The sequence below is a fragment of the Styela clava genome, chromosome 13 (assembly GCF_964204865.1).
Source record: "Styela clava chromosome 13, kaStyClav1.hap1.2, whole genome shotgun sequence".
Lineage (NCBI taxonomy): Eukaryota > Metazoa > Chordata > Ascidiacea > Stolidobranchia > Styelidae > Styela > Styela clava.
Genome location: NC_135262.1, coordinates 774,308 through 827,955, shown reverse-complemented (window position 1 = coordinate 827,955; position 53,648 = coordinate 774,308). Strand labels below are relative to the sequence as shown.

At 36.9% G+C, this 53,648-nt stretch overlaps 4 protein-coding genes across 6 annotated transcripts in view; 2 read left to right on the top strand and 2 right to left on the bottom strand.

Moving 5' to 3' along the window:
• Positions 1–2,196: 2,196 nt before the first annotated feature.
• LOC144431468 (uncharacterized) lies at positions 2,197–5,595 on the bottom strand. 2 transcript variants are annotated; one of them, XM_078119631.1, is made up of 5 exons: positions 5,495–5,595; positions 5,233–5,291; positions 4,586–4,601; positions 3,736–4,002; positions 2,197–3,569 (listed from the first exon to the last, which is right to left on the bottom strand). In XM_078119631.1, exons 1-4 carry the CDS (start codon positions 5,562–5,564, stop codon positions 3,908–3,910), a joined length of 240 nt encoding a protein of 79 aa, XP_077975757.1. In that variant the 5' UTR covers positions 5,565–5,595; the 3' UTR covers positions 2,197–3,569; positions 3,736–3,907. The 2 variants fall into 2 exon arrangements, with proteins under 2 accessions (XP_077975757.1, XP_077975756.1); XM_078119630.1 differs by lacking the exon at positions 4,586–4,601 and having other exon boundaries at positions 5,495–5,576.
• Positions 5,596–12,824: 7,229 nt separating this feature from the next.
• LOC120333478 (uncharacterized) lies at positions 12,825–28,274 on the bottom strand. 2 transcript variants are annotated; one of them, XM_039400908.2, is made up of 7 exons: positions 28,115–28,274; positions 27,471–27,567; positions 26,589–26,858; positions 25,502–25,569; positions 20,993–21,191; positions 19,790–19,898; positions 12,825–19,247 (listed from the first exon to the last, which is right to left on the bottom strand). In XM_039400908.2, exons 1-7 carry the CDS (start codon positions 28,262–28,264, stop codon positions 19,121–19,123), a joined length of 1,020 nt encoding a protein of 339 aa, XP_039256842.2. In that variant the 5' UTR covers positions 28,265–28,274; the 3' UTR covers positions 12,825–19,120. The 2 variants fall into 2 exon arrangements, with proteins under 2 accessions (XP_039256842.2, XP_039256843.2); XM_039400909.2 differs by lacking the exons at positions 12,825–19,247; positions 19,790–19,898; positions 20,993–21,191 and adding an exon at positions 22,350–24,504.
• Positions 28,275–46,001: 17,727 nt separating this feature from the next.
• Positions 46,002–49,937, top strand: LOC120332582 (pumilio homolog 3-like). Its single transcript, XM_039399861.2, has 2 exons — positions 46,002–46,093; positions 47,286–49,937. The coding sequence occupies exon 2, from the start codon at positions 47,301–47,303 to the stop codon at positions 49,071–49,073; it is 1,773 nt and encodes a 590-aa protein (XP_039255795.2). The 5' UTR covers positions 46,002–46,093; positions 47,286–47,300; the 3' UTR covers positions 49,074–49,937.
• The window catches only part of LOC120332386 (UPF0415 protein C7orf25 homolog), a 5,393-nt gene continuing 1,681 nt past the window's right edge, over positions 49,937–53,648 (top strand). Inside the window, exon 1 of the mRNA XM_078119093.1 lies at positions 49,937–53,441. Coding sequence (XP_077975219.1) covers positions 49,983–51,185 — 1,203 coding nt within the window. The 5' untranslated portion in view covers positions 49,937–49,982 and the 3' untranslated portion in view covers positions 51,186–53,441. The remainder of the gene's footprint in view (positions 53,442–53,648) is intronic.

Sequence of the window (53,648 nt, the reverse complement as noted above, 5' to 3'; positions counted from 1 at the left end):
TGTATACATAGGAAGTATCCATCTGTGTTGATCAAAATACCTATTTTGGCACGTCACTATTTAAAAACTCGTTGATGGCAAATCAGAGCAGCCGTCTCACTTTGTAGTGGTTTATGGAAAAATGATTATTTTATATTAGTAATTCAATTTTTCGGAAATAAAGACATTATATTGCCTGTCGTTTAGTATCTAAACATATTCTTTGGTCAAGACACTTCCCAGAATTTACTGAAACACTACTTCAAATATACGGAAATTGATTGATTTCCCGGGTATTTGCCAGTTTATTCCACATGTGTTGGCTATCGATTGTGCGCGAAGGATGTTTATTCAACCATCTGTAAAACTTTCAAATTCTTTTATCATTTGTTAGAACATTCGCTTTTTTGGAATATGATTTTTGCTGTTTAAGTTATGGCTTACATTAGGTCTATACATATTTTCAATATAGCGGGGCGTGCAACTGTTTTTTGCACAGGGCCAAAATCGTTGAATTCTGGTTACACCAATGGTCAGACTACCGAGCAACTTATTGAAACGAGAATATGCCCATCTGTAAGCCGTGATGAATTTTGTTGTTCACAGCCTCATATATATTTCAAACAAAAAAACTACTATCAGAAGTATATAATGCCGAAACTCTGGCTTGGAGCATTTCGCAAAATGACTATATCGCTTTGTTCTCCATATTTTCAGTTCACAGGCGTTAGTTAATGAGCTATCACTGTTTCCCAATGCTGCGCTCGCGGACCATTTTATTTTCGTTTCATTTTCTGTGCAATCACTGCGCGTTCTGCTCTTAATATACTCCGAGATGCCTACAGTTGAAATGTGACGTAATAGAAACAATGTAGAGTCATTTTGGAGATGTTGTTTGAGTGGACAATGTTGGAGCTTGTTTGAGTTTGAGGCTTAGGATATGTTTTTCAAAAAATCAAAGAAGGAAGAAGAGAAATCTGGGACACGAACTCGGAGTTGTGGGGTCGGGGAAAATTTACAATTGAAATTCCAAGCAGGTGCGTAGCTAGCCCAAAATTTGGGAAGAATTTTTGTTCGATGACGTAATGCATCGCTTACTCGGGCACAAGCCAGATATCTAACACAATTTTGAAAAATCTCTCTACAAACCTACATTGTTTTCGAAGTTATCCAAGGTATTTTTAAAAAGCCAGAAAACGTCCGAGCTTTCCGTAAATCGTTCAAGGATATACTAAAATGATGTTGGAAAAGGCGTAAGAATTTGGGTCTTAAATTTGCCTCTCAGCCTCCTCTAGCAACGCCCTTGCTCCCGACCAACAACAATTTTAATAACAAATATTTTGGCGTATGCAAACTTTCCTAAATCGACTGTTCATATCTCTTAAACTTGGTATTGCCACGGACCATAGTGTTCGTTTTTACATTGTAGGCATATTTTTTATATATTATCATGCTGACCCAAATCGATGCTGTTTTGTCGGAAATGAGTTCTGTGTCGATATCCGAATTGGTATTATGAGACTCCGACCACCGATGAGGCGCGAGAAAAAATACCCTTTGCTCTTTTCTCCAGCTGTCGTGCCAAGGGGTCAGCTCGTTTACCAGTCGGGCCTGGTGTTTCTGCTATTTGAAGCATCGAGTTGCAGTTATCAATGAATAACCACCAGTTTGGGATCTTGAGTCTTCTTATCTAACAAGCCAGGATTTGGTAAAACATATTTCTCACATGACTGAGAGACGGTATCGAGGAACTGCAGAGTTGTTCAGAATGAGTAAATAGGAAATCAAGATTGTTTTCATTTTTTAATGCAATCCTTTTCATTCAGAGATTCAGATTCATTTTTTCCACAGTTGTCGCATCTTCTATTAAATTAGCTAATTTATTGGGCGTAGTGGAGGCCATAATAGAAGCCGTTTTGGGCAGAAGATCTAAGATGTAGAGTTTCTAATAATGATGCCCTTTACTACATAAATAATTCGGGGATGAACTTATTATAGATGTTGTTATACATGAGGATTTATAAATGAAAGGTCAAGTGAAATTACCCGTATGACGCACTGCCCCTAAAAACTCTCCCGTGAAAATGCTGCCCGATTGAATACCGTGGCAAAAACCACACAGAATAAAACAACTTTGAATTCTATATCCAGAGAAAAATGTTTTAACAGACAAGCCTTCATACTCAATGCATTGTATACTTCATAGTAAAGAAATTATATAAGTAAAAATAAATAGAAGCAAGTTATTTATCGATACAAACATACTTGAGTGACTTTTCATTTTGTCTAATTGTAAGCACAAGCAGAATACATTGTGGAATGAAAATATCAGTAATTCACTCAAGTCAAGATTCACCTCAACATTAAAATTATTACAGTGTGATTAGAAATTTAAGTTGTATAACTTCGATAAGCCCGTAATTTAGTCTTTTCTCAAAAATAAAACCTGGTTTTAATGCCTGGAAGACAGACATTGCAAAATTAAGCTATTTAGTGGAATTAAAAATTGATTAATTAAGTGCGTAAAGGGTTTCAATGGACCAGGGGCGTGCAACCTGCGGCCAGCGGTTCAAATGCGTCTCTCAAGGAGACATTTTGCTTCCCGCAAAGAAGTGCCAATTTTGAATAGTGTGCGGCACGCGAAACGAGATTTTAGTTTAATCTGTTGCTTGTGCAAAATTCCAATCCCTTTTCGTTACATAATTCATTTTGTCGCGATTCAGTGAAATTAAAAAGTTATTAAGTGAGAAAATGGTTTGAACAAAGTCAATTGACCAATTCAAGGCATGGGTCACATAATAAGACAAGAATAATATAAATAAAGATAGGAGGAGTTTTACTTATAAAATAGGAGGAGTTTTACTTATCAAGACGAACTTTCAATGTGTCTAATCTAATCGCAGGCCGATTTCACTGATGAATGAAAATGCACAAATACAAACATTAGTAATTTAACTTAAGTTTAGTCTCATAAATAAAATACACCCAAGGTTCTGATATCTGATTAGGATTGAGAAGAAGATTAATATATTATTAATAATTAGTATTCTTTTGACGGGAAATCGTCACGACACTAAGTTGTATCAAAGAGCCACGCAATACATCAGATAGCAATTTGGGGTATTCCCCGTTTCACAGACTGCGGGGCAGTGAAAATATGAATATGATGACATTAATTTAAGTTTGGATCATCTATGACTATGTGTTGTTCATAATTTAGGCATAATCAGACACGGGTCCATGATAACTCGGTAAGAATCGATAGAATCAATGGCCATACAAAAAACAAGAAAAAAACGTTTATCTATGCATATTACAGTAAAGTCATTAAAGTGTTTTTGCCTTGTTATATCAATCAATCCGTCAACTAAGTTCTCTCAGGTTTTTAGCTGATTTTATATGTCACAGATGACACCGTGGAATGACCAGGATGGGTTTATATTCCATATTCCCTGATATGTATATTCTGGATATTTACTGACAGCAACACCGACATTTGTGTACGATGTATCTGATCTCGGATAAGCAGGATACCACACTTCTGTTGCTAGTGTGATATTTTCCCCACTTGACAGTAAAAGCTGATTGTTCTGTAACAATTAAATAAACAGTTCAGTTCAAATCTGTTTCGGTTGTTATTATTGAAAGATTGTTGTAAACCAGAAATTACTGAAAGAAATATTTTTAAATCTTCGACTGGTGACGTAAACAAGTAAAACGCTTCTGCGATTTCAGTTTGTGACTTATCAAACTGACCTTATACTTCATCCCAGTCCAGATGTAAGTATTTTTCCGACCAGCAGGTATCAGTGGACGTAGATGAGTGAGCAACATCTGGTAGTGAGTGAGGTCGTAAATATTCGCGGGTTTTCCGATGTTCATTGATTTGCAAATTGGTTCAGCATCGTTGAAGGTGACGTTGTTTACATCATACACAACTGCTTGGGAGCAAATCACGAATGTAAAAATCACCTTCAGCTTTTTTCTTTTCATCAAGACTCTTCTTGATCAGTCTGGCAATTTCTGTAAGGAAATTGATATATTTTAGTCGTGGGGAGGGTAAGGCGTTTTAAATTAATTTCTTTCATATTTTAACGCAACGTATTTTACGGACTTACAGATCATAAGATGCACTGCCAATTGCTTAGATTGGGTTATATTCAGTATTTCAAGTGCGCATTATGGTCCGTAAAATACGGTGTTTAGTTCATTTTTTTTTGTAAATTTATTCCCTTCATAATACGTCGTCGACAAATATCTTAAACTAAACATAAAGCGGACTTGCTTATTGCAGTAACTGTCGGCCTAGTTAAATCCAGCACGTTGAACATCTCAGGTTCAATCCCCGTGCACAATACATAACATAGGTTTTAATAAATTGATTCATCAATGACTGTAACGGCAATATCTTTTAGTACAGTTAGTTTCTTCCGCTAGTTGTCGGTATGAAATAGTAAAACGAACGCCTTGTTTCGTACTGTTTGACACACACCACAAAACAATGAACATCTTGTGCTGATATTGCGCTCGTCCGAGAAGTCGAACACGCGATAAATAGGCGATAATATTTTGGAAAAAAATATATCATGCAATAGGAGGAACTCACCGGATCCATCGTTTTTCTGTGAAATAAATAAAAAATGCAGATGATTCTGAAATTTGCAGCGTCATGTTGTTTTCTCTGCGCTCATCTGAGCATTAGGTTAATAAGCTAAACTGACTCCCATAACCAGTAATCTCCTGACTCTCTCGATTTTATTTTGCCAAATTGTATTCCCATTTTTGTTAAAGAATAATTAGTTGATTTTATTTGACGTTTGTTTGACGTCATCTGCTGTTGAACTCAGCAAACACGGTGTCGCTGACACGATGACTCTGGTAGTCTTTCGCGGCCCCGCGTCAATTGCGGAAATATTGTATGTTTTTCTATTTCAATTGATCTTTTTGTTAGCATTTTTACTTATTACTTGTGTCGCTACAATATTTCATGCACGACGGAAATAAAATATCTGAATCTGAATTGTTTTAGAGTAATATTATTTGCTTGACATGTAGAAGCCGGATCAACCAATCCTCATAAAATCCGAGGCAAAATATTGAGACCAAACCATGATTTGTTATGTCTATGTCGAACCGAAAAGCATCAAGCCCTTCCAAAATCGTGGCTTTTTACATAAAAGTGTCTTTTTGCCTAAAGTAATTTTGGGGTCGAAATGTGAAAACACCTGATAAAAAATCACAACTTAATTTTACCTTGCAATGTCCAACTTGTACGAGTTTTCCCTTCACGATCTTGGAAACGCAGGCTCCAGCTGTCAAATATAAAACGTGATAAATTGGATAATAGAATAGCAAGATCTAAAAGTGTTCGCTGATTGATAGCTGAGTCTGATGTGTTTTGAAATCATACAAAAATGGAACATTACAACATTTCTAATACAAGAAGCTTGGAAGGATTGCTTGCGAACCAATATTTCCAACTCTATCAATTAATTATATCCAAAACAAATCTTACCGGGCAATTTAAGCTTCGCGGGCAAGCCACAGATAAGAGAGAGAAAGAAAATGATTTTGACGAATTCCATGTTTGTTTCCAGAAGTGTTTGATATCTAAACGCTGTGCTATAAAATAAATATCTGTAAAATTATTCAAGGTATTTTAGGTTCATAACCGCTTTGTTAAGATGTCTTATAAGCTTTAAATACGACTCTGAATTACCTTCATTTATTCACATTTATAAATATTTACTAGAAAAAAGAAAGATAAAAAAGACTCAAAGCGAACGAAACTCATTGATGAGTGAGTAGAAAGAGTTTTTTAAAATGGACTCGCCAATCTACATTCCCGCAGAAGTTTTCATTTACAAACTATTCGGCCTCAAAATTCTAACTGCCTTGGGTATACTAATAATTGCCCAAACCCCATAAAATTTGAAATTTATATATTCATGCATGTCGGAATATCCAGCTCGACGATCACTCTCTATATGCCCATGTAAAATTTCAACTAACTAGAGAATATAAGTAGAGAGTTGACGTGAGCAAACTACGCCGCGAGCCCTAAATCCGCCATTCAACCCAAATTTTGATGATTTAGATACAAAAAACAAGAGAGCTGTGCTCAAATATATGGACACGTTAACCAGAGCGAAGCAGTATTTACCTTTGACGCCACCGGTACCCACAAAAAATTCCGAGTTTCGCGTAGAAATAATTTACAGAATCAAACCGGACAGCCAGTGTTCCCATGGATAAAATAATACAGCGAAATTTCAGACGAAATATCAGATTTCATGCAAAATTCAGAAATTAATAAAAGTAATAGCCTTCTGGCAAAAAAATCAATCTTTACTCACTAAAAATTTCAAAGCAATTGGTCCAGTAGTCAAAGAGGAAAGCGATTTTTTTTTTAAAATGAAGGAGACAAATAATAATAATAAAAAATAACAACAAAATTTTGAAACGATCGTTATGCCCACTACGTGTCCAATAAAGCTCAAGGAATTTTTTAAGATTGCGATTAAATTTAGTTTTAGCACGAGGCTTATCGTTTTCCACTTTCGCTTTTGTAACACTGTAAATCATTTTCATAAAATTTGACTTTTACGTCACACTTATAAGGCCCGCCGTTCTGAGTGGGCGAAATTTTTGGCCCCATTGTTCAAAAACATTGTCCATCCCTGCTATAAAGTCTTTCTAGCGCGATCCGTCTATTTTGAACGATATGTATATGAAATATCTTTTAATGTAATGTGTTTACAACACAGAACGCCCACATGCATCATAAGTTTCGTCCACGTAATGCATTGTGTTACATAATAATAACTTTAGAATATCAATATTGAAATGCAGTATTGAACTGGAAAAACATCACCTGAGTATCTGCTTACACAAAGCCTGGAGAATATTACATCACTAAGTTGATTCTAAAAAATTGTTAAACCTCCCACCTTTAAGAAGGAAATCGAACACCAAAGGTTTTAACGATATATATGACTAGTGGCTGTGCTTTATCGTAAATCGGTTTATGGTGTTGACATCAGCCTGTTGCGTTACTTGATAATAATTTTGAGTGCTCCGGAAGCATATGTACCAAGATGACCTGAACCCTAACCTGGTACACATACTATGTTCAGGTTGTGCGCCATCTTGGTACACATGCTTCGGGAGCACCTAATTTCGGAATATCGATAAAAAAAACTTTCCGGATCTTTTGTACAAAACCCTCGCCCAAATAAAATTCGTCCACCAACAATCAAAATAAGAAAAATGGTAATCTTCTAGTTAGCGTCAGGATTTCAGATTGCGATTCAAATTCAAATTTTCAAATCGTTTTGAACCCCAACTGAATAATTGCTAATAATTTCAAACGTGGCGCATCGCGGGTTAAACATGTAAATTAACGTTTTAGTCAGGCGTCCATCTTTCAATATCACGATTTATTGGCGACATGATGTAGCCCAGAGATTCTCAAACTTTTAGGTTTGCGATCCCTTCTGATATATTTAAATTTTCCGCATTCTCGTAAAGTCGGCATTGTTAATCAAGCCCACCGCTACTCCGATCATATATATTTTTAACTAGTTTTAACAGTGGCGGCGCGTCAATAGGGCCAACCGGGGCAATGCCCCGGTTGTTTTTTCGGTATAATAAAAAATATCCGAAAAATACCTCAATATCGGTTGCACAGACTGTCTACACTAGCCATATTCTCCCGACATGGTTCATTTTTCGCTCGCAAAGCCTTCGCCGAACGTCGACGGGGCGACGCCGACTTTGCCCCGGTTGCTCATTGTATATCGTATTCTCTCTTTTATCTTCCACTCGCCGCGTTTGTCTCGTTTGTTTTCTGTTTCTTTTACTAAATCATCGGGGCCGATCGGGGCTAGCCCCGAAATTATGACGACACAATGCCGACGTTTCTTACAACAACGTGTTGACATATTCACGCATTCCTTCTCGTTCGTTGGTTGCTTGAAGAGGTGATAGTTTCCTCGCCTTCGTTTTTGTCGCTTGTTTCGCTATTTGAATCAGTTAGAGACCTTTAGTCCATTTGCTTTCGATTTTCCACATTCCTTTTGAGCTCCTCACTTCTTTCCGGCTTCGCATTTCTTAGCCTTAGACCTCATAATGAATAAGGTTGATGCACTACTTCGCACTCCGTTTTCGCAGCTGCCGCTGGAACAAAAATTAGAGGTACAACGTCTTGGGCCTTATCAACCAAAAAATTGTTCACTGGAACAATCCCATGACGGAGGAAAGCGGAGGCGTACATTCTGCGCAGAAATTTGGTATAAAAAACACGAATGGTTGTGTTACAGCGAGGACAAAAATGCACTTTTTTGTTTTCATTGCCTACTTTTTGCTACCGCCCGTGACTCACGTTGGTGTAAATTTGGTTTTAGAGATCTTAAACATCTTTCCGAGCGTGCCAGGGATCAATCTTCTATGGAGCATCTGGACAATGCAGTAAAATACCGAACATTCGGAAATGTTAATATTGCAGCACAGTTGGATGAAGGACGCGCGGTTTCTATTCGTCGGCACGACCAAAACATCGAGAAAAACCGCCATGTTCTAGGTCGATTGATAGATGTTTTGAAGTTCATTGGTTGTCACGAGCTGTCCCTCCGTGGGCACGATGAACGGGCTGGCTCTTCTAATGAGGGGTATTTTTGGATATGGTGGAATACACCGCATCCCTAGATACAGTATTGAGAGATCATCTTGATGCCGCAACTGTTTCGAAAGGGACATCTAAGGATATCCAAAATGATTTGCTCGACTCAATGTATAAAATTTATTTACAACATTTGGCTCTGGAAATTGATAATTGCCAGTTCCTTTCGATTCAGTCTGACGAGACAACTGACCTCACGTGCGTTTCCCAACTGGCTGTGATTTTTCGGTTTGTGAAAGATGGTAAACCTACCGAGAGATTTCACAGCTTTGTACCAATCGTTGATCGCACGGCTTGCGGGATATCGGCTGTACTGAAAGAAGTGTTACAGCCTTACAACGCGAAGTCAAAATTGATAGCTCAAATTTATGACGGCGCGGCAGTCATGAGTGTGGGTCGAAACATGGTGTTCAAGTTTATATAAAAGAAGATATTCCTCATGCGCATTTTTTACATTGTAATGCACACCAATTTAACCTCGTTATTAAAAATATGTGTCTTGATACCCCTCTCGTCCGTATATTTTTTGCAAATGTTTCGGGGTTTTCTACATTTTTTTCCGTTTCGCCGAAGCGCTCTGACCTCCTTCGCCAGATATGTAGCCGCCGTCTCCCAGCTTGTGCACCAACACGTTGGAACTTCCAATCACGCGTGGTGCAGGGCGTGTCCGAAATTAGGTCTGAGCTCATTGAGTGTTTCAATGGCATTCAGAGCTCTCCGGTTTGGGACGAACGCTCTGTGAGGGAGGCGGCAGGTCTAAAGCGTCTGCTAGAAGATGGTGAGTTTTCATTTTTTCTCGCTTTTCTCTCCACAATATTCTATCACGTGGATGTATTATACGGCGCATTGCAGTCAAGGCTAATGGATGGAGCGTCTGTGCAGTCGTGTATTTCAGACTTCTGCGATGCTGTATCTCGTATCCGGGAAACAATAAAATACGACGACATATGGAGTGCTTCTTTACGCCGCGGGCAAACAACGCAGCGTTTGATTTTGTCTGCAAAGGAATGCTGTGACATTCTGGTGAATCAAATAGGCGATCGTCTGCGCACTGAACACCTTGCCGCGTTCTCTTTGATGAACCCCAAAAATTTTTCAAAATTTGCACGTCAATTTCCCATCCATTTGTTGGCTACTGTCTCCAAATTTTACCCCATGATAAACGTGGGTAAATTGGAAAATGAATTGCGATGTATATACACCAATCAAACTTTTTTGAACATCACATCAACTTGCGCGCTCTATGGGTTCCTCATAGATAACACTCTAGAAACTACCTTTGCGGCGTCTGCAAAATTCCTGGACATCATTTTGACGACGCCTATTTCTTCCGCCGACGCAGAGCGAACATTCAGCACGCTGAAGCGTATTAAAACGTATCTCAGAAACACAATGAAGCAAGATAGATTAAATTCCTTGGCTGTTTTATCCATTCACAGAGACGTTATTTCTGGGATGCATGACTTTAATCAGCGCGTTATTGAGCATTTTGCTTCCAAGAAACCGCGGCGTGTTGCATATATGTTCAAGCAGTAGAAGTCTAGCAGCATATATATCTATGAGTGAGCGACCCATGTCCTTATCTTTGCATTAACTTTCCTATGTTTCTGTTAATATGTCATTGTATTTATCTGGGTAAATATTGCCTTTCCTTTCGAAAGAGATTTCAAAATAAACTATGTCTATATTTATCCCTTGACTTGGACCGGTTTTAAAGACACTTTCTTATCGTTAAAAATTGTCGCTTTTGCCGATTGGTTGTTACCGATGGAATGGTTTTTATACTCATAAAATGATGGGAGAACTTACAGCGCTCATCCTGTCCCCGTAGATGGGGGTGACGTGGTCCCGCAGTAGCTTGCCCCGGTTGTCAAAATGACCACGCGCCGCCACTGAGTTTTAATAATTGTGTTTGAATAAAAGACACAATAAATAAATGCACAATAGATATAGTACTTCATGTGAAATTGGTGTACTCTTTGCGACCCCTCATATTCGTTGCGCGCCCCTCTGCGGCATCTCTATTCCCAATCCGGGGAACCCTGCCTTTCCTAATATATGACGTTCATTGCTGAGGCGTCACCGGTGCCGATGTGTGAGTTTGCAATTTCAATTTAGTTTTGAATGATCAGGTAACGGATTCCAGTAAGTCGCATATGCTGCCGGTAATGTGGTTAGTTAATAGGAAAATCATCGTTTCACATTTTCTCACCGCACAAGGCTGTTCTCACAAAATATAATGTTGCATAATATTGGGTGCATAAATAAGTATCACAATTATAGTAATATAACAAAAAATACTAAGTAAAATTCGCCCCAAGAACGGCAGGATTTTTCTCACCTATCTAATTGGAGAATGCTGACTGCGATCAGGGGTCGGCAAACTGTTTTAGCTCGCGGGCCATAATTATGGGCTGGAAATCTTGGCGGGCCACACATAATTTATTAAGAAAGATAACAACGGAACGGGTGGCTGATGAATCACATTATTCACACAGATCAGAAGTTGAAATTTTTAGACTTTTAATAGCGAGGAAACACTGCGACAACTAGCGGACTCGTCTTACTAGGCAAAAAATTTACAAATGACATTGTGGTTTAGGGTAAAAATTCGCAGCCGCTGTCTTGTTTCTAAATTTCCTTGAAGCACCGGGGACCGGATTATTTTACGCGGCGGCCGGATATGGCCCGCGAGCCGTAGGTTGCCGACCCCTGACTTGGGCAATCACCATCTATATGCCAAGCATTAGAATCTCTGTCAAATTTCAGCTAATTATTGAATGATTTCAGCTAACTGAAGATTATAGCAAAATAGGCTTTATAGCGCGATCCGCCCATTCTAAACGATGGAATACGATGGAAGTTGTGTTTATGAAATTTTTCCAAAGTGTGTTTACAACACAGAACTCCTACATGACGTATCATATGAGTAAAGCGCAACCAACACAGAGTTTAAGTTAAGTTTCCCCCGCACAATACATATTCAGACCTCAATATCGGCCCGGTTGTGAACGATTTTTGCTCGTTTTTCTTTCCAAGTATCATCTTGAACCTCTCTCTTGAAATGTTTGTAAGCGCGAGAACTATTCGCAAAAGTGTTATGTAAATCAATCATTACCTGGAACAGCAATGAAAACAGTTTCGTCATTGTTATTACTTTTTTTGGTACTCCCGTAGTATATAAACCAAGATGGCGGACACCGGAACGTATAATGTGTACCAGGTTAGGGTTAGGCCATAATAAATACTACTGGTGTCACTTGGCTAGTCCCCGAACTCGTAATAGAACTTAAAAAAAGGAAAAATAGACTAAAATCATTGCCTAACCCCAACATGGTACACATACTACGTTCTGGTGTCCAACATCTTGGTTCACATACTACGGGAGCGCTCTTTTTCAAGTGCTTAGGGCAGGGGGGGGATTACTTTTTCAAGGGGGTTACTGGGCTGCAGGATCTGAACTCAATATGAACTCATCACTAATGTCACTGAATTTAATAGTGTTATGGCTGGCAGGGAAAACTAGCGAAGTTTAGTGATTGGCTTGGCAGTCTAAATTGTTATCTGGCTTTCTAACTTTTTGGTCGGGAATATGTGCAAACAATATAGGCATCATAGAAAACTAAAAATCAAATGCGGATTCAATTAGCCTAGAATGGCTATGCCTGATAACTATGTGTTTGCACAAAAAACTGTTTGTTTTGTATTGCACTGTTTACCTATTCTTGGCACTATTGTGGCCCGCGAACAATGTAAAAATATGTGGGCGAATGTAACACTTCGGTGGGCCTGATCCCGCCCGCGGGCCATGATTTGCCCACCTCTGGCTAGGGGCCTCTAAAAGGCATGATAAGGTCCGGATTGGCGTTAAAAGTAATCAAAAGATCGGGAGTTGTCTTTGAAGTTCCTCCCCGCAAACATCTCTCAAAAATGTGTCTCAAAGTCCGGCTTTTGTTAGTATTTCATGTTTGACTTTTTTTTCTCAGTATGATTTAATGTAAGACTCACTCCCTCAAAAGTGACGTTGCTCGATAATCATCACTGGTCTATCGCGTCTCCCTCCACACTGAAATGCAATTTTCATCTTTCTTAAACTATGTTTGTCCAATTTGTACTTTCGGTTTGCGATAAAATAAACTACTGAATGACACCAACAAGCACAGAATTGTTTCATAAATAATTTTTAATATTCAAGATTTAAAAGGAAAAACGACAAGAACAAAAGCTAAAATTAAAAACAAGGAATTTATCAAGAGTTGGTATTGTGAGCATTTTGCTTTCAACCAACATTTGACAAATAAATAACAGCTATTGCTTAGCAGCTCCGACAAAGGAATAGAAAGCAATAATTCAATCAAAAGTTAAAGGAGTACTCAGATGTTACTCTCTTAATAAGGATCTGCAAAGCCAGTTTTAGAGTGCCCTCTCAGAGCAAGGTGATAAACAAGAACAACTGACACATTACCCTTGTTTGGGGCAGCGACGTAGCCAGAAACTTTTAAAGTAGAGTCCTTAAATTTCTGATTGCCGAGTTGGACTTAAACAGCCATTGGGTCCAGGCGTAAAACATGAGTTTCAAATGTCTTGAGGGTTTTAAAGAAGCGTTTTAATTTACAAAAAATTTCTAAGTGTGGTACTGAATAATGTCCTTTTCTACATTTCAAACGGAGGGGGTTCCAATCCTGACACCCCCTGGCTTTGCCCCTTGTTTAGGAGGAACTTGTACAGGGGGGTACTTTATCAGAGGTTGCAGAGACTTTTTATAAAGTTCCCTACAATTCGTAAAAGTCGTTAAATAAGCACAGAGCAAATTGTCGCACCCCTGGGTGGGTTCGCAACATATCAGGTGGGAGTGAAATTTTGTTTTGATAAAAATAAAGATGGGGACCATACTGGCAAAACTGCGAAGGAGATAATTTGATTTTTCATCCCAATAAAAATCAACTCTTCCTCAATGACTACGAGGATAAGCCCTTACATCTACATGGCGGCAATCCCAGTAAAATAGCTTTTAGCAAATTCAATAGGCGATAAATAATAAAGTAAGATACAAAATACGGTAATATAAGCACAGCACGCATGAAAAATAAATAAAAACCCAAAATCAGAAAATTTCGTCACATTTTTGGGTCGTTAATCAAATAGTTAGCACTTTATAAAATGTAGCACAAATTTTGGTGCAAAATTATTAGAAATTTGTAAAAAATGGAATATACAAATAATTGTTTAAACCTAGTGTTTCTCAAACTAAGTCCCCCTGGGGGGGACTTCATACATTTAAAGTAAATTATTTGTTGAATTCTCCAAAATAACAGATGGTAACGCTTAAAAGCAAAATAGTGTTTTTTCAAGGAAAAACAAGATCACAAATTTATTTAAGTTACCTGAAAAGGGCCATGCATCACAAATATTTGAGAAATACCGGTTCAAACATCGATTAATTTTTCGAGGTCATATATTTTGAAATCAAGGTCATTCATAAAAAGCAAGGTCAAACAAAGATCACTACACAGTGAGACAAGTTTCACGAAAATCAATTTTTAATTTCTGTACAAAAACATTTGGAAATATTCAGTAAAATCAACATTTTTCACTGTAATTAACATAGAAACTAAATGTTTCGACCAACGATAGGAAGGGGGTAACTATTAATAATAATAAAACTAAATCTCAGCTCTTAAAAGGTCAGGAAGTTGAAATTTTTCAATAAAAACAAATGGCTGAAGGAAGTTGTAATAATCAATATTCGTGTTTGAAAAGCATTTTTGTTTTTATGGACTTCTCATTTTCAACAAAGCCATTGTGAAAAGCAATACTATTATATCATTGAAATGGGGGGGGGGGGATTTCCCTTTGAAATTTCACTGGGGGCAAACGAGAGAATGAAGGTTTGAGAACCCCCTTATATTCACTACAAAAAAGTGATTTTACTGAATATAGATCATCAATGAAAAATGGCTTTCGATTTCTTACTAGAAAACATGGTCATAGCCAATTAGGATTACAATATTAATAATAAATAAGATGTTGTCAAAGTTACATGAATTCAGATGTTATTATATTTATTAGACTTAATTTAATAATTTTTCAAACATATTGAACAAAATTTAAACTGTGGAAATTGACTGAAAATGACATTTGAAATGGATGGCCCTGGTACCATCACCGGTAGGTTGTGTCAAAACCAAAAATATAGGTGAAAAACGAAAATGTCATGAATTTTACACAAAAATATTTAAAATGTTGATATTTAAACAAATTAATCAGATGCATTTTCAGGCCAGCATAGATCAAGTAGAATTAAAATAATTGAATGAACAAAGTTAACCAAGCTCAACACGGGAAATGTAACTGAAGAATGACCATTTTAATTCTTTAGCGACCTCTAGTGACAAGCAAACAATAAATTATGGCAAAGCTGTGATTAATAAATACTACAAATTTGGAACTTTTTTGAACGGCGTTAACTTGAAATTTGAAGAATGATTTCAAATAATTATTTACAATTTTTGACAATTTCTGGTTTATTAAATAAAATTTTAATTTTGTGAACTATGTTTTTGAGGTGAAGATATATAAAAGTGCGAATGGTAAAATTCGAAAATTTTTATAACACAGAAATAGGCGCTTTCTAACTGAATAAGATGTTAATAAAAATATTTTATACTTCCCCATGTTAACCCAGATCTCAGAGCATTTAAGCAAAATATCATTCAATGATATTTATTTTATGTTCATAGTGAGAGATGACAAAGCAAATTGAACAATGATTCATGACTCATAATACATATTGGCTCCGTTTATGAAGTGACAATTGAGATTATTTGCTCATAATAGGAATAAAAGAGGTTTCCCAGCAACATATTAATCTATATTTAGAAAACGTTTGACTTCGTCAGGACAAGGAAAAAACAAATAATCGTGATGGACAATTTTAATTTCTTTATATCAGATTCGCTGAGTCACATGGGGGGAGTAAATAGGAAAAAAAAACTAAGCACCCCCCAATATTCTTCATATTTTAAATAAAACACAATAAAAATTTAGGAATTCAAACAAGAAGTGCTGCTTCATAATATAGAAAAACTACAGAACTTTTCTTGAATTGCAATATTTTTATAGCTAACACTTTCACAGAGATATCGTGAACTCTAATGTGTATAACTTGGTGTATTGGAGTGCATCAGCATTTAAAGACACAAAGTATCAAATGCATAGCAGTATAACGGTGGCTATCTTGGGTCGCATGTTTTTTTATTTAACCAAAAAGGTTGGTTACTACTTTCATTTTCTGGTAAATTTAATTTATTATTTTATATTTGTGTTGAAGCATTGCTCAATAGTAATTATATATATATGGGAACTGTCACAGCGTAAAAACTTGTCATCTGCTGTTATTAGTCAGTCAAGGGTATACCTATTATAGGAATATTCAGACTAGTTAATTCAGACGTCACGTACTAATGGTTAAAAAACCTTTTAGCAATATCAATAGCTTTCTTGTGTATTTAGGTGTGGCATACAAGGGTGGGGGTGTAAGGAGAAAAGGTTGTTATTAACGGCTATGGTTTATGAACATTAAGATTTAAAATGGTCTAAGAAAATTGAAATTTTTTTTTAAGAGTCGGCCGTCAAACAAATGTGGAAAAAGTAATGATAGAAGAGGAAAACCATTTTTAATTTTTATTTTACAACTTTGTTCAAAGCAGCGTATCGATCTCAAAATTTAAAAAAGGTTTTCCACGGCCATACTGTGAGTCTTTAATTGATCAAAATGATAGTTCTTCAAATGAAGCTATTTTAAAAATCTTCCTAAATGTACAAAACTAGAAATATCGAATATATTTATTTTCGATTTGCCTTGGGCAAAGCTATATCAGCCATTAAGTCTAATACATCACAGAAGACCGCAAATTCATTTATATTATTTCATCATAATTTATCGCCAAAAATACCTCTAACCATGGTTTATGATGTGACATAAAATAAACTAAATTTAGACAAATAGCCAGATAACGAATATAATTTAGATGAATCACCACAGAGCTAATTCCAGTGTTTTCCTACCATGTTTGGTAATATATTGGGTGTCCATACAGCCGTAAAAAAAATCCAAATTCCAAAGTGAATTCATCGATACCATATATTGTTTTGGCCCTCACAGATGTATTAAATGAAGTAAAAATTCTTGAACAATTGCTGATTAAAAAACAACAAACCTGGTTAAGATATATTGAGAACTGACTTCATAACAAAATTGAAATTGTAAAAGGACTGTATGGACACCCTGTATATTGTTATGAAGAACAATACAGGATATCCATGTATTACATTTGGGATTGATTCTCAATACTTCATTTAAGAATTTCAATTATCTTTAATTCAAAATTTAGTGTGCTCTGACATTCAATAGACCTTATTATTTTTAACAATGTTTTTACGATCTATGTAGCACATGGGCGTTTCAACATGATAAAAAAGAAAATTTTTGGTTCATATTGTGAAGAAAACTCTTCTTATAATACATCACAATCTGTGCGATAGAGCGAATCAGTAACCACGGAAACCATGATTAACATACAGCTTAGGAAATACCTGGATGATGTAACTTCCTGTCTAAATTGATTAAAACAACGTCGTTTTAGGCTTGAGTCACACCATGATATTTGAGTAATTTGTCTCAAATTAACGTTTTATGAAATAAACGGACTAAGACGCAGACAACTTTTATGAACGTTTGCTCAAGTGAAGACTGCACGTAATCACTTTCAGAATTTCTCAATAAATTGTTCCTAGAGCGAAGCATTCACTCTCATAGATTGATTATAACGACGTCTTTGTGCGCAATGACTTTTTGTTTCAATTTGTCTAAATCAACGTTTTTTGAATTAACCATGACTTCGATGCAAGACGCAGACAATTTTGTCGAGATTCGCTCAAAATAAGATCACACAAACTCACTTTCCAAATTCCTCACTAATTTGTTCCTAAGCCAATCATTTACCTAATTGAATTGGTTAATTATTGAATTGAATCGGATATTAAATTGATTGGAATTTTACTTCATTTAATAAACCAGTAGAAGCCCACAAACTGTAAACAGTATCGATAATTTTTTTTACAATTCAAAAATTCACAACCACCCTATTTTTTGGGCGTTCCACAAGTCACAAGTGTGTGTACCAATTCGGAGGTAACTAATTTTGTCCGCATATTTTACATCAATTCATACAGAGGACCGAAACCTATAGGCAGGGGGATATCCACTTGGCTAACACAGACAGTCCCCATACTCGTAATAGAACTAAAATAAGGGAAATCGGAATAAAATTATGCCCTAACCTGGTACACATACTATAGAGGGAGTACCATTATTTGTATTACAAGAAGCACTACACACACACAAACTACAATCTAGCGATATTTTGAAACGTGCTTCTGTGTATGCCCTAGAGGCTTATTGTAACAAATAGCTTTAGAAATATTTGTGACGTAACAAACCATGGGCAACTGCATTGATTCTGATTCATTGTTACATCATCTTTCAACATTGTGTAATCATAATTGTCTAGTGAGGTTTGTAGAAAAGTGATTTTTCTTATTAAAATGGATATTTTGCATCCAAAAGAGTGATTTATGAAAATTTAAGAGTTCTCAGTACGCATTAAACCCCAAAACATAAAAAAGGACCGTATTCTTCATGAATTAAACTATGTAATTCATTTTGCCCTGTGAAAAAATTTAGGCCAAATTATTTCCGAGTCCATGTTTTCACACCAATATAGGTTTGTTATATTTTAAACTAATTCACGACTTACAACTGAACTTCTTCTCAAAAAAACTTCTCAGATTTGCTCTCCAAGATAATGACAAAAATATTAATCTAATAAAGATGGTTTTTCTGACTATAAGAATAAAAAATTTGGTAAAATAATCAAAGCAATTTCACATAAAAAACACATACAGACACTTATTTCACATGGATGCATATAATATAACTTTGTGTGATAAATTTTCACCGGATCATAAATGGCCATTAAAAATAATTTGTGTGGCCGAACATGATACGAAGATAACATACCAGACAAGAATTTTTCTAAATTTTGGGTTCATAGGAAAAGGGAGGCCAGAGATTTTTTTCTTGGGTCAGGGGGGTTCCGGTATTTTCCGGTATTTTTCGGTATATTCCGTTATTTTGATGCAGGATTTTACAGTTTTTTAAAATAGAGAGCATTTTTGTACAGTCTTTTTTAAGTCAACGGGAGGAGGAAAAAATTAGACTAAATTTCGATCATAATTTTTTGATTACTTTGTAAAAAAACGTCAAAATGCACGATTATCGCAAAAATTATTTATTATTAAAAAGCATTTTTCGAATATCAGCAATATTCTTGGGTACAGTCTCTGGCCAGCCTCTTCCGGGCGTACTACTAATTTAGGTTTATTTTTACCACTTATTTTTTACAGTGGAAATGTCTCTGTTGTCTCTGCATCTTGCTGAACCTTCTTATAATTCGTCTTTTTGTAAATTTTATTGTCATTGATCAAGGATTTGCCGTCGGGTGTTTCGATGACGCTCAAATTGATTCTGTGAATAAAAAATTTGAATTTTAATCAGTAATTTATTTTGTCCCCATACTAAAAATACAATAATTTGAAACGGAAAAGGTTGTTGCACTTCGTGGTGAAAGAAGATAAAAGATTTGGATTATATTCAGTAATTCATTTTGTCACCATTACCATTAAAAATTTTAAAAAGAATGCAAAATAAATTTTTCTTTTCCATTATAGTTGTTGCGAACTTATTTCAAGAAGCGCTACATTTTCCTTTACCATGATCGGTTTTGAAAAAGCCGAATGAATATAAAAAAAATTACTGAATCAATTTTCGCACAGACAAGCACACATAAAGAAAGCACACAGACCTTGAATAAATATCTCACCTATTATTTTTGCACACACACAAAGAAAACACACAGACCTTGAATAAATATCTCACTTATTATTTTTGCACACACACAAAGAAAACACACAGACCTTGAATAAATATCTCACCTTGTCGCCTATTATTTTTGCACATACACACACATATAAAAAAAAGCACAAAGAAACCCTGAAGAAATCTCTCACCTCTTATTTTTGTTTCGTTTCCAATGAACGAACGCAACAATGAGCAGGATTCCAAAGATCAATATTACAATCCCAACTATTCCACCAATGACGGCTCCAGACATGGCTCCTGGGACAAAAAAATAGATTTAGAGCAGAGTTGGGCACGGTTTCTGGACTAGGGGCCAAAATTTTGGCCCAGCTAGACTGGCGGGTCATGTAAGTGTGAAGTAGAAAGTTACATTTAAGGAACAATATTTACAGTGTTACAAAAGTGGAAAACAATAAACCTCACGCCAAAACTGAATTCAATCGCAATCTCAACAAATTTCCTGAGCTATTTTTGGCTCAACATCAAAATTTTGTTTTAGTTTGGTTATGGCTGCATCAGGCATGCCAGAATGAATTACTCAACGGGCCATAGTCTGCCCATTTCAGTTTTAGAATCTGAATAAGATTTGAGCCAGAGTGGCCAACCCTAGCTACGTTGGCATCGCATAGACTGGGGGTTTTGAAAGGTCGGACCCCTCTTTAAAATGTAAAAAAAGCATTTTTCAGCACCATACATAGCAGTTTTCCGTTGCTTGAAATGCTTTTCATAACTCACGACTCTTGATCAAGCCACTGACACTATAAATATTCATAGCAATAGAAAAACTAGGGTGCTCCTGAAGTATGCGAACCAAGATGCCGGACATCGAAACGTAGCATGGGTAACAGGTTAGGGTTAGACCATAATTTTATTCCAATTTCCCTTATTTTAGTCCTACTATGAGTTCGAAGACTAGCCAAGTGCCTCTCGTAGTATTTGTACCTAAAATTATGGCCTAACCCTAACCTAGTACACATATTACATTCCGATGTCCGCCATCTTGGTTCGCATACTTCAGGAGCCCAAAAACTAGAATATCGGTCAGAGACCGAAGACTTATCGATCGAAAGTTAGGGGATCCCCCAAAACAGCGCTCTTACTCCATAGTGACACCTTGTGTCCCATCACTAATTAATTAATAACTCGCCAATTATACGATATAATTCGCCCAAAATCAATAGGCTTCTGGTACGACATATGATGAATGCACATGCAAAATCTGGAGCAGATTCAATCTCGCTTTCGTAAGATATCGCGTGTATCTAACAGACAATACCTATCAACACACTCACCGATTAAAATCGATAAGTAATAAAGAATAAAACTAAATATCAATAATAATTTAGTGGTACCTGCATTTCCGGATATTCCGTCATCACCACCGCTTGGCAATGTTGAGCTTTTAGAGGCACTTTCCCCTCCCTTGGTACTAGCGGTAGTTGAAGAAATGATTTTGCTTATCAAGGTAGTTGTTGCAGATGTACTAGCAGTTGTGGTGGTTGAAGATGCTGTAGGCGTCGTCGTGGGTGCGGTAGTTGTTGTGCTTGAGCTCTGAACAAAGAAATAATTGGATCAAGTCTTTGCAAGATGCAATGGCCTCTCACTTTTAAAGTGTCTGCTTATCGAAAGCCTTGTATGGTGTCAAAATCTTTTTTATAAAAAAAATCGGAGCTACCGTAGTATGTGCACCAAAATGGCAAACACCGAATGTAGTATGTGTACCAGAATAGGGTTAGGCCATAATTTTATCTCAGTTTTCCTTATTCTGGTTCTATTACGTGTTTGGTAAGCACTAGCCAAGTGACACCTGTAGTAATTGAACCTGAAATTAGGCCTAACCCTAACCTTGTACACATACTACGTTCCATTTCCCTCCATTTTGGTTCACATACTACGGCAGCACCAAAAAATCACCTCAAATCACCATGCTCATGCGCAAACAATCCTGAAGTAAAGGAGCAACCATTAAAATGCTGAGAAGAACTCCCCTCGGTAGTACAAACTAGCTACCCTTTTTCAACTTGAGATAGCCTTTTCAGATTTGCTTTTTTTAATACACTTTAAATAATTTGAACAAAGCTGTATATAAGCAGCCATTGCTCATTGAACTTGGATTTGTTTGCTGAGCACTTAGAGCAAGAGTCGGCAAACGGGCCAAATGCGGTCCAGTAGTATATAAAACTTGCCGACCAAACGGCAAATGCAAACATTGGAACACATATAAATGGACAAACCTGGAAACCCCCAGTATCAATCTCTGAATCCGCACAGTAGAGATAGACCTAACCGACCAATGTATTTCTGTAATTTTAATCCTACAATTTTTAACTAATTACTGATCTTTATTATTTGCAGCCATATCTTGTTTTATCTGAAGAAGTTAGACTATGATCTAACGAAAGCTCATAAATATACTCGATATTTCGTGGAAAGAGATTATTTATCTTTATATTACTTATCTCAGTCACGCATCCTTGTGGCAACAGCAACATACGGATCTAGAATAGGAAGTAAATGAGGAGAAAGAACCTGCAGTTCAATACACAATACCCTAGTACACCCCAAACTTTAATAAATGGCGATTAAAGTCAGAATCAAGTCATCTCATCTCGAGACCTCAACGCTGGATCAACTTGCCCACAATAACATACAGTGAGAACTAAACTTAAATCACACAGACCCCAAATAAATCCATTAATTAGAAATATATCTCAGTGCAAAATCAATTTATTACAGATTCATTGGATAAACATAAAAAGCAGTGATTTTGAGAAAGCATAGATTGGCACCAGATAAACACAGGATATATGAAGCAGAAAGGTAACTCACAATGACCTTTGAACTTGAAACAGAAAGCTACGGAATGAATATCACATTGATAAGAGTCACAGATACAGTTGATAAGATAAGGATATAAAAAAATATAACAGTTCAGAACGAGGGATAGATATTAACGAAAGTAAGTTTTTAGCAAGCTTGCTCAAACGAAGGTATGTAGCAGGGGGTCTGCAACCTACGGCTCAGATCCGGACTGTAGAGTAAAGTAATCCGGCCCGCGACCAATGTTTTAAAAAAAAATGTTTCTACGACTATATTCTTTACGTGAGAGACTTTATTGTGAGAACTTGTAGATTGAATTATATTATTTATAACCTAACAATTTAGTGAACAGACAGCTACTCATTCAACGAGTTTACAATTTAATTATAATTAGACAAACGGCAACAAAACGCAGAAAAGTTGATGCTGGGTGCAGCAGGTTCAATAGCGCAGAAAATATTCAATGCAATAAGGAAATAAAATCCATATTTATTAGAGAGATGTCTCACTGATGTTAATCAACAATAATTATCACATTATTAAATGTCATTCACAATTTTTTTTTCTTTTAGTAAGACGACTAGGATGAGTTCACATGTTGTCGCAGTCTCCTTAATTTTCTTCTTCTAATCTGTGTGAAAAAATTTCGAGTCATTGGCCATCTTGGTTTTTTACTTTCTAAAAATATGTGCCAAGACTTGCAACCCCTAATTTTGACCCGCGAGTGACAAAAGGTTGCTGACCCCTAGTAAATAGCTTTCCCGAGCACTTAACTCAAAGTGAAAGAGTACCGATAGAAGAGTTGCAAATTTGTTGCAAATTTGCTCAAAAAAAAAGGTCCAAAGCCCTCAACTTTTGGTTTTAGAAGTTAAGTAGAGTAGTTCTGATAAAATTAATCAATCTATAAATATTAAACTTATTAATCAATTCTTAATTATAAAATTGAATTTATTATTGAATTATTTATTATGAATTATGAACTTGCGAGATTCAAATTCAAATCAAATTGTGATACCACCGTACCGGTATTCAGCATTCAAATTAAAAATTATTTCAAACAGAGATAATGAAAATTGGGAAACCTGAGGAATGCAACAAAGACTGACATAAGTTAGTAATATTTGAAACGTAAAAATGTAGAAATTAACATGATTTTTTCAACATTTGGAAAAATATTAAGATTAGATATTTCAAAATAATTAAAATTAATTGATCAGTAAATTTGAAATACAAATTCAAATTTCGATATTTAGGGTTCCGATTGAATAACAAAATAATCAATTCCGAATCCCGTAATATATATACATAACAACCAATGTGCAGAGCGTTTAAAATGCGAGCGCTGACTTTTCAAAACACCAAGATTGCTTTCATGATGCTCACCAGCAAATTTGTTTTGTCGGAACCGGGTAAGACAGGATAGGATTTCAGTCTCTGTCTCAGCAACGAGGAAAGCCGATAAGAACGATTAAGCCTATGTGTGACAGTGAGTGGGAAAAGGCTAAAACAAGCTTCCCAACGATACTTAAGAAAAAATTGTCGCATGTTTGAAAAAAAAATTACGACATTATTATAAGGGGGTATAAAAAAGTTGTTCAGACCATCGGAAAAGACGACCTTATCATATGCAATTCTCCATGTGATTACCAGTCCAGGTTGGATGGACACTGCAAAGATGGTTGCCGTAGTAAACCATGAGTTGTTAGTAGCAGTATGAGGGTTAATGAAGTTTTTTTTATATGTAGATAAAGAGTTAAAATCCATTTTAAGCTTTTGATTTTGATCTGCGTCTTCTTTCGGCTTTCCTTGCTTTACGCTTGAGCGCTTTCATTTTTTGTCGTTGAAGTTTACGTTCCAGTTTTCTCTCTTCTTTGCTCTTCTTTTCCTTCTTACCCCGACGTTTCTTTCCTTTTCTGTTTTTCTTTTTGCTATCCTTTGATTTCGATCCCAATGTGGGCACTTTTTTTCCATCCCAATCTTTTTCAACCTTGTTTTTGCCTTCATCTTTCATAGGTAGTCCATATTTTCCAGCGACGAGTCGACCCTAGTACCAGATGAGAATCCCCATGTAATTCAAAATTTTGAAAAGTGCAAATTTTGTGTGTTTTTGCAAGTTTTGTGAGAGAAACACAATTTCGTAGCATTCCATCCGATTTCCGATTCAATAATAATTTGAAGTAAAACAATCCAGAATTTAAATGAAAACGTTTTAGTTGAATTTGCCAATGTCATTTCTACTAACCTTGGAGCGAATAATTTATAGACTAACCATATTATCCTTGATGATAGAGCATTCAGAAAAACCGAAATTACCAATCAAAATTTAGACAAAAAAATCGAATTTACCTATATGGTGGTTCCATTGACGAGCCAATTACAATTTCACTCTGAGCAAGGCTCACTAACAGTCAGTTTACGTTGGGAATTCTCATTGGTTTTTCTACGTTTGAGTTTGGTTATTTGAGCGATCGATCTGTTAGAGTTCGAGACTCTCGGAGCGTGCGAGAGTGTGACTGAGTAACTTACTATAAAAGCGTAAGCAATAATGCAAACCTCGCTCCGGAAAACAGTTATTACCGTAAATTCAAACCAATTAGGGTTAAAATTAGTTCAAACCAAACAAAACATGCAAAAACGATCAAAAACATAAACACAAGAATAATTAAAATAAAATTATAAAGCAACACCAAATATCCAGGACTAGCATTTCTAAGGGTCACAATTTCTATCAGAGATTATTTAATCACCACACCTAGCAACGCCAGATTCCAAAGATAAGATTTTCATATTTATTCTCTGGAAAGAAACATCCCATAAAAGGTATTTTAAAAATTGCCACGCTGTCTGGTAACTCGAAACGAGAAAATGCGAACAATAAATTAATTCTGCAACTCATGGCCACATTTAAAGTATCCAGCTTACTTTAAAAAGTAACCCCCCGTAAAATACGCCAAATTTCCTCAAAATTAACCACCGAAAATGCGTTACCCCTAAATCTCCCCCCTCCCCACTACCTCAAAAAAAAATGTATCCAAACTAACCGTGGTATCCTCCCCCCAGTCATCTTCATCAAAACCTCCTTCTGTCTCTTCAGGTACAATCGGTTCGCCTGTAAGTGGAATAAGATCGTCAATGTTTGTGGAAAAGCTAGTTAATTAAAACTGGCTAGAAATATTTTGTTATATGATGCTCATTTCGCTCAGAACATGGCCCTGAACAAGCAAACGCTGAGCTATTTTTTTTAGAGCAATGGTGGTTTCCACAGTTGATTGACCAGGGGCAAAAATTATTCGGGGCCCAGGAGAAGGGAAAGCTCGCAAGGGGCCGATACCAATACATGTAACTAAGATACTGGTATAATTGAATTGTTACACAAATATACACTTAAACTGTGATAATGACATAACAATTGGCGATATGTAGATAGCAAAAAGATAAAAACACAAGTGCTAAACTAGTTCACCCAAGTTCAGTGGGCCATATTAAATCTTTACCACGGGCCGCGGTTTGGGAACCGCTGATTTAGATGAACCAGGATATTTTCGTTAAACATTGCCAATCTATTACACACAGGATGGGCATGGAATTTAAACCAAAGATGGACTGGCAAGATGAGAAGCCACGGTTCACCATAAGAAACAACCACCCTAATTGGCTTTCCTTTCCCCGGAGTAAATAGGAAAATTTTATCCTATAATTAAGCCATCGCGTCAGCTTTCTCTCCAGAAGGATAAATACTAAAATCCTATCTTATGATAAAACCATCATGTAGTTATTCCTTTCGGCGCTCCAGAAGTATGTGTACCAATATGGAGGTAACTAATTTTGTTAGTCTACTTTTCATCAAGTTATATAAAGGTAATGAAACCTATGGGCACGAAGTATATTCACTCGGCTAACACAGACAGACCCCAAACTCGTAATAGAACTAAAATCATGAAAAATCAGATTGAAATTAGGGCCTAACCCTAACCTGGTACACATACTACGGGAGTACCTTCCTTTCACCCGGGACAAATGAAAAATTCCACCCTATGATTAAGCCACCTGCTTAGCTTTCCTCAGCTTGGAATAAATAAGAGATCCCCATTGTTACTATTCTATTAGATAAAATCAAAAGAAACTTACCAAACTCATCCACAACAGTGTATTTTGCTTCAAATCCCTCCCCGTTTTTGAAAAACGTATCGCTGATAAGTCTAATGACAAGAACATTTGTCGTGCTTGTTATCACGTCTTTCGGGACAAATTTATTTCCGAACGATTTGCAGAAAGTTTGGATGTGTGGGCTCGGGATAGCGGAGTCGTAAAACACTTGTACGTAGTCGTGGCTACAAGACATGAACTTGCTGACGACATCAAACTTTTCCTTGTTGAATTCCAGTTTGACATAATTTCCTGGAAAGGGTCAAGGGTCAAAATTAATATTCTACAGAAATGAAAAAAAAAGCAAGGGAGATGTCATTTAGGCTGGCACAACGGCTTGACGAATGAAGCGTTAGACTTGACTGTGTCGACATAGCAGATTACACATCTCTGGTTCAAATCTCGTACCTCAAATCTCACCGGGCTCAGCAGTGTGACGTATTGTGCTAAGTGTTAGGAATACCCTCGCCACCGCACTGGAGAATCGCTGGATTCTGGCCTTTGTGGGTGGTTCACGTAATCCTTGCATCTGAGACAAACAGCTGGCTAACTAATCCCATACCAAACATGTACTGATAGACGGACGAGGGGCCTTGGTTCGCCATATGATTAAACAGTCTTATTTGGCTCATCTCTCCCCGGGATAAATATGTTAAATCCTATCATAATAAACTAGTAAGGAATGCATAATATCCGAATTCCGAATATCATTATGGATTTAATTTGGTGCTTGAATGAAGCCTCTTTTGAAGCAAAAGGAATAAGGCAAAAGGAATGACCGTCATATAAGAACTACGAAATCTTGAATTTCAGGGTGAAAAGAGTTGTGAAAAACCAATATTGGTAGTTTTTAAATCCAAATACCTTTTGGAGCAGTTATTGTCCAAGAACAGTTGATGCCATGTCCGTATTTCCCCGATACTATCACTCCAGAAGTTTCAGAAAGCTCGGTGTTGCAATCCTGAATAAAAAAAAAATGATATCAGGGATGGGCAGAAATGGTATATTGTTGATACAGTGGAATTATTCTGTCAAGTCATGCTTCAGTGATTTTCAGTTTGAATAAGGTTGAAATTCTACATTAAGAATTGACGGCATGGGTACACTGTTGTTACAATGGAACTGTTCTGACAAGTCATGCTTAAGTGATTTTCAGTTTGAATAAGGGTAAAATTCTACATTAATAATTGACGGCATGGGTACACTGTTGTTACAATGGAACTGTTCTGACAAGTCATGCTTCAGTGACTTCTAGTTTGAATAAGTTTAAAATCCTACAATGAAAATTGACCGCATGGGTACACTGTTGTTACAGCGCAATTATTCTGACAAGTCGTGCTTCAGTGATTTTTCATTGATTTTATTTCACAACAAGAATGGCCACTTTCCTGATATTTATGAATATATAAGATGTTAGAAATCGATATGAAAATAAATTTACATTAGTAAATTACGCAGTTTCCCAAACAAAAAAAATCATGTCATGATTTATTTAAAACTATTCTCACCTCACAATGAATCATAGCAACCATCGTCATAGCAACAAGTATAATTTTTAAATCCATGTCTGCGGACAATGAATAAATAAATAAATTACAATGAGAAATGGAACTGTACAGTAAGGAACCTAGAAACAGAGATTTCACAATTATATTCATATCTAGGTTACGTAAATAAGGGATGTTTCGAGCGGCAACAAGGCAGGATTTTTTGTTATGTTAGAACACGGGTGGGCAAGGATTTTAGACCAGGAGCTAACATTTTGCCCATCGAAACAGACAGGCAAGTGTGACAAAAAAGTTACATTTTTGGAACAGAATTTTATTTACAGTGTTACAAAAATAAAATGGAAAACAATGAACATTGCGCCAAAATTAAATTTAATCGCAATCTAGACAAATTCCTCAAGCTATTTTTTAGCTAAAACATTTAAATTTGGTTTGTGGTAGTATCAGGCATATTGAATCACCCAACAGATTTGGTCAATGGGGTCACATTTTGCCAATACAGGGTTAGGAGGGAGATCCAAACTCAATGTATCATTTGAAAATGCATATAATATCTGACAACCAAGACAAAAATAGACCTCATTTAGCCCCTTACATTGTAAAATGGAAAGTCGGAACACTGCCAAATAGATTTTTCTGCTTCCAAAATTCAATTTCTATGAATTTATGTTTAATTTACACAAATTGAATATATTCAATATTTCATATCAAAAATTAATTCCGGAATATATTTAATAAAGAAAATTTCCAGATTTACCCATTTTTGTGGCCAAAAGCCAAAAATGTCCGATAACCCATAAACAAGGCATATCCAGCATAAATAAATCCACTGACACATAATAAGCAACAAAAATGGAACCTTTTACTCTCAAAAACTAAGCGTTCAGGTCCAGGTCAATTTTGTAAAAAAAAATCCAAAACATGAGCATAAGACAGTAAGACATAATCTTGAATATCTTCAATAACTGAGAATTGAGGTAAATGTCTATCTAATAAAAAAAACTTGCTTATCTAGAGGGTAAAAATAGCTTTATAAAAATATAGTATGACATCATTTCGGGAATATTTGAACACTATAAGTATAACCTATGTTGATGATTAGCAAACAAGAATGTCATTAAATTTATCTCCTACAAACAAAACTTAATTGCAGAATAAATAAAACTTATCTGACCAACGTCTGGGAGAATTTTAGTCCAAATCAAATCAAATATTTCCTCATTAGCTTAACAGGGCAAAAGAATAATGAAACAAAAATAAGAAACAATCATACAATGGCTGAATACATAATATTGTCAAAAGTATCGCACAAAAACACTAAACCAGTAATCTGAAACACCTCACTTTTCTGCCTCAAACATTTCAAATTTTAGTTTAAGCAGTCAGGCAGTGAACATCTCCTGTTAGCATGTAACTTACTGAATATACAGACATAGGTTACTATTCGATACATAATGATTTGTGTTTATCTGTGTTTGATAATACCAATCTGTCCACTATATCAACAGACCAATTTACGGAAAACATTTTAATAATTGGAATAAAGGAATAGCAATTTTTGAATTTATTTGCGATATCTAGATATCTAATATCAATATATCATTGCGGCACAATACAGCAATACTTAAATACTCAACCATAAAATCCTGTCTTAATACAGTAATAATCTTCTAATCGATACAGTGCTTACTGACTTGGATGAAATAACATCTGGTACCGTGATACATTACTGACATTACGATTTTCTGATTTGCGAAAGTCTGAAAGTTCAAAACGAACGGTACCGGTACCGGTATATTGGCTTACGGTTAATATACTGATATAATACCGTTTCAGGTACCGGTAGTCAGTAGTAGATGTCCCGGCGGTACTAATCAAACTTATTAGAATTCTGAAACCTCAAACATAATCAAAAACACAAGCCAACCTACCTCAAGACTATTATGAAAATAAGAAACCTTGCGCCCCACGCCTCACTCACAAACTAACCGAGAGTCGAAGAAATTCACCATAAAAAGTAACACCTCGAAGATATTCCGGAGATTTTTTTTCCATTCAAAAATTTCCAAATTCCGTAATCTAAATCGCGCTTAACTCATACATAAGCACTCGAATATAACATAATTCTGAACGATCATGTTTGAAATTTAAATAAAATTCTCGAAGCGCATCGCATGGGTGTCGGCTCAAAATCAGGCCACTTTTTATCAGCCAATCAGATCGCTTGTTTGGGATTACGTCATTTAAAAACGCCGGTGACAATTTCTCTCTCGTTGCTACGGTATGTCGCTATGCGTGTATTTTGCCATTAAGAATTCGATTCTGTTTTAAAAATGAGTTTTTGGATCTATCCAGAAAGTAAAAATACATATTTGGTGGTCCACCGAAGAAATATAATTCAAAAAAGGTTTTATAGAATCAACTTGACTGTTTTTTTTTTATTACATGGAAGCATAAATGGTATATAACAATATTGTTGTGCATTGTCTCTGATGGAAGGGAAACGGCTTGATTCGGCGAATCAAGATTTATCGTTTAGTTATCAGCGAACGTCGGATGCGGTAATAGTTAAACAGTCATTCGTTTTAGACGCATTTGCGATAAATAAAAATAACCGTCCAGTTTACCGTTTAAAATTCATAAATGTTTCAAAATTCATTTTGACGGGCCTATGAAGCGAGAAAGCCTATGAAATGGGTTAATCGCATGGAAAATGATGATGCCGTACAAAATAATGAATACAAATAAAGTCAAACAAAATCTATTTATTTGGCATTTTTTTATCAAAATGATTGTGAAATTTATTTTTATTTCTCATAAACTGACAACGTTCGAATAGCGAGGAGCGATTTTCTCTCGTTTCTGTTGTCGTAACGTGAGCGTGCGTCACGCTCTTCACTTACGTAAATCTTCAAGTATCGTATCGTACTCTACTTTTAATTAAGATACATCTATATATAGCCCGCTTCGAGTCGTGATACTAAGAAATCGAAAGCAAACCCGAATCAGTTTTCGGGACGCACTACCCAAAGATAGGTAGTTAAATTATTTTGAAAACTCCATAATACGCACAAATCAAAAATGGAGAATTCTTGAGAGCGAGTAAATCTTTAAAAATGTTTAAAACATAAGAAATATCATGTGCCCGCTCTACAGCACACACTCACAAAAAAACACAAACCTTGTAAGACGAGGCTTTGGCCAGAAATAACACACACAAAAAAGACGCGACTGTATAGAACTTCCGGGCTGTTGTACCTCATAGATGTTGACTGAACTACTTAAAACTGTTAAAAGTCTCGTGCCATTGGTTGGCGCGTGATTCACCACAATAAATCTACACAGTTCCAGTAACTTTGCTAAGCTACGAGTCTTCTTCAATAGTAAATGCGTCACCGCGTGATCTTGTTAAGAGTAAATTCTTTTGAAAATAATCATTCCTTCGAAATCGCTATAAAATCTTTTCTAGTGAAATCTTTATTATCCGATTGTTTAATAATGTTTGTTTAATTGCAACTTTGCAGCATTTGCAGTGAGAGATAACTGACACGTGTAAGCGACGTTTCACGTCATTATATACAAAAAAAAATGACGGATGCCGTGATCTCACAATGTAAATCATCCAACATCCACCAAGATATCCACAAATAAACGATTCGACAACATTTAATTTCGATTTCCGAAAACTTCCCAATAGATTTAATTTGTTTTCCAACTTTTAACATTAATAACATTCCAGAGAATCACGCGAGTCCGACCAAAGTACGACGATCTAAAGTTCGTTCCACGATGTATTTATGACGTAATAAAACTTTGTAGTAGTCGACGAAGTAAACATCGGAATGTTTGATCCACGCTGTTAGCGATCCACGCCGGCATTATAGTGGGGGGTTTATATTACAAAACGGAGAGGAAAGCCGATAAGATGACTTCATTGTGGCACAGGGTTTATATATTTGTTTAGGGAGGAAATAAGTCGACAATAAGACGGCTTAATAATATGGCATACCAATACCACCATCTCTCGTCCGGTACCGGTACATGTCGGAACACGGAATGGTTAAATAGCTATTCAGGCGAACAGGTCGTTAGCGATTTACGACTTCGCCGGTAATATATAGCAGCGGTTGCCACCTTTTTTCAAGCAACCCATATTTTAATGAAATTGGTGAAATCTCGCGACGTAACAATTTGCTTGCATAATAAACCACATGTAGTGATTTTATGGCCGCATATTTTGATTACCAATGCAAAAAAAATCATTTTCACATAGAATTTTTTACCAGTAATTACTCATAAGTTTCGCTAATCCGAAAGCTGCGCTTGTTTGCAATCAGCGAGCTTTGAGAAATCGTGGCGTGCCTTCACCTATGCAAAATAAACGCTGCCAACTTATCCTTAAACTTAAATTGGTAAGACGACGGCTCGCTTAGGTCGAGTCGGGCGTGAGTGCCCAGGAGTGAGTGGGCACTCTTGGTAAACAGGATTGGCGATGCGGAATGAACTGAACGCCGGCTTAAATAAAGTGTAAGCGCATAAGACAGCGGTCCCCGGAAGGTGCGCTGAGGAATAATCAGGCAGAGATGCAAAAGAAGAGTTGACCTTTATTCCTGCCTACATGTTTACAAACTTTCAAAGGCATAAAGTACACATTAACAAACACAAAATGAGTTTTATTTTTGAGCAGCATTTTTTTTTCGTGTGAATCTTCCCCCCTGGGCATGCACAAACAAAAGGTTGGAAAATGCTGTCGTAAGAGATTGCACTACTTCGATCGTATTCGGTCATCGATAAGGGAAAGCCTTTTCATGAATTGCACAACAGAAAGTACCTATATGACGCGCAAGTATATCCGATTTTGTGGAAGGCGATACAATAGTACTATTGACAACTTTATAGCGTAGTTTCGGCTTCTTTGTTAGTGCGAGATTTGAAAAATAGTCTGAAAGTCCTGAATAACAACTTCCGTATTTGGACTCTGCCGTTGACAATTGGGATAAGCGTTGGGAATGTACTTGCCATCACACTTCCAATTTCCTTAGAGCTGAATGGTGTTGAAAAAAGCGTGTAAAAATATGTCTTACTTGAAATGCCGCAAAATTGCATTTAAAAAAAGATTGAAAAGTTCACCTATACTTATACATTACACTTTTTCTATCACTCCAATTTGAAAGATCACCGACTTAACCATAGACTAAGATGGCCCGTGGCCGTGTCTCGAGTTGACTCGCGAGTCAGGGTTTATGGACTTGTATCCAATACTGATTCCAAGAACACAAATATATATTCCACGTGACAAAATAAACTTTCTTACTAATCGGCAGGTCATTGACATGTACTGAGAGATTAACTGTTATTATACTTGTGAGGGTATATGTCGCGCAGGTACCATTTGACGCCATTGAAAAGGCGATTCCTGCCACGTACCCATTTCATTCTCAACCTGCTGCCTACCCGTCTATTCCGAACCTGCTGTCAATAAGGCAGCTCAAAGCCTTCCTACTCTTTTGTCTCAGATGACACACTTTTTGAAAGCATGAATCCCAAAGCACTCGCCAATGAAAAATCGAATTCCGTGGTTGATTTATTATAAGCGTACAAAAACAGTCAATTTAACTTGCATTTTATGGTAATCATAAAGATCTCTTGGCTTAAATAGAATTAAAATTGTTCGTTTTTTTATGCATAGTTTGGGGGAGAAATGGGGGGGGGGGGGGCGTTGAGTGGGGTTAAATATGTTGACGATGTTCAAATCCCATGCCAGCCCCTCTCACCCACCAATCATCCCCATCAAGGGTGTAATATGTTGCGTGAACAATACCGAATCGGAAAGATTTCGTATCACCAAAATAAAAATGAGTTATTGCATATCAATGTGTTTTCTCGTGGAAAGGCTTATTCGGAGCCCGTGAATATCTTTATTAAAATAGTCGTTTATTTGATCCAAAAAAGTAAATACAATTACTGTAAAATTCAAGTATATTTAACGAATTTCCTCTTTCTACATATCTCTCGTTCGACAGATGTCAAAACAAAAAGTATCGATTATGACGACTCAATTACCAATCAATGGCGGTTTATAAATCCTCTGTTAACGAATAATCGATTGGTACGTGGCTTTCTTACAAAACAATGTATAATATGACGTAGTGATTGCGTCGGAAATGAGCTCACTATACGATTTTCGTATTTATCCAGAGGAGTGGAAAGCCGATCAGACGGCTTAATCCTGGAATGGAATTTTTATATTTATCCCGGGGGAGAAAAAAGCCGATGAAACGTGTGGCAAACCACGGCCTCTCGTCCATTTGCCAGTCTATGTCGGTCATGCCGTTATGGGATCAGTATCGGGCAGATGTTAAATTCAGTTCACTCGCACTTACAGGGTGTCCCACGTAGGGATCCCAATACTAAAAAAGGTATTGTATTTTTATTCAACCTGCTCGGGATATGGATTTGTATGTTTATTTGCCTCAAAACTGTAACAGTATCTGCATAATAATTAAACAGTATAAGAGAGACGGGATACATGTTTATTAAGACCTTTTTGGCCTAAGACACAGATGTCCGACATGCACCCCAACAAGTAGAACTGCAGTTTAGGACTGCTGCGTTATAATAGGACAACAGACATGTTATAGTTGAACTATGTATGTCTGAAGAAGTCTGACCTTGGTCAGACGAATCGTCACGGAAATATATTTGTGTTAGTGTGCAGTAGGACTCTTGTATCACTTAGGATAGTTATTACTTATCGATCTTAAGATCGGTAAGTATATTGATAGGTATTTGTCTGTATGTCTGTCTGTCTGTCTGTCTGTCTGTCTGTCTGTGTGTGTGTCTGTTAGATGCACGCGATATCTCACGAAAGCGAGATTGAATCTGCTCCAGATTTTGCATGTGCATTCATCTTATCTCGGACCAGAAGTCTATTGATTTTGGGCGAATTATGTCGTATAATTAGCGAGTTATCAATCAATTATTGATATAGCAATCTAGATTTTTGTAAAGCGAGAGAATTTTGAAACCCGCCGAGTGTGTGTGTGCGATGCGTAGTGCGCAAGTTACAAGAGCGGATGAATCGAAACTGCAGTTTCTGTTTTGGGGGATCCCCTAACTATCGATCGATAAGTCTTCGGTTTCCAACCGATATTCTCGTCTTTACTCTTGCTACAGCATTATTACGTCATACGCATACGGATCCACCGGCACAAAATAATAGAAGAAGGATAAGTAGTTAGTCTCGCAGAAACCAAATCACTTGTACGTTATACTCTAGAAATACGAATTTCAATTATTTCCAAGTTGAAATTATTTTGCTAAAATTGTTTACGAATAAAAGACTTCACCGATTCTGCGCCTTTTTCAAACAGCGCCCATGGCTGCCACACCCTAGATACGCCACTGCCCCTGTAATACGAACACGAATCTGTGTGGGAACAACATTTACAGCTACGTATTTGCGGCTGATCGTCTGAGTCATACTCAAATGATGCTAGTATTCAGTGAAGGGGTGGTGCATTAGGCGCCAGTAAGTACCCATTGACGCAAGACTTTAAGCTTGTCTCGAACTGCCTATTTTCGATGAAATACCACAAAATCCTGGCGAAACGAGAGAAAATTCTTCGCATATTTTATGCCGAATTTATTCCTCGCCCCGAGGTACGTGGGCGGTGCCGGTTCAGTTGCGCTATTAAAAGAAATTGTTATTCTGTGTTTTAGGTTTATTCGAAAAAATTTGTGGATTTATTTCGAAGGGCTAACTTAACTGTTCCCCTGTCCGTGTTAAATTGAATTGTTGTCTCGTGTCAGAGGCTTTTTCTGGCATCTCAGTCTCTATGAAATACCCTCCAGTGCAGGGACGTAGCGCTGAGGGCGGACCCATCCTCCTTTTATAATGTAAGAAAAGCATATCATAAACATCAATTTTTCGTACCTTGAAACGATTTATATACACTCAAGACTCATGAAAATTTACGTTTTCCATCCTGAATTAAAAACGTCAAAACCCTCCCTCTTTAGAAAATTCTTGGCTATACGGCCAGGCTTAAATATTATAACGCCAGTGGTTTCCAGACTTTCATCTTTTGTGCCTTTTTAAAGACCCTGAATACTTGTGGCTCCCTTACTCCTTGTCCTGCTTTTAATGAGTTTTGATAAGATATTGTATTCATTTCGTCGAATGCTAAAATTCAACAGAGGAAAGCAAAATAATGAACGCATTGTAGTCAAAACTCAAACAAATCAAAGTCAATGGTAACCGGACGAGAAGCCGTGGTTCTTCATATGATTAGGCCGTCTAATCGGCTTTCCTCTCCCCCAGGTTGAAATATGTGAATCCTGTCCTACTTGAATTATTGCTTTGAATGGTACCAAGTGGAAGTCTTCTCTCATAACGTTCATACGTGGCCTCTTAGAAGTGGCGAAAACAAAGTTTAAGGAATGTATTCTAGCTAGGTATTTCTTTCAGTTCGAATGATCCGTAAATTATGCTCAACGCCCTCGATAATCTTCGAGTGGCGGGAAACAAAGTTGATTCGGGTTCATTCGTGCGGAATGAGTTCAAGGTTAAGTGAGTTTACGTCATGGCTGGAATTTATTTTCGCGCTTTTTTAGTTCGGTTTTAAGAATAATGTGATCTCTAATCAAACTTACGGGCTGTCACTGAAATGACAAAGTTTTGCTCAGAAGTTATGTATACTCATACATCTCTGAGCGAAATACGGTCGACTACTAAACATACATACATTTTTTTGACCATGAGTACTTTCATTGCGGTACATCGCCAGTAACCCTGGCCTCCCCCACACGGGCGGGCTAAAACAGTATTTATACAAATGATATTTAACCTAAATAAGAAATTAATTAAGCATGTAATGAAAATAACAAATGTCATCATAAAAGTAAATATTGCGGCCTATCTAACTGGGCCAGCCCCCCAAAGAAATATGAAATAAATGACGGATGATCGTCAAGTAACTCGCGATCTGGTGAATATATAATTGAAGTTTATATATAACACTTGAATCAACGCCAGTCGTGGCCAACCCGCTAATCTTGCTTCGAAGGGTTGGCCAACTCGGCAACTAAAGATGAAAACGACTGTACCGCTTGCCTGGGCCTCCAGAAGTATGCGCACCAAGATGGCGCACATCCTGAACACAGTATGTGTAATAATCGACCGAATTGAGGTGAAGAAAAGTGTGAAGTGGTCGCAGAAAGAAAAAAATCTAAAGACAATTGACCAAAATTGTAATTTAGTGACATATGATAAATCTGAAAATTAAAATTGGGATAATGGGGGCGAGCGGTATAAAACTACTATATATATCTATATATATGGTGGTCCATGCCTATTGCCCAGCGTGAATTTGTGGAGATAAGTGGCGGGAGTGGGAATAAAATACAATCAAATAAATTTAGAGCCCATGGATCAGTGGAGTTATTTCAGTGAGCAAAGAGCTCAAACTACCTCGGGAAAGCGCTAGTGGGAATCAACCGGGTGATCGAATTATAAGACAATCACCCAAGCTCACGAACTCATCTCATACACACACTAAGAAAAGAGAAGAAAAAGTAGAATGCAGTGTCAGAAAAATGGATGAAGTCAGATTAGACGGAATTGTCAAGAAGTCCACACCAGGCCCTCCAGACGCGATGGGAACCTGACCCAGTTATGAGAGACCCCCGTACAGTAGCCTACATACTTGTGCAAGTGCAGTTTCAAGTATTTTGTGGCGTCTGAAGCTGCCGCAAAATCATGGCGAGATTTCCAAACCATGGCCTCTATGGGCAAACCACGGCGATTGACTTTTATCTGTCACAAACCAATGGCGAGAAAAATTTTGCTGTCGTGACCAAGGCATGTCGGCTGTAATGGCAGGGCTGCCCCTGATGGTGACAAATATTGGGTAAGTTAGTACATTTTTCGGACCTCTTGAAGTATGCGCACCAAGATGGCGCATGTTGTGTACCAGGTCTGGGTTCAGGTTGTGCGACATCTTGGTGCGCATACTTCAGGAGTACCCATTTTTCTTATAGATACAAATACGATGGATTCGAGGTTAGATTTCAGGCTTGAGTGGATATAATTCCTCATGATATACTAAAATCTGGTACATGACTTTGTGAATATACCTGTGATACTGATTACTGAATAGCGCCATAAAATCACGGCAAGAGACGCCGCGGTTCGTTCTTGACAGGAATTGCCATGAAGGGGTAAGAACTGCGTCTCCACTTATGGTGTATTCCGCGTTTAGCAAGGTCATCCAAATTCCCCCAAAAGCATCATCTCTGAGCAAAGTGACGGGTGACCACTAAAATAGTATCTTCCGTAATAGGTGTGAAATATCATATTCTATGATAAATGAACTATGATAGGATCGCAGGCAGGTGTATGCTTACTAGGGCTGAGCATTTCGAATCGAATATTCGAATCGGTTCAGAGCTAAATTTCGAATCGCCGCCATCTTGTTTTCTTCTTTTTGCCAATGGTCGAGGTGAATTCCCCAATTTTGTTTTCATTGAATTCATATTTTTTCAACGCAATTCTAACATATGTCTATTTTTTCTAGTGAGTTACTGATAAAACGTGTTTGTTATTTTGTGTGTGAACGCTCAGTAATCTATCTGAGTGATGTATTCTATGTCTTCAGTAATTCATTTGTCAAGAGGACCAATCAATATAAAAAAGTCGCTTACAATTATATATTTCAAAGTATTCGAGATTCGATTCGAAAAAATTATTCGATTCGATTCTGAATTCACAAGGTATTCGAAAATGCCCAGCGCTAATGCTTACTCGTCTCGTAATGTTGAACTAATATATATAGAGAGAGAGAATTTGAGTCCGTTCATGGGCTGTTCAAATTATGGCCCGACCCCCGGTGCTACGCAAAGGTTCCGGTGACCTTGAATCGACACTTGACTTATGTTCAAATTTGTAATCAGTCATGGGGCCCACATCACTGATATAGAGGCAAGATTCGATATTTTGTTTGATAATATACAACCACGTCGGTCTCATTCGAAGTATTATAACTTCGCTTTATTTTAACTCATGAAGGTCGCGAAAAAATTTGGCCGTGCTAAGTGACTCGTGATGAAAAAAGTTTCAATCACACTGGTTTATAAAGTAATCTCTCCCCCACGTAAGGTGGGGAGAGATCTCTGTTATCTAAAACCCTACTCCGTACTCGTGACGTGATTGACTACTTGTACGTAGTATTGTTCATAGAAAGAGCCGAAAGAAACGGTCATGCCATATTTCAAAATCCAGCCATACGCCATTACAAGTGGTGATTACCGCGAAGCCAATTCATCGGTTGGGGAATTTTAAAACACGTGACACGGAAATCATCCGAGGTAGATTGTGGCGTGATCATCGTTTGGTCTTGTGACGAATGTGTCGTCACAACCCACGAGCCGAAGACGTGATATCTTTCGAGGTGTGGTTGAAAAATATTAAATATTTATAAACAGTCGGCCATGTTTGTAACAAACTTGCGCATGACAAGTTTTCCCAAAAACTTTTTTCTTTCTCAAAAAGATTCGCTCAAACGAAGGACACGCGTTCACTCAAATATTGAAAAGATTCATCTCCGATTGAGTTACGGGTATACTCATTCAGAAGTAAAAAACACTCACTGAGCAATCTCTTAGCAAAAATTTACCAACGCAGGAGATTTTGCCGGATATTGATACCGTAAAATGTGCCTCCGTAAGAAATCTATTGAAGTAGTTTCCATGACACAAACTTTCCGTCGTAGCGCACTGGATAATTTCAGTTTGCGAAATATCAACCGAATTTAAAAAAAAACTTCGATGCGCTAGAAGTATGCGCACCAAGATGTCGCACAACCTGAATCCTAACTGGTACACACATATTATGTTCAGGTTACATACTATGCCATCTTGGTGCGCATACTTCTGGAGGTCCAAAACTTCTTTTCTGCCATCGTTTAGATTCTGAATTAAATGGCCTTATCTGTTGCTTGTTGGAAATAGGTTTATAAGAAGCGACATAAACCACTCATTTTACAACAATGAAATACTCTCTAATCCAGCGGTTCCCAGCTGTAATGGATTTTTATTTTAATGGATCTTATAACTGGCTTAGTTTTGTGCACCAGGACTACGATATTACGTGTTGGGTGTTCAAATACTTCGACCCGTTATGAGGACGTATTCTATAACAAAAGATAGAATCCTGGGATTTGTTAGTAAATTCATAATATTTACGGGGCATATATTCAGTTCCTTGCAATGTTACTCAAATATGATCCTGGGAAAGGATGGCGCCACAATGCTAGGTGCGAAACTCATTTTACTTTTCACTTTACAATAAAACTCTCCGTTGTATTGCTTGAGGTATTTCACAGGTTGTTATCACTTTGAGATTTGGAATCTACCAATCAAAATAACAATGAAATATATCATTTCATGATAACCAAGAGGGGGGGAAGGTCAAGCCATAACAGTTTGGGTAACAACTCTCTAATCGAACTTTCGACTTGTGAGCGGTAAAAACCTCATTGAACTACGCAAAGAGACAGAAATTCAGAGAAAAGTTTCGTTTAAAATATGGAAGTACAGCATGGACTCCCTTGCGATAGAATATATGATAAAATACGTTATTATGATAATATTCGTTTGTGTCGCACACACATAGCCTGTCTTATTGATTCTCCTATCCCTTGGAAGAATAATAAATATCTTACCATAATTTCGAAATTTTTCAAAATACTGGTTTAGCATTAGACATACATCGAATATACCGGTAGTCTGTAATGTCATCATCGCAATATTTGTATACATGATGTCATAATCACTTGACGACAACCATTTATTTGTTTTGTCATAAAATTGATTATTAGACAAATATTTGTTATCCGGTTAGTATTCTGACGACATAGATAAAGATTATTTACGCATGCGTAGTAATTTCCTATGACAATTTCTCAGCACGCTGACGCACTACTCTGTCATTATTATATCAGATTTCAGAAAATTCGAGACCCGAGGGCGGTATTTGAGCGTCATGTGGTGATGAGCTGATAAATTAACAAATATAAGACGACAATTCAAGTAAATGTCTAATAAGTTGAGTTATGTAGGAATTATCGTATGTTTTTAATGATCGTATGGACCTTTCCCGACCTTTAACCCCCGAATTTTAGCCTAGTCTGTCACAGCTATTTCTACACTAATTTTTATTACTGCAATTAAATTAAAACTCCTAGAAAGACAGAGGGATCATTAAATTATCTGATTTTTATTCAAGTTTCCGAAACACAACTGAAAACTAACGAATAGAGTTCAAAAACGCGAAAACGAGGTAATGTTTACAACCATGCCTGAAAATTTGACTGAGTGAGAAAAGTGTCTGAGCGGGTGCGAAAATAGGGCATTGTTACGTCACTTTTTGCATCTTGCTGATTGGCCAATGTCACGAAGTAAACAAGGAAGTCTATGCTCGGGGAAAGGTCCATTAGATCAGTGGCTCCCAAACTTCTTAATATCGTTTCCCTGAAATCGAACTATCAAACGCTCAATTAACCCTTTCATTAAGTCAAATACATAAGTTATATCATTTTTTTACCAAAAATGGCGATAATACTAACACTTATTGCATCTCCCAATCAGACTTAATGATGTTTACAGGATTTACGCTTAAAATCCGTACGACGATCCGTTCTGAGTGACTGGTCACCTACACACCGTTGTTGACTCATTGCTGATTGGTTATTTTTACGGAAATAAACAAGGAAGGTATGCTCGGGAAACATACACAAGATAATTTATTTTAAACTCCTCAGTGGTACGTAAAATGGCGGCACATAGTAGGCCTAGGCTACAAAATTTCGGCAAATTTGTCAACACTTCTAAAGAGTGTTATATGGTCAATCTCATCTTGTTACATAGAACATAGATTTTCAACGCGCTCTATACTAGGCCCAGGGGCTCCGCGAGCTATTCGTTTATTTATCAAAATACTGAATATTTTTAAATACATCCGAGTCATTAATTAAAGTAATTTCAATTAGCTCATGAAAATTAATCCGTAAGTAATGATGTGTTTTTGTTTTTATAAATTATTGTGATAGTCAACCTCATCACGGGCTCCATAACACCAAAAGTTTGAGAACCCTTGACATATAAAATAAGTGAAACCACCACGATGAAACATTCTCGTCTCAGACTTTGAGCTGAGAAACATTATGATAGTACATGAACATAAGAGAGCGATGCTCAAATTTATGGACACGGAAGGCAAAACAAAATATTTCATCATTAATTCCCAGAAAATCATAAGCGGTACGGTAACTTACCCGTAACTGTAGACCTTATATTCGATTGCGAAACCGCTTAAAAATTAATACAGCGGAATTTTGTATGAAATATAGCGGAATATACCATCTTCAACCACTGACAATTTTGAAGCAATTGGTCTAGTAGTTAATGAGAAAAGTGATTTTTTTGGAACAACAAGGAGCAAATGACCAACATAAACAAGAACACGATAACAAAACGATTCATAGACCCATTTCGTGTCCAATAAACAGTGCTGGATAAATCATTAAACAACACAAGAGAGCTATGCTCAAATATATGGACACGTAGCGCCACCCAATGGCAATAATTTTGATGACGTCATAGCGAAAAAAAAATAGCCTTCTGGAGAAAAATTTTATCTTTAACCACTGAAAATTTCAAAGCAATTGGTCCAGTATCCGAAGAGAAAAGCGATTTTTTAAAAATGATGGAGACAAATAATAACAATAACAACATAATATTGAAACGATCGTTATGTCCACTAAAAGTGTCCAATAAGCCCAGGGCACCACAGACAATACTGTAGTTGACCTGCAATAGAATACCACTTTTTTAGTAGAAAAGACAAACGATTATTCATAGCCAATGGTGGGATTCAAATTTTTTGTCAGCCGGTTTCATCACATATTTTTTCAGCCGGTTCTGTTACAAAAAGTCATGTTTTTTTCAGTAATGCTAACCACTTCGCTGATCTCCTAAAATTCCGTGAGACGGTTCTATAGAACCGGTGCGAACCGGCTGAATCCCACCCCTGGTCATAGCCTACTTTTATTTCACAATAATCCTGGAAACGATTGCTTGGTCCTCGGTGTACTTTTCATTTTATTTTCAGTGTGTATGATATCGTTTCCGGATTGGTCGTTTATTGGGTACTCCCGAAGTATAAGAATCAAGATGGCGGACACCGGAACGTAGTATGCGTACCGGGTTAGGGTTAGGCCATAATTTTATTCAAATATTCCTTCTTTCAGTTCTGTTACAAGTTCGGAGACTAGCCACGTGACTCTCGTAATATTTGTACCTGAAATTATGGCCTGAGCGAGAGATTTTTTTCTCTCGTGCGTGTAATGGGTGGTCGGAGTCCAGATCCGATCGAAACTGCCCTAATAAAATGTCTGACAAAATAACATACAGAGAAATACCAATACAATACAAACACGGGCATTATGGTCCGTGGCAATAGCGCCGCGCAAAATTTTAACATTTTTTCTAATATGTTTTTATGAAGTAAACCCGAAATAAGACGGTAGTCAAATGAAATCATGCCAAGTATAAGGGAGTGGGGAAACCAACAGACGGGGAGGTATAGACAGCTAAGCATGACGGTAATTACGCAAAATTCTGATCAACTCGATTCTGGTCAGTAGCGCAGTGACAGGTGGTCAAACATCAGACCAGGTTCGATTCGGTCGACCTTAGTGGTAGGTGATGGAAAAGCAAGATAGACGGGTGATAGACGAAGGTCCAGAGTAAGTGGGCGAGACGAAGGCAGCTAGACCGAAGAGCCAGGGGAAAAGAACAGGTCAGAAAGGTGACATAGGGGGGAATCCAGCATAAGGGTAAGTAGCCTACAGCAGAATGGATGTGATCCAGCATCATTCGTTGGTAGTTAGGGAACCACCGAGCAAGAGACCAAACAGAGGGCAGGTAGACTGAGAGCCCCAGAGAGGGAATAGAGCCTGGGCCTGAAACCAACCAACCGAGAGAGCAGCAGCAACGAAAGAACATTAAGATGGAGTGGATAATTGAGAACATTGAGCCAGCCGTAAGTCTCCGTCGTCAGTCAGCGAAAATGAAGACGGAGAAAGCAGGCTGTGAAAAAATAGGTGGAAAATTCAAAATAAATCAAACAAAGTGAAAAGTGGGGTAGCGAATACTCCAAGTAGGTGGTCGGAAAAAAGTAGGAAATAAGCGAGCGAGAGAGGCTCAGAAGAAAAGTAAAAAAGGATGAGAGACAAGAAAAAGAAACATCATACACAAAAATAATTTTCTCCTTTGTCCAAAAAAAAAATACCATTTTTCCAAAATATCATATATGACGAATTTTTTCCTACAATAATATCCCTCCACTTGATATATCTTACTAGAACTCATATTCGGGATTGTTTACAAATCTTTCTTTCATCTCACCGGTGGTGGCTCTTTATATTCATATTTTATGAAAATGATGGACTTCATCTCTGCATTGTATTTTGATGTAAATTACATTTCTTATTTGGTATTTAATTGTCTCATATCTTACTTTCTTCTTTTGTTGATGCTTCAGTCGATGACTGTGTGTTTCTGTAATACATTTTGAATATCTACAAACATCATCTATTCTTCGAGTTCACGACACAACACTCTGCAAACAAAAAATTGATCATTATAAAATTCTAGAATGTTCTACATTTATATTTAGTCATCTGAATTTGTAAATCTTAAAAATAATAGTGTGAGCGGGTAGTTGACTTTGATGACCGCCTGGTCGTATCATCCCTCCTGTCTATACCAAATTATTTTATTGTTATTATTATTACGATGACTGCTATTTTATTTTGGTTGACGAAATAATACATCTTTCCCTCGCATCGTAACATTTTTCATATACTAATAAATACATACGACCCCATCTTCGTCCAAAAAATTGAAATACCATAGCTATGAAATACCATAGGGCTCGGCGGTGTGGCGTATCGTGCTAAGCGTTAAGGAATACGCTCGTCACCGCATCTCTGATTACCCTTCGTGGTATCGCAGGTTCGAATCCCATGCGGGGATGATCATGTGCGAGAGGATTGCCGAACTCCTCGCCGCCGTAAGATGGTTTACGTAACCGCTGGTCGGTTACGGCTTCCTCTACCACCTCCATCGTCAAGTCCGTGCTTCCGAAAACAAATAACTGGCTAACTAATCCCATATCCGACCTGGACTGGTAACCGGACAAGAGACCGTGGTTCTCCATATGATTAAGCCGGCTTTCCTCTCCCCCGGGATAAATATGTAAATCCTATCCCCTATCCTATCTTTTTGCAATTAAATTGAAATCTGAGCTCACTAAAAATGCGACTGTTCATTTTTACTGCCTGTAGAACGGCGTCACTCGTACGTTGCGCTTTTATACATTATACGTTTTTCTCGTTATATTTAATTTATGTCTTTGTTTCTCTGACAAAACAATAAATCTCTTCCTTTCCTGCCTCGCACACTTTAAAAATTGAGGGGAAAACATTGGGTCAAAGGTCGCTCAGTTCTTATTAACACTGCCGTGTACCGGACTTGTAGAATTGATAGTAATTACTTGTGACGTTGAAATATTCCCATAGAAGTTAATCAATGTATAATATATGGAAGCAATTTTTATGCACTGTACCTGTAATATTTTGCATTAATTTTTTTTAAATGTGCAGACCAAATATTTACAATGCTAATGAAGTAAATTTAGGTTCTTGTATAATTCTAAAATCTGGCAAGTGCAGATGAATTGAGCGAGGCTGTAAAGAGAGGTCAAGGAACGAATGCACGTTTTTCACGATTGAGGGAAGGAAAAACAATGCGTATTTTCTTAATATACGAATATATGTGGATCGTTTTGAAATCTATTATGGGATCATGCGCCCTAGTCGACAGCAAAAGACCCCACGTGTAGACTAGTTGTATACGGTACCGGTACGGTACGGTAGGTGTCTAATTCAGTAATTCTATGTTTTGAATTTTTTCTTACGATAAGCGTTTATATAAAAATGAAGCAAAATACCAAGCAACAAAAAAGGATACTCCTGTAGTATGTGTACCAGGTTAGGGTTAGGACAAAATTTTGTTCAGATTTTTCACATTATAGTTATATTATGAGTTTGGAGACTGTCTGTTTCAGCCATGTAAATAGTCCACTTACACAACTTGATAGGCAGGCCGTGGGTCGTAGAGGAGTCACCACTTCCACTCTATCATTAAGCCCTCCCCTTGGGTTTTCTCTTCTCCAGGCTGCCAGGACAAACACTGTAGATTCTATTTCATGATTAAGCCGGCCTATTAGGATATGATTTACATATTTATTCCGGGGAGAAGAAATTCGATAAGACGGCTTAACCATATGGCAGACCACGGGTTCTCGTCCAGTTACCAGTCCATGTTGGATAACTTAAGAGATTAGTCAGCGACGAGCGATAACATGAACCGCGCTAAGGTCGAGTCGAGCAACCCTCTCGCACATAATTCAGTACAGCACTATCCAAATTCCAAGAATTTCCCTCCATTTGGCTCAATAAAACAAACACTTCATGTGTCTCGCAAACGAGGGGCGTCTGGGACCACGTCAGATGCTTCATATCGCGCCATGCTTGTCTCAATAATAATCCAAATTAATCGCGGCCGTCACATGACCAAAATTGCCGTTTTTTGCTAAAAACTCTCGAATACCACGGTAACATTTTTTTTTCCTTTGGTAAATCAGATTATTTTTTCCCAAGGAATTCAATGATGACGTTACTAGATTGCGCTTTTTTGTAGCATTTTGCGCAACTTCGTTAAACTATTATTACCGATATTGATGGACAACAATGTCCAGACGTCTTCCAAAGGAGGGGTGTCTGATCATCTGTAAGATGGGTTTCTCTGAAACGGGACAATGTCACCCGATTTGTATAGTGTGCCATACTGTAATTATTCCTGACAGTAGGATGTGAACCCATGCAGGGTAATCAGAGGTGCGTCTCCTCCGATATAAATATAGTTCGTCATTCATTTATCCGTCTTATCCCTTTCTTCTTCAAAAGACCAAAAAAGGAAAACATATTTACCTTTTTTAATTCGCAGAAAATATAATAAGAAAGAAATTAAATAGTCTTTGTTGCAGTTCAGAAACTTCACAATGACGTTGAGTAAAAAGCGTGACATTTCAAAGTCAGACCAATCTGACAAAGTCGTTAAAGCAAAAAAAGCAAAAGTCGCTGGACCACCTAAAAATATTGCCAAAAGTGACGGAGCTAAAAATGATGATAAAACAGAAAAAAAATTGTCAAAGGACACAGCTGCTACGAGAAAAGATAGAAAAATGACTCGAAAAATGCAAAAACCTAATTATGAGTTATCAAAAGAGACTTTGAAGCAATGGGAAAAGCTTCGAAGAAACAAGAATAAAATGACGAAAGCGGAAAAAGTAGATCTTGTAGATGAATTGATGAAAACTGTTAAGAAACAAGACAAAAAGTTGGTGGATTTGATGTACGCTCACGACACATCACGAGTTCTACAAAGCTGTTTAAAACAAGGTAACGAGGAACAGCGACAGTCTATTTACGATGAATTAAAATCTGAGATCGTAAACATGTCGAAAAATCGATATTCGAAAAATATGGTGTGGAAGTTTTTAAAATACGGATCATCAAAACAAAGAGATGAAATCATTCATGCGTTTGCTGGATTGGTTCCGAAATTAATTCGAAAACCAGGACCAGCGAGTGTGATTGAGTTTGCGTATAATATTTACGCCAATAAGGAACAAAGGAACTTTCTAGTTCAGCAGTTGTACGGGAATACATTCAACGTGACGAAATCAAACGACAGTTCGACACTTGAGGATGTTTTTAAAGAACAGCCAGAGAAAAAGTCGATGATTCTCGGCAATTTTAAGCAGTGTCTGACTCCGTTGGTTGATAAGGAGGTTATTACTCACACAATCGTTCATCGTGTTTTTAACGAATTTTTCACGTTTTGTGATGAGGAGCAGTTGCGTTCGGAAGCGATCGAACTTCTGAGGGATTCTGTGATTCATTTGATGCACACGAGAGATGGTGCTCACGTCGCTATGCAGTGTCTATGGCATGGAACGGCCAAAGACCGAAAAGTCATTGTTAGAACGATGAAAGAGTTCATTAGAAAACTGTGCCAAGAAGAATACGGACATCTAGCTCTTCTGGCTGCGTTCGATTCTGTCGACGACACAGTTTTCATGAATAAAGCTTTGATTGCTTCCATTGTGAAAATGATTCCTGAAATCATAAATAACAAATATGCAAGAAAAGTCCTTTTGTACTTGATCTCTCCCCGAAACAAGTCACATTTTTTGCCAGAAACCGTCACGTTTCTGTCGCAAGGGGATCGAAATAAACACAGTAAAAAACCAATGGAAACAAGACATAAAGAGCTAACTGCCATTATTTCTCCTGGACTTGTTTCCTACTTAAAAGACAACATCAGCACCCTTGCTCGAGACAAGTCATTATTTATGTTAGTCGAGGCTGCAATTAACCACTGCTCTACAGATGTTTCTGAATTAATTTCAGCGTTAATAGAATTGTTGTCGGTACCTTTCGAAGCTGGCGTTACCGATGGCAACGGTAAATTACATCTTGTGGAAGACGCTGCTGGACATCTACTTGTCAAACGACTAATCTCCCATAAACCTGACGATAATACATCAGTTTCGTTTGCTAAAAGTTTGTTAGAGACTGTTGCTTCTGAAAATATCTCCTCCTGGTGTTCTTGTAACAGAGGAAGTCAAGTTCTGTTGAGTCTCATACAATGCCCGATAGAAGAAGTTGCTTCAAAATCTGCGAAGATGCTGAAAAAGAATTTGAAGCTTTTGAAGAAGAATAAAAAAGTGAAGTCGACAGAATTACTGATTGAAAAATTGTCAAAATGAAGATTTGAAGAAATTCAAGAAGTCTTCTAGAGTAGAACTCTGTTTTTTAGCCTGTCAATTGGGTTTCTGCAGAACTAACGAATTAGCACCTATGCTTTTGCACTGGTGAATGCCCATGATGCAAGGATACTGTAACAAGAATAAAGTCAACTACTCTAAGGGATCTTAGAGTCTTGCTGCATAATAACACAAATACAATCTGTGTGACCACCTACTTATTTTCTATGCCTTTATGCTGGTGAATATGCGTATGTTTATAATGCAAGGATACCATAGCAAGAGTAAAGATGACCCATAAAGCCCAAACTCTCATTTCTAGAACGCTAAATGCAGACAGTTACTGAAACTCTGTTGCGGTTTTTCGCAAAAGACACTTTCAAGGACATGCTAATTTAAAAACGATTTTCTGTGGGAATGTAGTTTCACTTAAACAGACATGCTCTGTTCCACATTGATTACTCTTTAGGGACTCAAATTGTAAATGTTTATTTGGTTCCATTGCTGTAAATTTACGAATTTGAAAATTCAAATTTAGCATTTTTGAATAAAACTAAAATGGCCTACTTTGCTAGTTTCATAATAATAAAACTATGTTTCCGAACTGTTACCAAAAATTATTTTGATATCAGTTTTTTTGGGATAGTAGGGAGGTGATTACGTATATGATTGGTTTATGAGTAATTATGTCAGTGCATGTCTGTAAGATTATTTCCAGTTGGGAATTTGTTTTTGCTCCTAACAACAAAAAATAAATTGATTTCATTCAAATCTGTTTACAACTTTACTCAACAATTATTATTATTCAATCATTCTACTCTAAAGACTTTTTGACATTTTTTCAATCTGTTGTTTTTTTTCTGCAGATATATTAGTAGATCAAACTAATTTTTATTGGATTATTATATCACAATGGATGATGAAAATTGGCGGGAAAAGATTCAAGAAAGAATTGACATTGCGGAAAAATTGTTTGAAAAATCGACAACTTTTGCAGATGAAAATTTAACGGGTTCTATGAAATTGAGCAATCGAATAAAATCAGAGTTACGATTTTTGAAAAAAATAATAAGCGGAAAAATTGAATTTAAAGATGATCATCTTAGCAGCTCGAATTTAACAAGCTTAGAAGCGCTCGTTACTTGTATTGAAGATACGAAGTGCATCAGCGCCATCTTGTGTCCATTCCATGTTGGTATTCAAAATGGAGACGAGGAAGAAATTTTCGACCAAGAGCGAAAAGTTATTGTTGACATTGTTTGCAACGACGGGAGCACTTGGATGAAGGTAGTTGCTCGCAATGCGAAAGCGCTTCTTACAGCTTGGGAAGGGAGGGGAGGCTTCGGAGAGAAGAGCATCATCACTCAAGCAGAACTTTTATTGGCTACAGCGAACACAAATTTAAACAATTTCCACCCTCCAGAAATACATTTTGTGTTTTATAAAGGTGTTCCGTTAACCATCGCAAATGGTTTACAAAAAATTGGGATCACAGTCAAAGGAAATATAGTCGACGACCAAAACTTCGAAACAGAGAATTTATTGAATAATTCGAAATTAATTTGCCCAAAATTGGAATCAAAAAAGCACAAAACAACTTCTGTAAATTTAGACATTACTGCGTTATTATGTTTAGTGTCCAACTTGTGCCACGGAAAAAATAATTTCGAATTTGCAGTCCCTGTGCTAACAAAGCAAGCAATTGAGGAACAGAATTCCCCTGTTTTGTCAAAAATTGAGAAATTTATTGAAAATAAAACGCTTTACGCTTGCGAAACTGCGATAAAAAGTTTCAACGATATTGTGCAAACTGTTGGGGGTGAGAAAGAAAAAATACGCTCCTATGAACTTTTAAAAAAGGTTATCGTTGTCGATGACAACCCGTCTGAAAGAACAATGTTTCTACAGAATAGTGGAAAAATCAATGAGAGGTCAAAGGTTATATTTGGTACGGGAGATAGCCTCAAAGCAGTCACTGTGACAGCAAACACTGGTTTTGTGCGAGCGGCCTCGCAATGTGATGTAAGGTTTAGTGTCTTTATCCATGAAGCAAGAGCATTGACAGAAAGAAAGGAGAAGAGTGCAAAATGCCTGGATTCGAAGAAAAATTTGTAACCTCGCTGGCTAGAATTCGGAAACAAAAATTTAAATTGATATTCGTCTAACCATGTCTTCGAACTTTTTTAATTTTAAAATTTAAAAAAAAATGGAACGGCTACTTTGAGCCACATGGAATTGTTGAACAATATAGGAAAAAGTCTTTATTTAAACAATCTAGTCGGCCACCCCACAAGGGTTTGGCCTAAAAAGGATCAATAAATTGAAGTGGGTTAAAAACAAGACACATTAAATATTTGACTAGAAATTGAATAGAAAACTTTTGCAGAGGAGAATTTAGCAGGTTCTTTGAAATTATGCAATCGGATAAAATCGGAGTTGAGATTTAAAAAAAATTAATCTGGTATATTGTAAATATTTCTTGATTTATACAGGTTGTCCATAAAATCCCTTTACAATTTTGTTATGAAGTCTGTTCTCAATGAGAACACCTTATATTGATATTTATTTTTTGAAGTTCTGTTGGTGGTTTAAGACAGCGGTTATTTTTGTGCAATCTTATTTTTTTAAATATTACACAGTGTTCATTTAATGTGGAAGCCTCATGAGCTTTTTGACAAAGGGATGAATATTGAAATTATATAAAAAAAAAACACATTTGAAATTACAAAAATGGTGCTCCAGAAGTGTGTGTACCAATATGGAGGTAACTAATTTTGTTCATCTACTTTACATCAAGTTGTGTGAAGGGACTGAGACATATGTTGGGGGGAATATTCACTTGGCTAACACAGACAGTCCCCGAAATCGTTATAGAACTAAAATAAGGGAAAATCGGAATAAAATTATACTCTAACCTGGTACACATACTACAGGAATACCCAAAAAATTAATAATGCTTTCAAGCTGATATCTAATCCTAGTTTGAAGTATTTCAAGAATAAAAGTTGAAGATGTCAACTTAAAACAGCTATTTTAAGTTTTCACTTGAAGCTCTCGATATATTATATTGAGTAAATGTGCTTGTGGCAACAGTATTCTTCGTAACCTTAGATTTTCTCATGCAATTAGTGTAGTTTCATTGGTGCGGTGGCCCACTGGGTAAAGTGTTTATAACATTACAGGTTATCGTCTCTGTTTTAAATCCCATTCATTTAAAAAAATGTTTCATTTTCAATATTAATAGTTACTTATCTTTATCTATTATATTCAAGGAGTGAATCGAAGAATTAGGTATTTTTATGTCGGCTTTAGTTGGTCAGTTGTTTATATAATCCCAGTCTGTATTGGCAGAATTCAGGAGTGTCCTATTTCAGTGATGCTTTTATGGTTTATGGCTCATATTTTATCTAATACCTAATTACATATCTGTCCCGAACTCTGAAATATTTTCATCGGTGGTTGGTTTCCTTTTTTTTACATATAACATTTGGTAAATCTAAAACATCACTTAGTTCAGTGCTTCCCAATTGAGGGCCCATGGCCCCCAAGGGGTCACAGTACAGTTTAAGAGTGGCCAATATACTGGACGCTGAATTGCTTTTAATTAATGCAATTTTGTTTCAATACTTCTCCCTTTAAAAAAACATTTCTCTTTCTCTGTAAATCATTTTCAGTGGCATAGCGTTTTCCCTTTTTTGTGCACAAATTGTTTGATAATATTGGAACCTGCCAATCAAATTACCAATATAAACATATTCAAACACTTTGAATTTTAATATTTGTGATTGGTCGCATACTAAACACCCTCGACTCTTTGGCTTTCCATTTGTTTTTGTATACCATGAACAGTCGTAAATACATCATAGACTTATCTGTATCAATTTCTTAGGGCAAATAAATCGGGGCCACAAGTACTGAAAGAGGGCCACGAGCCTTAAAAGGTTGGGAACAACTGGCTTAGTTCATCAACTGGCAATAACTCCTCGTTTTGAGCAAAATCGATTATTAAGTCAGTGGTATCGATATCTCCCCTTTATCTCATTCAGTCAGTGTCACCTTGCTTTGTTGGATCAGGCATCATTTCATTCTATTTTTTTGTTGATGGTTACTTTCGTTATTATTTATTTCCATCGATTTATTATCTCAGCACAACTCTAGTTTATCTCTAACCGCTTACAGTATATTTTTATTGATTTGATTTCTCACTGCAGTTCTAGTTTATCAACGGTTGTTTACAGCAAAACCTAGTAAAATGGGTTGGAATTGGAAATCTCGTGAGATCTGGATGGATAGAGGATACAAATTGGTTTCCTCTAGTTTAATAATCACTACGGTCGTCGGCAGCGTGTTTCTTGGGAATATTGTTTATGAGTAAGTTGAATTTTCATGGTGTGTTTTAGAACAGGGGTTCTCAAACTTTTGATGTTATGGAGCCCGTGAAAAGATTGATTATTATTTACGGATTCTCACAATAAATTTGAAATAAAGAAAAAACATTGTTTTTCACCCATTTGTGACTAAATTAGGATAGGATTTACATATTTAGCCTGGGGGAGAGGATAGCCGATAAGACAGCTT

What these genes read in the sequence shown, in the direction of transcription:
- LOC120332582 (XM_039399861.2), top strand. Translation starts at nt 47,301, where the DNA reads ATGACGTTGAGTAAAAAGCGTGACATTTCAAAGTCAGACCAATCTGAC.
- LOC120333478 (XM_039400908.2), bottom strand. Translation starts at nt 28,264, where the DNA reads ATGAATATAATTGTGAAATCTCTGTTTCTAGGTTCCTTACTGTACAGT. An exon ending in GACAATAACTGCTCCAAAAG is followed by an intron (nt 26,859 to 27,470) that starts GTATTTGGATTT and finishes GACCCTTTCCAG; the next exon opens with GAAATTATGTCAAACTGGAA. An exon ending in AAACGAAACAAAAATAAGAG is followed by an intron (nt 19,248 to 19,789) that starts GTGAGAGATTTC and finishes TTTTATTCACAG; the next exon opens with AATCAATTTGAGCGTCATCG.
- LOC144431468 (XM_078119630.1), bottom strand. Translation starts at nt 3,972, where the DNA reads ATGAAAAGAAAAAAGCTGAAGGTGATTTTTACATTCGTGATTTGCTCC. An exon ending in GGACTGGGATGAAGTATAAG is followed by an intron (nt 3,570 to 3,735) that starts GTCAGTTTGATA and finishes TAATTGTTACAG; the next exon opens with AACAATCAGCTTTTACTGTC.